At 43.9% G+C, this 52,602-nt stretch overlaps 2 protein-coding genes across 2 annotated transcripts; both read right to left on the reverse strand.

Annotated features, from left to right (window-relative positions):
- Positions 1 to 18,876: 18,876 nt before the first annotated feature.
- ASGR1 (asialoglycoprotein receptor 1) lies at positions 18,877 to 27,512 on the reverse strand. The gene is made up of 9 exons (XM_027857173.1): positions 27,329 to 27,512; positions 27,106 to 27,196; positions 21,122 to 21,238; positions 20,759 to 20,854; positions 20,605 to 20,676; positions 20,342 to 20,428; positions 20,061 to 20,215; positions 19,654 to 19,760; positions 18,877 to 19,277 (listed from the first exon to the last, which is right to left on the reverse strand). Exons 2-9 carry the CDS (start codon positions 27,170 to 27,172, stop codon positions 19,121 to 19,123), a joined length of 858 nt encoding a protein of 285 aa, XP_027712974.1. The 5' UTR covers positions 27,173 to 27,196; positions 27,329 to 27,512; the 3' UTR covers positions 18,877 to 19,120.
- Positions 27,513 to 29,110: 1,598 nt separating this feature from the next.
- DLG4 (discs large MAGUK scaffold protein 4) lies at positions 29,111 to 52,267 on the reverse strand. The gene is given in 22 exon segments (XM_027857101.1): positions 29,111 to 29,876; positions 29,986 to 30,077; positions 31,052 to 31,162; positions 32,362 to 32,533; positions 32,965 to 33,066; positions 33,247 to 33,294; positions 33,408 to 33,435; positions 33,565 to 33,601; positions 34,042 to 34,218; positions 35,482 to 35,596; positions 35,773 to 35,875; positions 36,168 to 36,324; positions 36,519 to 36,657; positions 37,060 to 37,204; positions 37,327 to 37,463; positions 37,593 to 37,762; positions 37,963 to 37,994; positions 37,996 to 38,088; positions 38,401 to 38,451; positions 38,646 to 38,699; positions 42,538 to 42,702; positions 52,139 to 52,267. Coding segments are annotated over 22 exon segments (2,265 nt in total). The 5' UTR covers positions 52,169 to 52,267; the 3' UTR covers positions 29,111 to 29,769.
- Between the last annotated feature and the right edge of the window lie 335 nt (positions 52,268 to 52,602).

Raw genomic sequence — 52,602 nt, forward strand, 5'->3', positions numbered from 1 at the left:
GAGCTGCTATAAATATTTTTGTACATGTGGGTCCTTTTCCCATTTTTATGATCTCTGTGGGATACAGATCTAGAAGTGGTATTACTGGATCAAAGGGTATCCACGGTTTCATAGTCCTTTAGGCATAGTTCCAAATTGCTCTCCAGAATGGCTGGATCACTTCACAACTCCACCAACAATTTTCCCACATCTTCTCCAACATTTATCATTTTCCTGTTTTGTCATGTTAGCCAATCTGATAGGTGTGATGTGGAACCTTAGAGTTGTTTTGATTTGCATTTCTCTAATCAATCATGATTTAGAGCATTTTTTTTCATATTTTACAGCTTTAATTTCTGTGTCTGAAAACTGCCTGTTCATATCCTTTGATCATTTATCAATTGGGGAATGACTTGTATTCTTATAAATTTGACTCAGTTCTCTATATATTTTAGAAATGAGGACTTTATCAGAGACACTGGTTGTAAAAATTATTTCCCAGCTTTCTGTTTCCCTTTTAATCTTGGTTGCATTGGGTTTGTTTGTGCAAAAACTTTTCAATTTAATGTAATCAAAATTATCCATTTTGCATTTCATAATGTTCTCAATCTCTTATTTGGTCATAAATTCTTCTGTTCTCCATAAACCTGACAGGTAAACTATTTCTTGCTCTCCTAATTTGCTTATAGTATCAGCCTTTATATATAAATTGTGTACCTATTTTGACTTTATCTTGGTGTATGGTGTAAGATATTGGTCTATGCCTAGTTTCTGCCATACTATTTTCTAGTTTTCCCAGCAGTTTTTGTTAAATAGTGAGTCTTATCCCAGAAGCTATAGTCTTTGGGCTTATTAAACAGTAGATTACCATAGTCATTGACTACAGTGTCTTGTGTATCTAACCTATTCCACTGATCCACCACTCTATCTCTTAGCCAGTACCAAGTAGGTTTAATGATCGCTGTTTTATAATGCAATTTAAGATCTAGTATGGCTAGGCCACCTTCCCTTGCATTTCTTTTCATTCTGGACCCTTTGTTCTTCCAGATGAATTTTGTTTTTATTTTTTCTAGCTCTATAAAATAATTTTTTGGTAGTTTGATTGGTATGGCACTGAATACATAAATTAATTTAAGTAGAATTGTCATTTTTATTATATTAACTGGGTCTACTCATGAGCAACTGGTATTTTTCCAATTATTTAGATCTGACTTTATTTGTGTGGAAAGTGTTTTGTAATTGTGTTCAGATAGTTCCTGGGTTTGTCTTGGCAGGTAGACTTCCAAATATTTTATAATGTCTACAGTAACTTTAAATGGAATTTCTCTTTTTCTCTCTTGCTGTTGGGCTTTGTTAGCAATATGTAGAAATGCTGATGATTAATGTGGATTTATTTTATATCCTGTAGCTTTGCTAAAATCTATTATTTCAAGTAGTTTTTTAGTTGATTCTCTAGAATTTTCTAAGTATACCATTATATCATCTGCAAAGAGTGATAGCTTTGTTTCTTCTTTGCCTATTCTAATTCCTTCAATTTCTTTTTCTTCCTTTATTGCTAAAGCTAACATTACTAGTACAATACTGAATAACAGTGGTGATAATGGACATCCTTGTTTCACCCCGATCTTATTGGAAATGCTTCTAGTTTATCCCCATTAGATATAAGGCTTGCTGATGGTTTTAGATAGATGCTACTTATCATTTTAAGGAAGACTCCATTTATTCCTATGCTCTCTAGTGTTTTTAATAGAAATGGGTGTTGTATTTTGTCAAAGGCTTTTTCTGCATCTATTGAGATAATCATATGATTTCTGTTAGTTTTGTGGTTGATATGGTCAATTATGCTGACAGTTTTTCCTAATATTGAACCAGCCCTGCATTCCTGGTATAAATCCTACCTGGTTATAGTGTATTATCCTTGTGATAAGTTGCTGTAGTTTCTTTGCTAATATTTTATTAAACCTTTTTGCATCTATATTCATTAGGGAAATTGGCTTATAATTTTCTTCTTCTGTTTTGGCTCTTCCTGGTTTAGGTATCAGTACCATATTTGTATCATAGAAAAGAATTTGGTAGGATCCCTTCATTGCTTATTTTCCCAAATAGTTTATATAGTATTGGAATTAATTGTTCTTTAAATGTTTGATAGAATTCACTTATAAATCTATCTGGCTCTGGAAATTTTTGGGGGGGAGTTCATTGATGGCTTGTTCAATTTCTTTTTCTGAAATGGGGTTATTTAAGTATTTTATTTCCTCTTCTGTTAATCTGGGCAATTTATGTTTTTGTAAATATTCATCCATTTCACTAAGACTGTCAAATTATATTGGCATACAGTTGGGCAAAATAGTTCCTAATTATTGTTTTAATGTCCTCTTCATTGGTGATGAATTAATCCTTTTCATTTTTGATGCTGGTAATTTAGTTTTCTTCTTTTTTTTAATCAAATTAACTAAAGGTTTATCTATTTTATTGGTTTTTCCCTAAGACCAGCTCTTAGTTTTATTTACTAATTCAATAGTTTTCTTAATTTCAATTTTATTGATCTCTCCTTTGGTTTTCAGAATTTCTAATTTGGTATTTAATTGGGAATTTAAAATTTGTTTTCTTCTAGCTTTTTTAGTTGTGTGCCCAATTCATTGATCTCCTCTTTCTCTATTTTACTCATGTAAGCATTAAGAGAAAAAATCTCCCCTAAGAACTGCTTTGGTTGCATCCTGTAAGTTTTGGTATGTTATCTCATTATTGTCATTCTCTTGGATGAAATTATTGATTGTTTCTATGATTTGTTGTTTGACCCACTCATTCTCTAGGATTAGATTATTTAGTTTCCAATTAATTTTAGTCTATCTTTCCATGGCCCATTTTTACACGTAATTTTCATTACATCATGATCTGAAAAGGATGCATTTAATATTGCTGCCTTTCTGTATTGGATTGTGAGATTTTTATGCCCTAGTACATGGTCAATTTTTATGTAGGTGCCATGGACCACTGAGGAAAAAGTATACTTCTTTCTATACCCATTCAATTTTCTCTAGGGTTCTACCATATCTAATTTTTCTAAGATTCTATTCACCTCCTTAATTTATTTCTTGTTTATTTTGTGGTTAGATTTATCTAGTTCAGAGAAGCAGAGGTTGAGGAAACCCACTATTATAGTTTTGCTCTCTATTTCTTCCTGTAACTCATTTAACTTCTCTGAGAATATGGATGCTATACCACTTGGTGCATATATGTTTAGTATTGATATTACTTAATTGTCTATGGTACCTTTTAGCAGGATGTAGTTTCCTTCCTTATCACTTTTAATTAGATCCATTTTTGTTTTTGCTTTGTCTGAGATCAGAATTGCTATCCCTGCTTTTTTTTTACTTCAGCTGAAACATAATATATTCCAGCCTTTTACCTTTACTCTGTGTGCATCTCTCTGCTTCAAAGGTGTTTCTTGTAAACAACATATTGTGAGATTACAGTTTTTTAATCCCTCTGTTATCCACTTTTGTTTTACAGAAGAATTCATCCCATTCATATTCACAGTTATGATTACTAAATGTGTCTTTCTTTCCATCCTACTTCCCCCCTGTTTATGTTTGTCTCTCTCCTTTCTCCCTTTTCCTCCTTATCTGTGTTTTGCTTCTGACCACACACCTTCCTTCTATAGACCCCTCCTTTGTCTTCCCCCTTTCCCTTCCTAGTTCCTATAGGATATGATAGATTTCTATATCCAAGTGAGTGTATATGATAGTGCCTCTTTGAGCTAAATTCAATGAGGATAAGGTTCAAACAATATTTGTCTCCCTCCCTTCTTTCCCTTTACTGTAATAGGTCTTTGTGCCATTTCATGTGATGTAATTTACCCTTTTCTGCCTCCTCCTTTCATCTTCCCCCAGTACAATCTTTTTTTTCACCTCTTTAATTTTTTTTATCATCACATCAAAGTCAACTTATATCTACACTCACTGTCTATGTATATCCCTTCTAAATGTCATAATAAAGATAGAATTCTCAAGAGTTACAAGTGTCATCTTCCCATGTAGGGATGTAATAACATGCTGGTTGAATAACATGCTGGTTTTTTTTTTTCTTTTCCTGTTTACCTTTTTATGCTTCTCTTGAGTCTTGTATTTGGAGACTAAATTTCTGTTCAGCTCTGGATTTTTCATCAGGAAAATTTGGAAGTCCCCTATTTCATTGAATGTCCATCTCCTCTCCTGACAGATTATGCTCAATTTTGCTGGGTAGTTGATCCTTGGTTTTAATACAAGTTCCTTTGCCTTATAGAATATCATATTCCAAGCCCTCCAATATTTTAATGTAGAAGGTCCTGCCTATGGTTCCATGATATTTAAATAGTTTCTTTCTGACTGCTTGCAGTATTTTCTCCTTGACCTGATAATTCTGGAATTTGGCTACAATATTCCTTGGCATTTTCACTTTGAGATCTTTTTTGGGAGGTGATTGGTAGATTCTTTTGATGACTATTTTACTCCCTGGTTCTAAGACCTCAGGGCAGTTTTCCTTGATAATTTCTTGAAAGATGCTGTCCAGGATCTTTTTTTTTTTTTATTATGGGTTTCAGGTAGACCAATAATTCTTAAATTATCTCATTTGGATTTATTTTCCAGGTCAGTTGTTTTTTCAGTAAGATATTTTATATTTTCTTCTATTTTTTTTTCATTCTTTTGGTTTTGTTTGACTGATTCTTGATGTCTCGTAGCGTCATTAGAACCAATAGGAGAAACCACAAAAAAGAGGAAACAAAACAAAACAGAAGAGAAAAAAAGAGCAAATAGTATGCTTCGATCTGCATTCAGCCTCCATAGTTGTTTCTCTGGATGTGGATAGCAATTTCCATCATGAGTCTTTTGGGGTTGTCTTAGATCCTTGCATTGCTGCGAAGTGCCCAGTCTATCAAAGTCAGTCATCCCACAATGTGGCTGTTACTGTGTACAATGTTCTCCTGGTTCTGCTCATTTCATTCTGCATCAGTTCATGTAAGTCTTTCTAGGTTTTTTTTTTTAAGTCTGCCTGCTCATCATTTCTTGATATAGCATATAGTATTCCATCACATTCACATACCACAACTTGTTCAGCCATTCCCCAAATAATGCTCTTAGAAGCTGTGCAGGCCTTGCTTGGTCCTGAGTGTGGTGGCTAAGACTGGGCCCCACCTTCTGCAAGGAGTTTTGTTGGCTTTGCCTCTTGCCAAGACCCAGCCTGCCTAAATGCTAGGTTAGGCTAAGGCTGCCAGTTCTGTAAGAGTACAGTCCATCTCAAGCACAGTGAATTTCTATATCTTGGCAAGAGAGATTGGGAAATTCCCCTACAGTTTTTCACCACATATTTGGGTGAAAAAGCATTTTCATTTTATTCCTATTTTAAATCAAAATTGTTGTTATTCAGTCATTTCAGTTGTGCCCAACTCTTCATGGCCCCATTTGGGGTTTTCTTGGCAAAGATACTGGAGTGGTTTGCCATTTCCTTCTCCAGCTCATTTTACAAGTGAGGAAACTGAGGCAAATTGGTAAATGACTTGCTCAGGGTCACACAGCTAGTAAGTCTCTGAGGCTAGATTTGAACTCAGGTCTTCCTGACTTCTGGCCTGGTGCTTCATCCACTGTACCACCTAGTAGTGCTAATTAAATTCCATTTATTCATAAGACTATCTTTTGTGCAAAGGACAGAATACTGAGCCTAGAGTCAGCATGGATATGCAAAAATGATACAGGGACATTTAGCTTCTCTGGATGAGGCCCCCTTTGTTTCTATATAGAAATATATCTAGTCAGCAAGGCAGAACTGCTGCCATGTGGGCTTCAGAAATCCAAGTCCAAGGGGTTTAGGCTCCACCTGGCTGGAACTTTTTATACCTTTAGAAGACTAGAAAGTTGTATCAGGAAAGATAGTTCCAATCAGGTCCCAAAGTGGGGTGGGGTAGTTTGAGGAAGGAAGTTTCATCAAAGAAGTTGGAGTCAATCACATTGGCTAATCAGGTCCTGGGAATAGCTTTGTCTTCTTTTAGGTAAATCCCCACCCCCACCCTCACTATGTTGTAAGTGGGAGGAAAGGAACTGAGTCAGGGAAATGTTGGTCCCATCACAAATGGAGATCTCAATGTGCCCCTTTCAGACCTAGACAAATCTAAGATTAAAAAAAAAAGGTAAGGATCTGAATAGAATTTTATAAAAATTAGAAATAGCAGATCTCTGGGAATTCCTGAAATGAAACAGAAAGCATCTTAATTCTCAGCCATGTTTGTTGCATTTACAAAATTGACTTTATATAGGGACATAAAGATCTCACCAAAAAGCAAACAAAAAAATAAAAACCTCAGAAAAGTAGAAATACTGAAAACACCATTTCCTGATTATAAGAAATAAAAAACCTCTGAAGAAAAAATTAAAAATTAATTGGAGACTAAATAACTTAATTCTAAAGAACTGGTGGGTGAAAGAACAAATAATAGAAGCAATAGAAATTTTCATTAAAAAATTAAAATAAGATATCAAACCAAAACTTATGAGATATCTGTAAATATTTTCATCAATAAAAGAGAAGTAAAAAAAAAGAGAGAAGTAACAAAAATGATAAATTGGACATGTAACATTAAAAAAAAAGCCACTAGGACAACAAATTAAGCCCCTTCAATTAAACAACAAAGTAGAAATTCTTAATCAAAGAAGAGGTTAATAAAATTGAGAGAGAAAATTATCAAATTCCTAAACAAAACTAGGAACCTTTTTGGGGAAAAAAAACTTAAAAAAAGATGCCATTAATCTAACATTTTAAAAGGGTGAGGAAAATCATTGTATTTGTATCAAAAATGAAAAAGGAAAATTCACAATTTAAGAGGAAAAATAAAGGAAATTATCAGAATTATCAGCTAAATCATATGCTAACAAAAATCATCATTTAAAGGAAGTTAATAAGTTTTTACAAAAATATGAAACACCTTAGATTAACAAAAGAAGAAATAGATTATTTAAATAGCTTCATATCAAATAAAATAAATTGAATAAGCCATAAATAAACTTCCAAAGGAGAAAAAAAATTCTCCAGGATCAGACAGACTTACAAATGAATTCTATCAAATATTCCAAGAAAAATTAGTTCCAATATTACTTAGACTATTTGAAAAAATAGGAAAAGAATGGGCTTTTCCAATTTTTTTCTTTCATACAAATATGGTCTTCCTGCCTAAACCAAACAGAAACAAAACAGAAAAAGAAAACTATACACCAATTTCCCCAATGAACACTGAAGCAAAAATTTTTAAATAAAATGTTAGCAAATAGGATATAACAACATATTAGAAAAATTATACACTATGACTTGATTAGATTTTTGCCAGGAACACAGGGTTAGTTTAATATAAAGAAAGATGTAAACATAATAAACATTAATAATATTAATAATAAAAACCACATGATTATATCAATAGGTATTGAAAAGGCTACTGATAAAATCCAACACCAATCTATTTTAAAAAACAAACACTAGAACTCATAGAAATAAGTGGATTTTTCCTTAACATAGTAAATAATATCTATCTAAAACAGAGAGCAAACATTATATTTAACAGCTAAAAGCAGCAGGCCTTTTACATAAGATAAAGAGTAAAGCAAGGATGCTCATTATCACCACTACTATTTAACATAGTGCTAGAAATGATAGCCTTAGCAATAAGACAAGAAAGAAAAATTGAGGCAAAGAAGAAAAGCAGAATTATTGCTCTTTGCAGATGATACATTAAGGTCAATTAAAAATTAATTGAAATGATAAAATAACAAATTCAGCAGTTTCAGGATATAAAATAAAACTACAAAAATTATCAGCATCCCTATATATTCCAACAAAACCCAGCAAGAAGAGGTAGAAAGAAAAATTCAATTCAAAGTAACTTCAGACTGTATAAAATCTTTGGAAATTTCTCTACCAAGACACACCCAAGAACTTTATGAATCCTACTCTTTATTTAAAATTTATTTTAAAATACTTTTTATGGAACTAATGACAGATCTAAATGATTGGAAATATATTCATTGCATCTGAGTAAGTTGTGTCAATATGACTAAAATTATAATATTACTCAAATCAATTTACTTATTCAATGTCATACCAACCAAACTACAAAATACTTAATTTGTATAGCTAGAAAAATAATAATAAAATTCATATGGTGGTACAGAAAGTCAAGAATCTCAAGAGAGCTGAAGGAAAAAAGTAGGAAAAAATAGGTCCTAGAAGTACCAGATCTCAAGCTATTCTGAACCAAAATTATTTGATTCTGTTAAAAAAAAGTTGAGGGGAATGGCTGAACAAGTTGTGGTAAATTATTTTAATGGAATATTATTGTACTATAAGAAATGATAAAGGAAATGGTTTCAGAAAAACTTGGGAAGATATATAAGAACTGATGCAAAGTTAAGTAAGCAAAACCAAGCAAATACTGTAACATTGAATAACAATAATAGCAATATTGTAGTAATAATCAACGGTGAAAGATTTAGCTATTCTGATCAATACAGTGATTCACAACAATTCCAAAGGACCCATTATGAAAAACGCTATCCACTTCCAGAAAGAACTGATGAACTCTGAGTGCAGAGTGAAGCTTTTTTTATTCCATTTTATTTTTCTTGCCTTTTTTCCCCCAACATAGCTAATATGGAAACAAGTTTTACATGATTTCACATGAATAATGGATATCATATTGCTTGCTTTCTCTGAAGCAATGGGGAGAGGCGGTGCTGGTGGGAGGAGGAGAATTTAGGACTCAAAATTTAAAAAAAAATGTTAAAAAAATTTTAATGAAAAAATTCAAAGAAGAAATTAAAAAAAAAGAAAAGGCTTGCTATACAACATACAAAAGGAAAACAAACATAGTATCATAGTATTCAAAACACCTAAAGACTCCAATTAGTGGCTACTGATGAAAGTTGCTGGGAAAACTGGGCAACAATTTATCAAAAATTAGGTTCAGACCAAATCTCACAATTACATCAAGATAAATACCCAATGGACATATGACTTAGATACAAATGATTATATCACAAGCAAATTAGAGAAGTAAGAAAAAAATTACCTTTTGGTTTTATGGATAGGGAAGAGTTCATGACCAAATAAGTGACAGAGAGATTAACAAAAGTGGACGGTTTTTCTTGCATAAATGTAATGAATATGCTCTGGTTCCTTCTCTCAGAGCTGGGCCTGCTACATCTCCTCTCAGGGATCCAGGAAGTAACATTTAGGGGTGGAATATGTCTTCTCTAATGTCATAGGTGTAAGCTGCATCTCCAACTGTGTTCTCCCCATTGTCAAAGACATGTGCCTAGCACCCCAGTTCCATGTAATCACTTAACATCAGTTAGCTTTAAAAAGGCATAGCATAGGGGGGCAGCTAGGTGGCGCAGTGGATAGAGCGCTGGCCTTGGAGTCAGAAGGATCCAAGTTCAAATCTGGCCTCAGACACATAACACTCACTAGCTGTGTGACTCTGGACAAGTCACTTAACCCCAATTGCCTCAACAAACAAACAAAAATAAATAAAAAAATAAAAAGGCACAGTATAGGGAGGCAGCTTGGTGGTGCTACCAGTCCTGGAGTCAGGAGGACCTGAGTTCAAATCTGGCCTCAGACACATAACATGCAGCAGCTGTGTGGCTCTGGGCAAGTCACTTGACCCCAATTGTCTCACAAAAAAAAAAAGGCATAGTATATTCATTTCAAAAATATAGCCCCCAAAAATATAGCAAATACAAAGTAAAAACACTTATGCCAACATTCCCAAGGAATACTCTGCCCTATACCACTCTGGTATACTTATTCTTCTGGGAGAGTATGCTCAAAACTTAACTCATTTCCTGCATAGTATTCTACCAAGTTCATGTTCGGAGACAGCATTACTGCCAGATGAATCCTTGTTTCAGCTTTCATTAGAATGGGTTCAGAAGGCTACCTTTTTTTTTTCTTTTTTCTTTTTTCTTTTTTTTTTTGCTCTTTGCTCTCTGGGGCATCAGTGCTGGGCTGGTTGCAAAACTACTCATGGACTTTGGACCTCTGGGATGCAAAGGCCCCCGCTTCAGACCTTTTGAACTCACAAAGTTGTGGAGTCTCCCATTCCTCTACCTGGTACAGAAAAAGAACAAATACAAAGAGGAAGGACCAATGCATCTTTATCAGGGACCACATGACATCAGAGAGGAGAAGGCCCCAAGGAAGCTCTCCTTACAGCATGCTTTTTCCTTGGATGTTTTGGTTGAAAGAATCACCAAAATCCCCAAATCCCCCTCAACAGTGACCGAGGCAAAAGAGGAGGTAACTGATGAGCTTTTTGAAGATGCTGATAGTTGATAGGTAACCAATCAAAAAGTCTCTTCCATGGTACACAGTCTTTCTAAGGTACTTCCCTTTATACAACTTCACAATTCTCCAAGAAGTAAACTCCCTAGCATCCTCTACATAAAGAATTTACATCAGCTGAGTCATCTGATGGAGTCTGCATAAAATTGAAATTACATAATTTAACTGAGGGCAATGGAGAGGAATCTTTGCAGCTAATTATTCTGATAAAGATCTCATATCCAGTATATACAAGGAGCTGATTCAAATTTATAAGAACAAGTACCATTCTCCAATAGATATGAACAGGTATTTTAAAAGGAAGAAATTCAAACTATCAGTAGACATGTGGAAAAAATGTTCCAAATCACTAAGAATTAAAGAACTGCAAATTAAAGCAGCTCTAAGGTTCCACCTCACAGTCATTAGATTGTCAAATTTGACAAAAAGAAAAGAGCAAGAAATATCAGAGTTGCTTCAGGAAAATAGTCACATTAACATACTATTGATGAAGAGGTAAATTGGCCCACATGTTCTGGAAAGCAATTTGAAACGATGCCCCCAAAGTAATTAAGCCATGACATACCCTGTGATCCAGTGATACTGCTTCCCAGCCACAGAGATAAATGAAAATATCTATATGTATGAAAATATGTATAGCAGCCCTTTTGTGGTAGAAAAGAACTGGAAATTAAGGGGTATCCAACTATTGAGAAATGGCTAAATAAATTATGATCTATGAATGCAAATGTAAAGACTTCAGAACTCTGATCAATGCAATGAGAAACCAAGATTCCAGAGGACCAAAGATGAATAATACTCCCTACCTCCTGCCAGAGAGGAGATGGATTTAAAATGCAAAAGGAGATACGTTTTTGGACATGGCTAACGTGGTGATTAGTTTTGCTTGACTATAAAGACCTGCTATGAGGGTTTTCTTTTCTTTTTTGTTCAGTGGGAGTTCAGTGTTTTAGTTCAGTGGGAGGGGAAGGGAAAGGAAGTGAGAGAGAAAATGAATGCTTGTTAATTGGAAAAAACAATGAAATTAACATTTAAAAATAATGTGAGTTCCTTGAAGATAGGAACTATTTTTGCCTTTTTCACATATCCAGTGCTTAACACAGTGCCTGGCACATAGTAAGCACTTAAGAAATACTTTTTAATTAAGCGATTGATTGATTAGTTTATTGATTCATGTATTCCTAACTGCTGAATGGACACCTGACAGTATTGGTTAAGCATTTCCAAAAACACCACCAGAAGCATGGAAGCCAGATCTTTGCTATTTTTTTCCCCTACTTTCACAAGGCTATTCCAATACAATACTTTCAAACTATCATCACTCATAAGCCAGTCCCAATTCACTTGGTGACCATCTAACCCAGGGATCAGCAGGTTGGGCAGAAAGCCAAATCTGGCTCCTTCTATCTTTTTTTCCACTTTATAAATGGCAGGTTGATTTGACCCTCAGCTTTGTCATAGTTTGCCAGCCCCTGATCTAACAGCTAATGTGGAAGGCATACTCAGCAAGGATACAGCATTGATTCAGTCGAATACATTTCCCTACTCCTCTGCTGACCCTGCTGATGGGTTGGTCAAACCGCAGGGAGGAACTACTCTTGTCTTCTCATGCACTGGCTTTTGTACTTAGGTTGACCAGGAAGTAACATTAACCGCCTAAACCTTACTCCCTTTTAATTCTAAAGGACAGCTTTAATACCCTGAATCAGTTATTTCAGACATTTCAAGTGAAGAGAGCAGTGTACTGTAACCCAACGATCAATTCAAATTAGGGGAGAGGACAAAAACCATAGAAAAAGTATTGATTTTTCTGCCTAGAGCTTCAGTCATAGGGACTCCCATTGTACAAACACAACCCATATGTAGTCATATTGTCAGCCTACCTGGGCCTTTCACAAGTATAGATTCACAAGTATACAATTCTAAAGAGGACTCCAACTAGTCCATGTTCCTGACAAGCTGAAGGGTAGATAGGTTAGCAGGACCCAAGTAAGTGAATAAGCTGACAATGTTACAGGGAAAAGTAGGGAAATCAGGGCAGCTAGGTGGCGCAGTGGATAAAGCACCGGCCGTTAAGTCAGGAGGACCTGAGTTCAAATGCGGCCTCAGACCAAACACTTGACACTTACTAGCTGTGTGACCCTGGGCAAGTCACTTAACCCCAATTGTCTTTAAAAAAAAAAACCCGAAAATTGGGGAAATCATTGCATGTGGAGCCTGAAGACAATGGTTATCTTTACTTATGTAATATGTGCTTTGAATGTTGTCGGATATTGCTGGATGTATCATATATCAGCACAAGTTTTGAATATGTTTTATTAAGCTCATGTTTAATTGCTTTTGTGTTAGTATTGTGCATATATTGTAGCTACATTAGTCTATTTCCTATGCATAGACTTGATGCTTGTGTTTGAACATTTACAGCTGAGTTTTTTTTTTTTACATATTTTGTTATTCTGAAGGCTATTTGTGCTTTTCCTTTGTGTTGCTGTTATACATAGTTGTATTCTTTGGATATTGATGAATTGCTGTGACATGTGCACATAATATATCCTATGTGTAATTTAAACCTGTAGTCATTGAAACATCTTGTCAAATGATGCTTTATACTGTGCTATATATGTAACATGTCTCTTTGCTGTGATATCTCTTTGCTATGAATGGCACCCTGAGATCATTACCTGGGTTGCTGGGTTAATCATCTTTGTACTGTTAAGTAATGATGCTTATTTTGATGCTGTGCTGTATAATTCCACATGTTAGGGTCGCTGTAGTTGGTTCTGCAAGGGACTGCAAAATTTCTAACCCCAGAGAGGGAAGAAAAGTGACAAGCAAAACACTGTGGGAGGCAAGAGGCAAGCAATGCACTTGAGGTCAGATGGGGTTGCCACAGCAGTACCTGTGACTGGGAGAGGGGAAGATTGAAAACCAATCACTCTGGCTGTGAACTTGATGGAGGGAGAGGGTCAAGAGCAAGAGGACAGAAGGTAGTTGCTTCCTGTCTTCGTAGAACTGTGATGGTTAAAATCCTATACTCCCATTTCCTGCCCCAAACTGGCAATCGCTGAACATGTTTCCCATTTCTTGTTTCTTTAAAATTGTATCAGGTCTCTCTATTAGCCAAATATTCTCAAAAAGAAACTGGCTTCTGTAAATGGCGGGACTGAGGATGGGATGGTGGTTTCTGAGGGAGGGAAAGACAGAGACAGAGAAGGAGGGACAGAGATCCATCAGAGAGGGAGAGAGAGGCAGAGGTACAGACAGAGAAGGAGGGAGGGAGGGAAGCAGAGAGAGACAGAGACAGAGAGGGAGGGACAAGATAGAGAGGGAGGGACAAGATGGAGAGGGAAGGAGAGGGAGGCAGAGATAGAGAAGGAGAGAGAGAGAGACAGACAGACAGACAGAGACAGAGAGAGACAGAGAGAGCTTCTTTTTCCAAATCACAGGAGTGTCCAGCTGAGGGCTTGTCAAGAACCAAGGCAATTTTATTGTTAATTTGTATGATGCCCTCCCAAAAAAAGCAGGGAGAAGAAAAAGCCATGGGAATCTGGACCTCATGGATTAGCAGCCTGGGCAAAAAGAATGAAAGTCTCCATCGGAGAAAGGAGACCAGGTAAACAAGAGGAAGCTTCCCAGGCCTCAAGCAACTACTTTTCCCATTGTTCTCCCTCGGGCAGGTTAAAGAGTCTTATTCAGGAGACCAGAGGAGAAGCCGGCAGTGGCTTGTTGAGATGAGAGAGGATTCAGCCCCCATACTCAGACCTGGCTGTGGCCAGTAATTGTCTGGAGCTCAACCCAGAGGCAAGACTGTACTACCTAGACCTAAACTTAGGTGGGGAGGCTGGAAAGCCCAGGAGGGCAGTGACCAGACTAAGGGAAACAAAGAGACTGAGGGAAGAGGGCAGGACACTCCAGTCATGGGAAACAGTCCATGCAAAGGCACAGAGATAGGAGATAGAGGGTTGTGTGCGATTAAGGGCAAGTTGGTAGCATGGGATGCAAATTATTTATTGAGCATCTATTATGTGCCAGGCACTGTGCTAAGTGCTTTACAAATATTATCTCATTTGAGTTGTCCAGTACATCTGGAGCATAGAGTGCATGGAGGGAAGTAAACTGTAAGAAACTGAAACGGTAGAAAAGGGCCAGATTATGAAGAGCTCAAATGTCAGCCAGAAGACACTCTATTTGACCTTAGAAGTAATAGGGAGCCTTGGAGCTAATTACGTGGGAGGCAAGGGAGTGAGGCAGGAAGACCTGTGGTTTGTAGAAATCACTTTGGCCATTGAGTGGAGGAGGGATTGGGGTGAAAAGAGAGATGTGGCAAGGAAATCAATGAGAAGCCTCTTGCAATAGTGCAGATGAGAGGCGATGAAGGCCTGAACCATGTGGAGGAGGATGTGTGACTTAAGAAAAGGGGATATGCACAAAAGACATTGTAAAGGCACAGACAAGATCTGACAACTCATTAGACATGTTGGGTGTTCGTGAAGTGTTGAGGATGCTGATGTTGCAGGCCTGGGTAAGTGGGGCAACTGGGTACCCTAAAAAGGAAATTCGAAGGCAGGAAGGGGGGAGGGGGAGGCAGCAGAAAACAAATTCAAGTTGCATTTGAGATGCCTGTGGGACATCTGGTTTGAGATATCTAAAAGGCAGTTGGTATGCCCAAAGGGCAAGCAAACGGTGCATACTCTTTGATCCAGCAATACCAGTATTAGGTCTATATCCCAGAGAGATCATAAAAAAGGAAAAAGGACCTACTTGTGCGAAAATATTTATAGCAGTCCTTTTCGTGGTGGCAAAATTAACCCTACCAATTGGGGAATGGCTGAACAACTTGTGGTATATGAATGTAATGAAGTACTATTATGCAATAAGAAATGATGAGCAGGCAGACTTCAGAAAAACCTGTAAAGACTTAAATGAACTGATGCTGAGTGAAATGAGCAGAACCAGGAAAACATTGTACATAGCATTAGCAACACTGTATGATGATCAACTATGAGGGACTTAGCTCTCCTCAGCAACACAATGATCCAAGACAAGTACAAAGGACTTATGATGGAAACCGCTATCTACAACTCTGATAGACTCTGAATGCAGATCAAAGTATACTTTTTTAACTTAATTTTTTTGTGTTTTTTTTTCCCTCTCACAACTGTGAACTAATATGGAAATATATTTTACATAATTGCACATACATAACCTATATCAAATTCCTACCATTTTAGGAAGAAGGGAGAGGCGAGAGAGAGGGAGAAAAATTTGGAACTCAAAATCTTGTAAAAATGAATGCTAAAAATTGTCTTGACCTGTAATTGGGAAAAAAGAACATATTATTAAAAAATAAAATAAAAGGCACTTGGTGCTGTGGGATTGTAGCTCAGGAGGAAAGCTAAGACTGGACAAATAGATCCTAGAATCCTCTGGAAGAAGGAGTGAGTGAGCACAGTGGATCGAGTACTGGGCAAGTCAGGAAGACTTGAGTTCCAATCCAGACTCAGATACAGTAACTGTGTATCTCTGGGAGTCACTTAACCTTTGTCTGCCTCAGTTTCTGCAACTGTAAAATGGGGATAATAATAGTACCTACCTATCAGGGTTGTTGTGAGGATCAAGTAAGATAATATTTATAAAGTGCTTGGGATTAACTAAAGAGACTCAGTCCTACCTTGTGGGGGATTTTGAATAAAATCATAAGCAAGCTCAGAACTCAGGCAATCTGGCCAACCTAGAGGAGCAAGCAATTCCCAACCAAGCCTGTGAGAGGGAAGAGCTTAGGGCTGGGGATAGGGGTGGGGTGGGGTGGGGTGGGGAGGAGACTGAGTCTCTTTAGCCAATCCCAATATATTTCTATTATACCTAGATAGTATAGTGGATAGAACTTTGGATCTGGAATCAGGAAGACCTAAATTCTAATCCAGCCTGAGACACTTACTGTGTGTGGCCCTGGGCAGGTCATTTAAACTCTGTTTGCCTCAGTTTCCTCATATGTAAAATAGGGATAACAATAGAATCTACCCCCCAGGACCATTAAGATACAATAATATTTGTAATTCGCTTTTGTAAACCTTAATATGTTACATAGGTAATAGCTCTTATCATAATGTCACATACATCACATGTGTCATATATCATCAAATGGCTAGAAGCATTTCTACTCCTAAACCTCATTAACTGGGTTGTTCACACTTACATCACTACAAAGGATTGATAGATTCATAACAGAGGTGTTCTCATCCATTTTGTCAGCAGTTAGTGATTGATCAATTGATTGATTTGATTGAGCTTCCTCTCTGCCCCTCAACATATACACCCTTACAATAGGATCAAGTAAGGATTTTTTTTTTCTATTTTTTTTCCTTTTTGTAATTTTTTAGGCAATTGAGGTTAAGTGACTTGCCCAGGATCACATAGCTAGTAAGTGTCAAGTGTTTGGTCTGAGGCTGGATTTGAACTCAGGTCCTCCTGACTCCAGGGCTGGTGCTCTTATCCACTGTGCCACCTAGCTGTCCCAGGATTTTTTTAGAGATTGGGAATACATGAATATGTTTATAGACAGTAGGGAAGAAGTCAAAGAGAAAATAAAAATAACAGAGAAAGTGGGACAATCTGATAGAAAAGATTGGAGGGAGGGGCAGCGAGGTGGCACAGTGGCTGGAGCACCATCCCTGAAGTCAGGAGGACCTGAGTTCAAATCTGACCTCAGACACATAACTCTTACTAGCTGTGTGACCCTGGGCAAGTCACTTGACCCCAACGCCTAGCCCCCCCCCCAAAAAAAAGATTGGAGGGATTGGGATCAATCAATTAATCAATAAAGAGGCATTGGCTTTAGCAAGGAGGAGGGCACCAGAGTAAAAGACAAAATAGTGTGGGGAAGATTCCTGAATGATTTCAGAAGATGGGAAGAAGTGAAGGGGGAGCAAATAAGACTCAATGTTTCCAGAGAAGTTCTGCAGCTGAGAGGGTTGCAGGAGGGTTTGTCATAGAAGGCTTGAGGAGATATGAAAAAGTTTGAAACGGTTCTTGTGGAAAATAGCACAATAACTTGGGTAAGGATTGCCTTGCTGCAGTGAAGACCCAGTTGAGATTCAAGAACATAAATTTGTAGTAGACTCAGTCAGTTTTGATTTTGTGATTTCCTGCAAATCAGTTCAGCAATATGTGAATAGGAATAAAGGAGAAAGATGGTGGGAATAATCCCACTTATCAATATGGGATTGGTTGGTTATAGGACAAGGATAGGAGGGATTTGAGAGGAGAGAGTAGTTCAGAGTTGAATAGGTTCACTTGGGATTGAGTCAGAGAAGGGAAAGTATGAAAGCAGTGCAGGGGTAAATGCCTGGGAAAGAAATGAGGATGGAGGTCCAGATGGGGATGAAGTACAGGACTTGTGAGGCATAGGGAAAGATGGAATGAAAAAAAGATTTTGATCAAATAAAGGAATTTTAGAGTTTATAAACATGTTAAGTGGAACATTTGTGGGTAGTGGAAACTTCAAGCATATGACCATCTCTAGATATAGCTGAGGTGGTGAGGAAGGAGTTGATGAGAATTGAGTAAACTGAAGAACTGGGAAGTTAGGGTATTTGAGTATCAAATATATAGGTATCAATATATAGGGTATCACCAGATATGTTGAAGGGCAGCTGGGTGGTGTCAGGAAGACTCCTCTTCCTGAGTTCAAATCTGGCCTCAGACACTTACTAGCTATGTGACCCTAGGCAAGTCATTTAACCCTGTTTGTCTCACTTTCCTCATCTGTAAAACAAACTGGAGAATGACATGGCAAACCACTCCAGTACCTTTGCCAAGAAAACCCCAAGAAAATGGGGTTGAAAGAGTTGGACACAACTGAATAAAATGACTGAACAACATAGACGTTGAAGTCCCCTAGCATGAAGGCATGAGATTGGAAAGGCTATGAGCCAGGCACTGAACTCATGTAGAAAGAAGGAAAATGTTTTGGGGGTCAATAAATAATAGCCAAAAGATCGGGTGATAAATTTGGACAATCTCCTCCTCAAAGGAGGAGAAGTTGAGTGAACAGGTAGAGGGAGAATCTGGAAGTGGCAATTTGGGGCAAGGAAAATTCTGACTCCATCATTGCAACTAGTGAGTTAGGGGGTATGAAAAAACGTGTAGCTAGTAAAAGAGGTATATGCTTATGGTTTTTGAATGAGGCTGTAACAAGACAGCATATATAATGGAAAAGCTATGTATTTGGAATCACATGATTTGGGTTTGAATTTCAGTCACTAACTTGCCATGCAACCTGAGAAAATTCATTACCCTCTCTGAGCCTGTTTCCAGATCTAAAAGACAAGGGGGCTGATCTATAACAGTCTAAAAACTCAAACATTTTATGATCCTACATCTAATTTGCCTTTATAGGGTTTCAAGCCATTGTCTGAGAAACCTACAATTGATTGCTTCCTCTTGTCTCCCATATTTATCCTACCATTGGGACTCTCCACCCTCTATTCCCTGTCTTCTCCATCCCCCCTTCCCCCAATCACACACAGAAAAGAAGTTTGGAGAGTTCACTTTAATTCCTGTTTGACCTCCATCACATGAACTCTATAATCTTTCAAGGAGGCTCTAGTGAGCCAGAAAGATTCTGAGGAAACCTGACACTGCTGGATTACTTAAAGCACAATCACTTCTAAGGGTGATTCTAGAAGATTTCAGGAATTCTGGATTATTTCCCTTGGTTTCTGGGCTGCTCCAAGGAGATTACTGGATGGAAATGGTTTATGTTCCTGCAGGGCCCCTAGGTAGGCTTTTGGAATACCATCTCACAGACCCAGCGATAGGGGCGCTGGCAGACGTCATCATTCCAGCTTCCATCAGAGTGCAAGTGCACACAATCCTCACCTCCTCCCAGCCCATGCCCATACCAGTTGTCTGGCTGGGCTGGCATCCAATTCCTAAAGGAGATAAAAAACAACCCCAGGTCGCCCAGGATTTCAAGTCCCATCAGTTCCTGAGAGGTCCCCAGCCAAGGGTAACCCAATTCTGAAGGAGATAAGGGTATATAGAGGATAGGAAAACTATGTTATAGAGGATAGGAAAAGACTATTTGAGAAGGGAATTGCTAAGAAAGAGGGAGCAGAGGGAATTGTTCCCTGAGGGAGGTGGAGACTGCGAGCCTAATGGTTAGACCCTTGAGTTTGATAAAGTAATCTATAGGGTCGGGATGGAGCTGAGTCTAAAAGAGGACTTAGACAACATAGAACCAAATGGGACATCAGAGTTATCTAGTTCAACCCTTTCATTTCAGAGGAGGAATGAAGGGATACTCACTTGATGGTAGAGTCATAGCTTGTCCCGTCCACCCATTTCCAGGTGCCTTCTGCATCAGTGAGGCCTATCCAGGCAAACACAGGTGAAGTGTGATGGCTAACAAAGTTCTGGGTTGGAGGTAATGGAGGTGGGGTTAGAAAGTTAAGGCAATAAACATTTGTCCAGGTCCATCCCCTCCCTGGAGCCTAGATGTTTTCTTCACCTAAATAACATTGTATTTACTTATCTATGTTGTATCCACAACACCCCCTCCCCCAGAATATAAGCCCCTTGAGATCAAGGGCTGTTTCATTCTTTGTATTCCCCTCACATAGCACTATGCCTGGCACATAGCAGGTACTCAATAAATGTCTGGAGAATGGAATAATTGCATCGAATCTGGGAATGTGGGACACCCTAGCCCTCACCTGTTCATTCCAAGAGTTTATAACAACCAGGTGTGAATTCTCCATCTGACAGTATTTCTCAGCCTCAGTCCAGGATTTCCCAGTGTGAGAAAACCAGTAGCAGCTCTCCTCAAATTCCAACCAGCCAAGAGGGCAACACATTTTGTCGTTGGTACCTGAGCAAAAGAGAAAAGCAGAGGAAGGGGACAAGGGGCCCAGCCAAGGCAGGGAATATGGGGAAGGTGAGAATTATCTAGAGTAGGTGCAAGGTTAAAGGACATTAAAGTCCTCCCTCTCCTTACCATTGCTTCGGAGTATTATCACCTGACAATTCAGGGTTCGAAAATCTGCTGAAATGCGTTGCTCATGGAAGAGGAAATTAGAGAGATCTAGGATGTGCAAGAGAGGCAGATAGGAAGTGAGTGAATATGTAGTCCTACTTTCTGTCTCTGGGATAAGCAGAATTGATGATTTCCACCCCCAATAAGACCCCAATATTTGAAGTGAGAGGCTCTCCTCCTCCCCTTGTTCTGCTGTCCTGCCCAGCCCATCACCTTTCTCTAACCTTCTTCCCTGTCCTTTTGATGTTTCTGTAGCTTAGCCTCCAGAGATTTCACCTTCTCGTTCATACTGCTTCCTGTTGGAGATACAAGTTCAGGGTCTTAGAACAAGAGACCCACACCCTGCCCTGGGGACTGTAACCAACAACCCATCCTTACCCTGGCTATTTAATACTTGGATCTCTGACACCATCTTCTCTGAGAAGTTGGCGAAAGTTTCTTTAAGTGTCTGTAGATCTCCCCGAAGCTGTGAATCTGTTAAGGAGGCAATGCTTAGGAATGAATACGTGAAACAGATGTCGTCCAGTGTCCCCCTTCTCTACTGTAGGCCCTTTGCAGACATTCCTCTACCTCCTTCCCTTTTGTGCTGTCCCATCCATCCCATCCCCGCCACCTACTTTAGTTGCTATACTCTTGTTCTCCTGGGCTATTCCAAGCTTCCCTCTAGATCTTACTTCCTTCAAGTCTCTCTACCTATTCCCGGCTACTTTCCAGCTTCCAGGTTCTTTTCCCATCACTCACTTTTAGATCCCAACACAGAGATGATCACTATCAGTAGGAAGCTGATTCCCAGGGAGACCAGGAGGAGGCGGCTAAGAGGGCAGAGACGCTGGAGGATGTGCTGCGGTGAAGGGGTCCCTAAAATGGGAGAGGATAGGTTAGTGAGGAAGTCAGTTCAAGGATCACTGGAGAAGGGGGAGAATGGGAGGTCCTGTGGGACAAAAAAGAACCTGGATTGGGAACCAAAATGAAGGAATGAGCCAGAGGAGTTAGGTAATCCTGTGTGTAAACTCAGAATCATCTCTTTGTAATTCTTTCTCCTTCAGCTTCATAAGGTTATGAACCTACTGAACTGAACTAAACTGGGAATTGATATGCTCTCATGGCCTAAAATTCTACAGGGGAAATCAGCCCAGGAGGAAAGGAATATGCTGCTTAAAACACCCTTCTTTTCACTATCCCACCCTACTAGTTTCACACCCTCTAAGGTACATTCACTACCCAGCATAGCCTTTGAAAAAAGAAGCAAGTCCACTCCTTTTCTCTTGCCCTGCTTTCTAGAAAAAATACATGGACTCTTTTTTTTGGGGGGGGGGGTGTCTTTTAAAGGGTTTTAATAGTAAACACTACAGGGATAAAAATAACTAAGGAAGAAATCCTAAAGTTGATAAAGGCTCCTCTTTTCATGCAAATGTCTTAGAATTAGACCTTGTTCTTTCTTAGTTTCCTCTCTCTTTCTTAGCTTATCTCATTTCTTTCAAATTATATACCCTACCTCAAGCCTATCTGAGATGGAGATTAGATCAGTAGTACATTTCTTGCAGAGGCATATTTGGTCTGGCTATTAGTGTGTCTCAGAATGTCCTAGAATATGGACACCCAACTCTTAGCTATGGGTCCATGCCAGGCAATTTCTTTTGTATGCTTGCTTGCTCCTTCCATATGAATCCTTCTCCTGGGATTCTGATATACAATAAATTTAGCATCTTCTCCCTTGTCATGGAATTTCAGAAGTCCTGTCCTCGCTCCCTATTTCAGAAAGATTTTCATCTCCAAAGATTTCCTTCCTTAGTCTTCAGTCTTCCCAGCTTCCCAAACTCTAGCAGTCACCTACGGCACCCTCTTGGATTTAGTTATCAGTATTCTTGGTTCCTGGAATCTTCTTCTCTCTTTCCCTCTCTCTTCTTCTCCCTGTTCCTCTCATTCTGTTCTCCCTCTCCCTCTCTGCCTTTCAACCTTGACCCATCTTCCCTGAGTTAGTTGATTGCCTGAAGCAAATCCTTTAGCCAGATGGCAGTTAACTGGCTCTGCCCTTGATGATGAAACTGTATCTTCCCAATAACATCTTAAACTGTTTGCTGAAGTAGAAATGAAAGGAAATCTTTGGAGGAAGTTTCTACTCCAACTCAAAATTTGTGATAGCAAAGGAAAGTCAAGTCAAACGTTAGTCTATCTGATATGTATCTAAGATTTGGGGAGAGCAAATTTCAGAGTTCAGAGAAATGACATGTAGGAATTGAACTGAATTGAGTATAGGTATGATTTCATGGCCTAAAATTCTACAGGGGAATTTAGCTACAGAAGAATAAAAGCTCTCAAGAATGAAAAGTTGTCTAAAGAGACCAATGGGGATGCACAAGGGAATCAACAAAAGCACATACAGAAAACAGAAAGGGCAGTAGAATCCTGTATAAGTAGTCAGGAGCATCAAAGCTCAGAATGACCTATGGTTAGCAAAAGAAAAAGAGATAGAAAACAGAAAAGGAGAAAGCTTTTTTTTAAAGCTATGTTGGGAAAAAGAAATAGAAACTAGATGAGGGAATGGAAAAGGAATAAGGAAGGAACAGAACCACGACTTATGGTGGTTAGGATGATAATTAATGCTAAGAAGCAGGATTTGAATCAGACTCCAAGTTCAGTTACACCATTCTACTTTTCTAAGAATAAAAAAAGGATTGCTGTTCCAGGTGGAAGGAGCAAAGAGACGAAAGAGGAAAGGTAGAGCTTCTTATCTCTTACTTTGCTACTCTTTTCTCTTCCTGGAGGAATTGTCTTTGGCCTGGAAAGGACAGAATGAAAATGGTTACCTATTAAAGAGCTCCAAACCACCATAAATGGAAAAATAGTAAGAAAGCACCTAGCTGGCCTTGATTGAATTCAAGTTGCCTGTCATAGATAAACTACATCCCAGGGTCCTATAAGAATTAGAAGTTGTGATTACTGAGCTACTGTCAGTGATCTTTAAAACAGTATGAGAATAGAAGAGGCACCATGGGACTGGAGGATGAGTGTTGTCTTGATTTTCAAAAGGAGGAAGAGAGAAATGTACAAAACTTTTGGTCAATGAGCTTAAATGGCAAAAGTCTAGGCTGTATTAGTGAAAGGATGGATTTAGTGAAAAGGAAGCAATGATCACAAAGAGCCTGTGTGACTTCTTCAAGAACAAGTCAAGACTTACCACATTCCCTTTGCTGACAGTGTCACTAGACTGCTAGAACATAAGAACACTGTAGATATAATTAACCTTGATTTCAATGGAGCATTTGACAAAGTTTCTCCTTCTATTCTTATGATCAAAATGGGAGATACGGGCTAAACCACAGCATAGTTTAGCAGGGGTGGGGAATCTGTAACCTGGAGACCACACGTGGCTGCTAGGTCCTCAAGTGAAGCCCTTTCCCTCTTTGGGGGAACTTCAGTCTGTGAAGTTTGAATTCAAAGGGCTGCACTTGAGGACCTAGAGTGATACTTATGGCCTCAAGGCCACAGGTTTCCCACCTCTGTTGGACTCATAACTGGTTGAACTGCTGGACCCAAAGAGGAATTAGTAATGGTTCACTGTCAATGTGGAAGAACGTCAGGCAGTAGTAAATATGGGAGTGCCCCCATGAATTTGTGTTTGCCTGGTGTTATTGGTCATTGGTTATTTATGAGTTGGATAAATATATGATGGCATACTTTCACATGATGAAAAGTTCTGCCATCTGTGTAACCTTTCTGGGATTTAGTTTCCTCATCTGTAAAATGTGGGGTTGGACTAGATGACCTCTAATGTACCTTCAAGTGCTAATGTTAAAGAAGGATAATTAACATATTGGATGAGAGAATTAGGATACAAAAAAAGAATTCAACAGGTTAGAACATTGGGCCAAATTTAGTAAGATGAAATAGAGAGGAATTTTACAGGGATGGTCAGGGTAGGCCTGTGCAGGGCCATCTCATAAAGTATACCCATCCCCATGCACCCTCTATGAGATGAGCCCTCATAAAAAGGCACCCATATAAAGTTTTATACTTGGATTCAGAAAATCAGCTTCACAACTACAAGATGAGAAAGACATGGATAGGCAACAATTCAATTTGGGAATTTTAGCAGACTGATAGCTTGATATGGGACAGCAGTGTGATCTTAGGTTGCCTGAAGAAAGGATGGTACCTCTCTGTATTCTACTCTTTGTCAGATCACATCTAGAGTACTGAGTGCCACATTTTAAGAAGACTATGGATGCACTGGAGAGCATCCAGAGCAAAGTAACCAGAATGGTAAAGGGCCTCAAGTTCATGCCACATGTGGACCAGCTGAAAGAGATAGAAGAAATTTGGGGGGGGGATATGAAAGCAGTGTTTAAACAGTTGAAGGACTATCATGTGGAAAATTAATAGCATTTATAGAGCCCTTTAAGTTTTGCAAAGTACTTTATGTAGTATCTCATTTGATCCTCACAACAATCCTAGGAGATAGGTGCTATTATTATCCCTATTTTACAGATGAGGAAACTGAGTCGCAGAGAGTGACTTGCCCACAATCACAAAGCTACAAAGTGTCCAAAGCCAGACTGAAACTCAGGCTGTTTTGACACCAGGTCCTATGCTCTAATCCACTGTGATGACTGGCTGTCCTTCCTTGTTCTTAGACTTGTTCTTCTTGGCCCCAGGGGGCAGGGTTAGGAGATAGGTAGAAGCTGCAGAGAGGAGGGCTTAGACTTGAAGCCAGGAAAAACTTCTAACTAGTAAGAGCTATACAGAAGTAGAATGGGCTACCTTAGGACACAGGCAGCTACCCCTCACTAGAGGTTTTCAAGTAGTCTAGATGTCATTTGTGTAGAATAAGAGAGAATCTTGTTGGGGTATTGAGCAAATGGGGCTTTGTCCCAGGTGCTATAATCTGGTGGCACACCGGGACTTTTAAAACATGGAGACACTTGAATGGCAAGAATGATTAATTAAAATAGGAAGCTACCAGATCATTCACACCTCTGACCAAAGTGCTGGCAGGTCCCTTCCTGGCCCTGCCTCACACTGCTCCCTGTTGCCTACCACAGATACCTTACTCGCAACTGTTTTGCAGTGCCCCAAATATGTCCACTGTTGTGCTCCCCCAGTTGAATTGAGGCTCTTCCATGCCACTTGCCCCTGGAGCAAAAAGTTCTGCAAAAGCTCTGGGTTGGAACATGCGGCCTCTGGGGCCTCATCCCAGACTCAGGTGGTGTGATTCTGATCTCTGGAGGCCAATGTGGTTCAGAGACATCAGGCCTAGGTTTCTTTTTTCTTGTTTTTGAGGCAGTACGGGTTAAGTGACTTGTCCTGGGTCACATAACTAGTAAATGTCTGAGGTTGAACTTGAACTCAGATCCTCCTGACCCCAGGGCCAGTGCTCTATACATTGTGCCACCTAACTACCGCTAGGCTTAGATTTCATGATGCCTTCCCCTGGTCATGCTGTTACCAGCATGCAGCCTGATTGTTTTTCTCATTCTGACACTGGACTGATAGAGTTCTCTGGCTTCTAACTCAGGTCAGAGCTCAAATGAAAGATGCCCTGAGCCAATGAACACTGGACACCTGGCCCTGGTCCTAGTCCAGTTGTCTGTTCCAATCACTTCCTTGCTCTCAGATTGCTGTGTCATGGCTGCCTTTCCTCCCCAAGACAGTAGTTTACTAGTATCTGGACTCACACTTAGGAAAATTTCTTAAACATATTTTTTAATCAAAAAAGAAAGAGGTCTGGTACTGTAAACCTTCAAACTTTGGGAAACTGGGAGACAGAGACTGACAAAGTGATGATAGATTTAGAACTAGAATAGATCTCAGAGTAGGCTAACACTTTCATCTGACAGAAAAGGAAAGTGAGGTCTAGAGAGATGAAGTGACTTGCCAAGTCATATTGGTTCTAAGTGGTAGGGCCAGGATTTGAATTATTTCTCTCACTTGCAAGTACCGTAGGAATGTCAGGGCTGGAAGAGACTTCAGAGGTCATCTTGGCCAACTCCCTCATTTTACAGTTGAGGAAACTGAAGCCTATGAGGCTCAATGGTTTGCCTAAGATCAAACATAAGAGGCAAAGTTCACATTTGAACCCAATTCTCTGAATCCAAATCTGGTCTTCTTTCCACACTATGCTGCCTCCGTGTCTTCTCTCCCCATCAGCCTAGGAGTTACTAAGAATGAGAACCTTCTCTCTCCCATCACAAGAATTCAGAGCTTGAAGGGACCTCTACTACAACTATCTAATTTAAAAGATGAGAAAACTGAGAGCCAAAGAGAGTAAGTGAATTGGTCTAGTCAGAAACAGGGCTGAGACAAGATCACAGTTTCCCTGACCCATGACTCTCACCCCTGAACCAAGGGAGATGAAGGATCCAGTGAAAGGCATGAGAAAGGGACAAGATATCTGGTTCCTTTCCAAGAGGTGACCCAGCCACATCTTCTTCTTCTGTTGATAGAACTTTGCTACCAGTACAGATAAGTGGTATGGTGTTTGGGCTGGACATGGATTTCTCCTAAGCAAAAAACTTTACATGGGAGCATATATGACCTTAATAGATAAAAAAATAAAAGTAGATGCTTAATTGAAAGTGAGAGACACAAGAACAGAGGCACAGAATGAGGCAAAGACACATAAAGACAAAAATAGATGAACAGAAGAGTGAGCAAGGGACATTCTGGGGTGACCCTATTTTTGGGTCTCCTTGTTCCCCTCCTTCCTCCCACAACCCTGTTGTTACCTTTACTGAATTGATGGCCATTGTCTTCACTCTCCAGGTGCTGAAGATCTTGATAATCCTTTGCCATGTTTGTCCCCCAATCTGGACTCCGCTGGGGTGGGGCAGAGGGAGGACTCAGCCTTCTCCACTGCCCAAATCCATTACCCAGGCCTGATTCTGCCCAGCCCACCTCCACCTGAACCCTGGGATAATTTTCCCACATTTCCCCAGTATTGTAACCTACCAGGATTTTGGGTCTTGGGCACCTGTGTCCCTTGGGGGCAAGCCCCCTGTACTAGGGAGTGGAGTAGGGGGTGAATAGAAGCAGAGGTCTATGTGAAGAGAGTAGAGGTGGGGGAAGGGTATCCCTTAGGGGCAGAGTCCTAAAGAATGCCCAGTGTTCCACTGTCCCTCTCTCAGCATCCCTGGCTTACATGGACTTTGGATGATAAACAGAAACAGGAATCAAACTGGATCAGAGGTAAAAGGGGTGGGACACAGCTCTACTCAACCTATCTCTAAACACATATCTATGCGGGGGGGGGGGGTGGTCCCTATCTCTTCTCCCTAGAAGTGGGGACAAAGTTTTGTACCTGAAGTCTAAGATTACAATTCTTTCCAGACTATTAGTGTGATTGGAGGTAGGGGATAGGGAGATGGCTGGCTCAAGATAAAGGCATTCTATGGGCCTTGGGGAAAAGGCCATTTCTCCTTTTCATTACCTGATTTTGAATTTCCCAGAACTGGTTTCTCTAAATATTCCCAATTAGTTCATATGAGCTGCCTGCCTCAGCGTTACCTTGAGAACTCAAGATATTAAGCTTCCCCATCTCTCACCTGCCTCTTCACACCCCAGAAGGCTTAATGTCAACCCTAGGTCACCAAAAACCCCAGTCAATGAAAGAGATAATTAGAAAGCATCCCTCTCTTTACCAGTTTTTTTTAGACTTGAGAGTAAGCCCTATTTGTAGCCTGGTTGAGGTGCCAGATGAAATAGGGTCTGGGGTACATTGAAGAACAAAATAAAAAGGGCCTAAAAATGGCATTTTATATTTCTTTCTCTCACTATGACACAAAGAAACGGGAGAATTGGAGGTGGAGATTAAAAGAGTAGGCCTAAAGTTATATGGAGGACTCTGATGGAAGTGGGCTTCCCAGAAGAGATTTGCATGTGGGCCTCCATGTAAGTATTAGGCTGACATGAGAGTTCTCAAAACCAGACGTTCACCGTAAGACCCAGATATCAGGATCCCTGGGAAAAAGAAGGTACCATGGGAGGAGATGTTGAATTCTACCTTTTGCAAGATGACCTGCCTTTAGTATCCCAAGTGGGGAGAAAAGCCTTGGTTCCTACAGGATTTGAGGACAGGAAGGACAAGTGATTGGAATGAGGTGATAGATCTTTTAGCTGGCCTTACGTGTGCCATTTGGCTAGAGATACCTCCTCCATGTGAAGGTTAACCTCAGTAACCCTAGTCAAATGATCAGCCCTGATTTTAGCAATTTTAGCCACCCCAAGATGTGCTGCTGGGGACATCTTGCAGGGATCTTATCACCAATCTCACAGCATGCTTGGGGCTTGAGTAGTTTGGAGAAAAAGCCAGACAGACTGGCTCCTGCCCTCCAGAAGCTCACATTCTTCTGGTTGGACACTCCAACCTCATATTAGTTTAGGGTCCCATCTCCAAAAGTTTTTGTCCACTTCTGGTCATTTTAACACCAACCCATCTTTCTCATATGCACCCTTCATCAGGTTCATATCCTATTTCTATCAGTGTCCCAACCCCCTTCCAATGATAAAAGTCTTAATTAAATCTGGGTATTTCCAGACCCACCCTATTTACCTCCCTTTCCCCCCTCTACTCCCAAATAATCAGGCCACAAGCATTTTCAAGTATCTGTCTCTTCCTTTCGCTCTCTCAAAAAAAAAATAAATTGCAGAAGGCGGCAGCATATCTAATCTCCCCCAGTTCCCCAAGGCCCACCCCCCCTTTCCCTCTCCCCACCCCCTCCCATATTCCCTACTCCCCAGACCCTGTCCCTCCCCCTTCCCCAAAAAATCCCAGAAAAAAAGCCACAGTTAGACCTTCCACTCATGCAAACCAGCAAGAAAAAGGGGGAAATTCATGGGGAAGGTGGGGGGGGTCTGTGTGACTGCCCCCAACACCCTTCCCAAAAAAATAAACCACCTTTGAGAAGAAAAAAATGGAGAACAGAAAAAAGAAACTTGAGAGAAATCAAGGGGATGTGGGAAGTTGGGATGTCGGTGAGCTCAAGCCTCTCCCTCAGCTGAGAAGGCCGAGCCCAGTGACCCCTCAGGCCCCAAGCCTGGGTTGCTCCAGCAAGTGCGAGTCCCCTTGCATTCTGGAATGTGAAGGGGTGAAGAAGCAGGAAGGGATGGCTGAGGTGTCCCAGGTCCTGGAGGTGTTGGGGGGGTGAGGGGAGAGGAATATTTAGGAGAGAGGTTCCTGGATCAAGAATCCAAGTGTCCAGCTCCCCTAGCTTCTCTGTGCTCCTGGGACCCAGGCATCCAGCTCAGGGGGGCGGGGCACATGCAGAGAAGTCCCCCCCATCTGGGTTGGGTCACAAAGGAAATAAATAAGAGGAGAAGGGCTTGGACAGGTGAGTCCAGGCTGAGGGGCCTTGGAGGGCAGGTGAGTCCAGGCTGCAGTGGTAGACAAGGGATCAGAGTCTCTCTCGGGCTGGGACCCAAATATATGGCCCTGATAGCTCCTCAATGATACGTTTTACTTTGTGGTATATCTCCTCAAAGGTTTCACCCTCCACAATGGCTGTAAGGGTGAAAAGAAAGGAAAAAGATAAGGACTGTTATTGGTTTCTCAGTGTCTCCAGCTCTCCCCCAGAAATTCCCAATCTCTTTCTTCCCATTCCCCCACATACCTGAGAAACACTCTGTGAATTCCTGCTCCAGCTTGGTGGCTCTGTCAAAGGCTTTGCGGGCCTGATCTTCTGTTATCCGTTTGTTAATTTCTCTAGGGAGAGAAGATGGGCAAGACAAATGAGACAGTATGGTCCCAGCCCTCTCTTATTCCATTCCCTCTCAATGCCACGAGCATAAATCAGTGGGTAAGAAGCTAAGGTGCTTTTGGAATGTGTTTGGGGGAGAGAGGGATAGCTGTGAACAAAAGCTTACAATCTCAGCAGCCCTTGGAGCCCGGGCCCCTACATCTAAGGAACACCCTCCAAAAAACCCAACCAAACAAAAATCTCTGGTGCCAGTCCCCACTGTGGGAGTTATAATCCCAGAAGCACTTGGGTCCAGGCTCCCCTAACCTGAAACTGCTGCCAGAAGTTGTCATCTCAACTCCCTCAATTTAAAAAAAAAAACAAAAACTTATTCTGGACCTGTGATTTCATCAGTATGGGGAACTCCCAGTGTGGAAATTCCCTTGGCTGGGGCAGATCAACAATTTAACTGTAACTTGTAGCCTCAGTGACTTGTTTCAGGTTACACACAGTCTGTGTGCCCAGGTCTTCATGACTCCAAGGTCCACTACCACCTATTGTGCCAGACACTTCTCTGACGCCCTGTACAGGTTAACAAAACTGTACAGGAGGTGACAAGGGGGTTACAGACAGGACTATAACTATAACTCCCAGCAGCATTTGGAACCCTGTTCTGCCCATCCTTGGGGCTATCCTTCAGGCTGCTAGAACTGAGGTCCAGGAGGGCTAAAAAAGGAATTTCATGGAATTGAGTGAGATGGGGGAAGGGTCCACAGTCCTATCCCCTCAGTGACAACACTGATCCTCAGAAAAAGCTCCCTGGAAACTTGACATTGACTTGAATCATCTTGCCACTACTTGGTGTGCCTTTGTGTCTGCGTGATGGGATATTGTGGTAGGAACCAGGAAGTACAAGGAGTTGGTGATGAGGCACGTGGGGAGGCCCTGATTCACACACCCCTCCCCCATCTTGTCCCCTGGAGGCTTGGACAGTACTCACAGGATGTTCTCCAGGGATCGAGGTCTGATGAAGATGGCAATAGGGTGCAGGTGGGCCGCCTGCAGCCGCCGCACGGCATTGGCCGAGACGTCAAGGATACAGTGCTTTCCCGGGGGGGCAGCAGGGGAGGGGGAAGGACAGGAGGGTGCATAGGTGGGGACAGAGAGAGTAGGGAAGGAAAAGACAGATGGAAGCACCCAAGTACAGAGGGGGAGAGAGCATGGAAGGAGAAGAAAGACAAGTGGATAAAGAGAAAGTTTGGAGGAGTAAAGACAAAGGGAAGAAAGAACAGAAAAAGTATATAGAGAAATACAGCAGTTAGAGGACAGATAATGATAGATTAAATTACAGAGAATAAAGAGAGGAGGAGAAAAGGAAAGAGTACAAACAGATGAAGCAAGGAAGAAGAGAAGGAAACAAAGACAGAGGGAACAGGAGAAGAATGGAGAAAGCAGACAGAATGACAAAGAGAAAGAGGGAAGGACAGATGGACAGGGCCAGGGAGCAAGAGGGTGGGAGGAAGATGAGGGAACAGAAATGAGAGGAAGGAGATAGAACAGATGAATGGACAGAACAGGTACGCAGGCAAAGTGAAGGGGAAGGGGACAAAGAAGAGGGAGAATAGACAGAGGACAGACAGATGGAGAAACAAGGAGAGACAGACGGCAAAGGAGGGAGGCAGATGGGGAAAGGAGGAGCAGAGAAGGGAGAGAGGAGGAAGGGGAACAGGAGGGCAGATGGGGGAGGGAAGAACCATGGACAGGTAGCCACACAATGCCAAAAGGAGAGAGAGAAGGCAAAGGTAACAGAGAGAGGAAGTAAAAGAATGGATATGGGTTATGCAAACACACAGAAAAAAAGAGGCAGAGACCCCAAAAGTGTAGAGAAGGAAAGGCAAAGGAAAAAACAGAGAGAAATTGAGAGGGAGAAAGGCCAGCCGGTCAGAGAGAAGGAGGGCAGATGTAGGAGAGAGTTAGGTTGGAAAGCCAGGAATGGGAGGAAACAAAGCAGAGACCAGCCAGACGGAGAAAAGAAATAGGGCACAAAGAAAGGAGGAGGGGTAAGGGGGAGATATAGAAAGAAAAGCAGGCAAAAACATACCAAAGGAGTTGGGGGACAGCAGGAGATGAGGGAGCACAGCAGGTGGGGGTGGGATGAGACAGAGGAGCAGGATACGGAGTCAAGACCCAGCAGGGGAAAGAGACAGAAAGAGAAAAGTTAGAGCGAGAGAGCTAGAGGAAGGCGAGGGGCTGGGGGAAGCATGGGGTGGAAAAGGGACACTTGTGGAGCCCAGGCCCCAGGGCGGTACCTGTTCAGCCACCTCTCGTACAGACTGGACGCTGGTCCCATAGAGGTGGCTGTTGTACTGGCCGGCCTCAATGAACTTGTGAGCCTGGATGTCCTTCTCCATTTTCTCTCTCGATGACACAAAGTGGTAATCCCGACCATCCACCTCGTACTCCCGCTTTGGCCGCGTTGTATCTGCCAGGAAGGCCCCCACCCCAACCTGAAATCTAGTCACCATCCCTCCCACTGCATGTCCTGCCTTCGTGGAACTGAAGAACCCAAACCCTCTGTGGCCTGAGCGTGCAAGCCAGCTCTGCTGAGATGGGGTGACAGTAGGGAGGGTAGGGGCTTGAGAGATAACTATAACTCAGCACTTCTTGGGGCAACCAACTCGCTGGCTTGAGAATGCTGCTACTATTCAAGGGTTTGGGGGAATGTGGTCTCCAGCTATCCCTCACCTTCCTGGTCCCTAGCTACCAGGTGATTATGAACTATATATAACCTTTGGGGCAACCTGTTCCTTGGGCAAAGGATTATGTGGCATACTAGCTCATTTGGAAAGGAAATCTTTGAAGGCTATACCATACTGCCTCCCCTCTTCCAACATCCCCAAACCAGTCACTCACGGGGAACACAGGATCCAAATTTGTCAGGGAACTCGGAGAGGAGGTCGTCATTGGCCCTGTCCTTGGTTGGGCCAAGAATGATAATAGGGCGAGCATAGTGCACTGAGGAAGGAGACAGTGGAGTCAGAGTTAAAAGAGATCTTCCCCTTAGGGGAAGGGGACAGAATCAGGACAATGGGTGAAAAGAAGAGCTGTTGGGATGGGAGGCTGAAGATAGGCCAGAGGAAGAACATCCAAAGGGACTGTGTATGGGACAGAATACAGGCAGGGATGGAGTTTCACCTTCCATCTGTGTCACTGTCTCATAGCTCAGCACTGTGTCTTCACGACCTAAAAAAGGGAAATAAGTCTGTGATATAACCTTCCCAACTCTTCATCATCCCCATCCCACCTCCACTGCAACCCCTGACTTCATGTAAGCCCATCCTTTAAAACATACACACCTTGAGATCCTGAGCTAGAACCCCAGTCCTAAGAAAGAAATGGGAGAGAGGTCACTGGGTTCCTTCCCCTTAGCTCCTCCACTCCCCAAAGGTTTTACTTCCTTAAACTTTCCACTTCTCACAGGCTCAGCATCCCCTGTCCTTTCTCTGAGCTCACCTTGGCCTTTAACCTTGACCATTCCCGGCGCTCGACCCTGTGGGGCATAATGGCAGTTAAAGGAATATGTAAGTACTTTAATACCTCCCTTCAAATAAGTCCCCAGACCTCTGACCTCCAGAATTAGGGAACTGTCCCCTTTTCTCTAGGCTTCCAAAAGTCCTAGGAAGACTGAATAGATTGAAAATGGGCCCTTCTGGCTCCTACCCTCTTGACCTTCAGGCCCCTATGTACTGCAACATCCAGCAATCCCTGAGGCCTATATAGGCTTTTCTGAATGATAAGCTGCCTGCCTTTAAGACTCATGGATGTTATGGTCCCACAGAGGAGCCTGGATGAATTCAACTTTCAAGAGTTCAAAGGTTATAACCTCCTTTACTAATGAACCACACATTCTATACTCCCTACAGGCTGAGCTGCATTCTTACTGAGCTGCATTCTTAGATGTGCTGAGGTCAGCTGAGTACCTCCACTCACCTCCGTTTACTAGGGATGAAGCCAATGTCATCGGTCTCACCATCTGGCTGGACACGTCGTGCCTGCCACCATTCTTCATCACCAGCATCGATCACATGCAATACATCCCCAAAACGGAAACTAAGGGCCTGGCTCAGAAAGCCACAGTCCTTGGTTTTGTCATAGTCAAACAGGGCCCTGTTTGGGTTTGGAGAAGTTTGGAAGAGAGGTCATGGTCTCACCACATACCTACCAACCCTACACCCTGAAAAATAAGCACAGAGTCTAGCATGATACAGGTAAATCAGCAGATTACGGGAAGAAGGGCAACAACAACAGCAACAATTATAACCGGTAATACTTATATTAGTGTTTTAAGGTTTGCAAAACTCTTTACATATATTATCTCATTTGATTCTCAGGGCAGCCCCATGAAACCCTTTATTATTATCATCCCCATTTTACAGATGAGGAAACTGAGACTGAGTAGAGTTGCCTGATGAGTAAATAGCTAAGGCAGGATTTGAACTCAGCTCTTCCTAAATAAAAGTCTGGCATCCTATCCACCATGCCACCTAGCTTCTACTCAACCTGCAAATGTTTGGATAGACAGGTAGATGACCATAAGGAGAGACGGTTGGGGGTGGTTATTGGAAGCAATGGTGTCAGGGTGGGAGAACAAGGGCAATGTGAGAGAGTGGTAAGATGAGGAAGACCCACTTCCTCAGGAAGTGACCAGGATGTGGGGAGCAGGAAGAGTGGTCAGGGGAATAAGAGGGATTTAAATTTGTGAGTGAAGGCACAGGCAAATCAATTACAGAAGAAGAAAAGAAGGATGAGTAACTAGAAAGAGAAAATGGAACCTGGGCTATGATCTGGTATCAGAGCACAGGTGATTGGGACAGGAAGGCAGATGGAAAGGCAATGTGGAGGAATGGAAAGAAGGTACAGCTGCATGACCTTGGGCAAGTCATGTCATCTTTTGGGGTCTTGGTTTCTTCATCTACAAAATGGAGATAATAACTTCTCTACTACCTAGCTCACAGGATTGTTATGAGAACTCAACGAAATGACCCGTTTTAAAGTGCTTTGAAAACTGCAAAGCACTGTACAGATATGGAGAAGACACAGGCAGCCTTGCATGGTGGAAAAAGAAGCCAGATCATCTCAGCTATTCCAGCTCTGATGCTTCCCTGATGAGGGGCCAGCTAGCCAGTCATTCTGTGCCTCTGGTCAGAAGGTTTCCTTTCCCTGGAATGCCACCCTTGAAAGCCCAGCCCTTAAGGAAAATGAAAGCCAATGAAGTGCTTACTGTTGCATGGAGATGGAGGTATGAGGAATTGTGAAAACAGAGGGATAAGAAGATAGCTAGGGCATGGGAAACAATGATACGAAGTTATGGTGGATGAAAAGGAGTGGAGAGAGGGGAATGTAGATGAAAGAAAGGGACTGAACTCTAACCTGATATAAAAGCCTCGTTTGGGGTTACTCCGAAGAGAGGCAGTCCCAGAACCCAAGCTGCTGTTCATTAGTTGTTCCCGCAAGTCATGGATTTTGGCCTCAAATCGACTGTATTCTGAGAAAAAAAGGAGAATCCTCTCCATCACAAGCTGAGGCCCCTATAGCCCCATCCAAAGATAGTCACCCACATATACACCTCCCAATCCACCCCAACTCTTGTTTTCTGTTCCTTTCACTGGCAGCTATGACCTGAGTCACCTCCTTAGCTCTGCCTCACTCCCGCACAATTACCTTCTGGTTTGTACTGAGCGATAATAGTGACAGTCTGGCCAGCATTCTTCAGTGCGATGGCAGCTTGTTCATGGGTAGCATTTCGAAGATCCACACCATTGACCTGAGGAGAGAGAGGGGTTTGACGGAGGTCACCCGGTTCTAACTAGGTCATATTGCTGGAAAGACTCCTATGGACCTCAGAGTTTGGCCTGAGGGATAGGGCTGGACTTCGAGTCTCCATTACCAGGGGACCCTGGTGTCAAATTGAGATGGAAGGCAGGGTCTTATATATCTGCTACAGAGTCTGCAAGGATGATTAGGTTACAGGATTCATGGGATCCCAAAGCACTTCCTCCTTAACAGCACAGCTGGGGGTCAGGAGCTTCATGGGATGGGGGAGCTGATGTTCTCACCGAGAGAATTTGGTCCCCCTTGCGTAGCTCTCCACTGAGGTCAGCTGGACCCCCGGCAAGAATGAAGGAGATGAAGATGCCTTCACCATCTTCACCTCCCACGATGTTGAACCCTAAGCCTGTGGAGCCCCGATGGATCACAATCCGGCGTGGCTCCCTGTGGGGATGGAGGGTACAGGGGTCACCACTACACAACCTAGTCATCTCCTAGGATCTCTCAATCTTTAGTGCCCATCTGAATTCCCTGATCCTCTAGGAATTCAGGATTCTGGCCCCAAGACCCTTCCTCTTTTCTCCCCACCTCCCAACTTCAGTTTCACTCAGGGTTCCAGGTATCTGGTCTTTCCCCACCTAGGAATATCCTCCTCTCCCAGCAGCTCTTTGGCCACCGGGGAGTATCGACGGGGGGAGGTGGGTGTCATGGCTGGTGGATAATCAGTACCCAGGTAGCTACTGTGGCTGATCTCATTGTCCAAGTGCTGGGAGTAGGCTGGGGAGAGACATAGAAGTGAGGACTGGCAGGTGTTTCAGGGAAAGGAAGCCCTCCCCCCACCCTACCTCACTGCCCTGGGAAGCCTCCTGGTATTCAGACTATAGATTTTGAGGGGGAGTTTTACAAGCTGTGTTATCAAGGGCCTTGGAGAGGGAGAGCTCCTCATAAAGGGTGATGTCAAGGGAATTGAAAAGGGTGCATTCACAGGCAGTCATGTTGGGCTGCTTCCCAGGAAATGACGTCAGGGTCTGGAAGATTCGTACAAGTAAAAGCAGGTATCTTAGGGATTCTCACAGGGACAGAGAGCAGAGAGTTGGGGAGCAGTTCACAGACTGTGATGTTGGGATATAGAGGAAACTCTCATAAGGGGTGATGTCAGGGGTTGGGGGGGGCTCTCACAAGTGGTAATGTCAGGTGGGGCATAGCTATCACTCAGATAGGTGTTGCTAGGCTTGGCCACTTTCAAGTAGACAACATCATATGTGTTCTTCAGGGCAGCCACTGCATCTTCATGCATCACATCCTCCAGCCCTACACTGTTCACCTAGAAATGGGAGAACAAAGGGAGGAACAGGATCAGAGGGTACCAGGCAGTAAGCTGGGGAGCCAGGGAGGCCTGTCTGATCAAAGTCAGCGTTGTGGGTTCTACAGGAAAGGGGAACTCACAGCGAGGATCTTGTCCCCAATCTGTAGACGTCCATCTTTGTGAGCAGCCCCGCCCTCAATGATCTTTGTTACATAGATGCTATTATCTCCTGGGATGTGCTGGTTCCCCACGCCACCTGCAATGCTGAAGCCGAGCCCTGGAGAGGAAGGGGAAGAGAGCCAGGAGCTGCAACTGAAAGAGCAGGCAAAGGAGGGAGAGCCACAGCATATGAGAGAACCTGGGGGCCTGGATCCTTGAAAAGAGGCAGAGCTAAGTCAATGGTTACCTTTAGGTCCCTTGATGAGCTTGATCTCCATGAGCTTCTCGGCAGGAGGCTTCCGACGCATGACGTAGAGACGAACAATTGAACCTGCTTCCTTCAGGGCTTCCACAGCAGCCGAGTGTGTCACCTCCCTTACATCCACCTCATTGACAAACAGGATGCTGTCATTGACCCTAAGGGGACAGCAAAGCAGGGATCTTCACCTTTGATTTCCCCCCTCCCACCAGTTCCCCTAATTCTCCTTAGGGACTCAAGCATTAGGATTTGTGATTCTCCCTCCCATTCCTCCCAGCTATATTGTTCCTCTCAGGGCTTAGTTCCCCAGCCCCCAGCCCCCTCTCCCTCAGGGACCCAGGTATCCAGGCCCCCACACCTGAGTCGGCCATCCTGTGCTGCAGCCCCCCCCAGGAATGATCTTGGTGATGAAAATGGATGGGTCATCGCCAACGTGTGGGTTGTCGGTGCCACCTGCGATGCTGAAGCCCAGGCCTGAGTTACCCTGGGTGAAGGGGAGTGGGGGAGAAAGAATCAGCAGCTCCTACCTCTGCCTTGTTTCCACTGGTAGAGTCCTCTCCATAAAATCAACAGGAATAAAGACATAGGGGCAAAAGGAGGAAGGGTGGCTGGAGCAAAGGGGTTGGGGAAGAGAGAAGGAATAAGAGCTAGGAGGTGAGGGGCTGTTAGCAGATAAGGGAAATGGAAGTTAGAGAATTAGAGGGCTGAAATAGTGAAATCAGAGAAAGAAGCAAAGATAGGGCCTGAAAAGCATGAAGAAGATGGGAGCTAGAGAGAATAGGGGGCACTTACTCACCCGTTCCAGTGTGATCTCCTCATACTCCATCTCCCCTTCTGTTCCGTTCACCTGCAGCTCCAACACAGGCCAGAAACACAAACACAGTGAGATGGATATTCCTATCTTAGCAACCTGCGACCCTACTTCTTCTTTCCCTCTCCACTTGTACCTCATCATTTGGTTTTCTCTACTCCCTAGTTCTCCTCTCTACCTATCTACCTAACCCTCCCTAGGTCCCCGTCCCCCAAATCTGACCAACTCACATATCCAGGGGCTTCAAGAGTATCTGTATTCACAATCACGGGGGGAGAGTTGGCCTGTGGTAAGGAGACAAGAAAATACTATAAGCCTTGACCCCAGAGAAAGCTTGTGCTGGGGTAGAGGGGAGGGTCCCCACTAGCCCAGCTCCTCTTCCAGTTTCCACAGCCTCAGATCTGCTCATTGGCCCAGGGATTTTTCCCTCCATTGGCGTCTAAGCTCTCATTTCCCCACTTCCCTCAGGGAACCCCCAAGAACTGTCCATCTGGATGACAGTTCTTGAATGTCTAAAAATTCTGAAAAGAGATAGGGAGATTAGAGGGTCTCAAGGGAGTCTTGGTTCTCTCACTCCAACACGTAAGGTAGTTTATGCACCTGTGTGTGTGCACCTATATATGTGCACGTTGTTTGTGTATGGCTGCTGGCTGGTGAAGGGAGACTGTGTATCTATGAGAAGTAGCTTTTAAAGGAGAGAAAAAGGGAGGGGGAAAGCCTTACAAGAAGAACAAACGATGAAGGGAAAGGTTGAACAAGCATGGGGTGACAGGAGAGAGTTTCTCACTGCATATAATATGACTTACACATGCTACACACATACATATACAACCAGGGCCTCAGGGACAAGGCATTACCTACATTGTCCCCTTCCCTACTATCTTTCAGGAATCTCCCAAGGATTTCCAGGCGTCTTCCCCTGAATTCTCAATTCTTCCAAATCTCTTTCCCTTAGTCACACCACCTCCCTTCAGGGCCCCAGGGTCACTCCTTCCCTCTACTGCTTAGCAGTACTATATCACTAATTGCTATCAAAGCAATAAGCAGGAGAGGGGGACAAACAACCAGTCTCAAAGAATGTTCCTTTGAGAGCCCTCTTCCTTCCACAGCTCTACCTCTCATTACCAGGATCTAAAATAATACATCTTGAATCTTCTTCAGTCCCTTCTTCACTCTTGCCCTCCTCCCCATCTCTCCCCCTCCTCCTCCCCAGCTCCTATGGAAAAGGGAGGATGGTAAAAGACATTCTAGTCCCTGCTCAGACGATTTCTCCTCACTCCATCAAGGAAAGAGTTAACACGTGAGGAAGGTGGGGCCAAATTTCTTCCTAATGTCACTCTTCACCAAGGTAAGGCCTGGGGCTGTCAAGGGGATAGTGGGGCCTGTACCCACAACTGAGAGGAAGGAGGTAAGAAGACTGAGAGTGCTCCCTCTGTTGTCCTCAGACTGTTCTTTGACCAAACCCTAATGCACATCTCCTGGATCTCCCCAAGCTGGCTCTTACCCCCTTTATTGTCAAGTCTTTATGACCTCTATCTGATTCCCATCTACAGGGTTCCCCCCATCACTACTTCCTATGGTCCACCATTCATCCCCATTCCCCATCTCCATCCATTATCCCCATGTTCTCATCATTCATTTACATCCCCATCCTCCATCCTCTATATCCTCCATCTCCCATTCATTTCCCAACTCATAGCTCTATCCCACATTTCATACCCCTCTCATCCCACATCTTATACCCTCTACTCCTAACCTCTTATCTCATAATCCTTACTCTCTATTCCTCATTTCTTATTCCATTTTCCTATCATCTGCCCCAAATCTCTTTCTAATCCCCAATACAAACACATCCATCTTCCTACCTTTTTCTAAACTCTCCCTCTCATCCGCCTCTAGTTCTCCAGGCCACTGGCTCCTTTATTTTAAATCCCTATTTTTCCCTCTGCCCCATCTTTTGCTCTCCTAACCCTTGAATCTCCTATATACTTGTGTCCTAATATGATTGTTCCTTATCCATCCCCATGTCCTGTTTTCCCAAACCTTTACTGTACCTCTTTTCCTATCACCTAACCTGCACTCCCAACCCCTACTTCCCTTTAACTCTTTAATCTTTTACATACTCCTTCCAATATAATTCCTTCTCAGTTACCTAACTGGCTCCATTCAGCCAAGCACCCTCATTTTATTTTCCATTTTATTTTCTATATTAACTTCTGGCCAGACCCACAGAGTACCTCCTTTCATAACTATTAAGTGAAAGAAGAGGGGTAACATGTAGCATCTCATCTCCCAGCTAAATCCTTTCCATTTCCTTCTACCAGCTCCCATTCCTAATCCTAGCTATTCTCAACAGAAGCAAATTTTTCAATTACCTCAACCTCATTCTTCTCATAGCATCCCAATTTTCTTTTCTGAGTCTTTGTCTTCCATACAAATCTTGTCTCTGACATCCCAATACCAAAGACCCAAAACTCTATACCTCTAACAACTCCCTGTCTTCCTGACCCTTGCCACTTTCTGCCCCTCACCACTCTAGATAGCAACGTGGTATACTGGGTAGAATGCTGGTCTTACAGTCGGGCAGATCTAAGTTCAAATCCTGACTAAGATTTGAATTTACTAGCTGTGTGACCTTGGGCAAGTCACTTAACCTCAGTTTCCTTATCTGTAAAGTGGGGGGGGGTGTTTGAACTTGATGGCCTCTAGGGCTCCTTCCATGTCTATGTTCCTATGATGATCTCTTACCTCTATCTCCCTGGGATTAGTCTCATCCAATTATCCTTTCTCCAGGTTCCCCTATTTCAGCTTCAGCTCCCTCCTTGAATGGTGTTTAGCAGTAGATAGATAGAGCACTAGCCCTGGAGTCAGGAGGACCTGAGTTCAAATCTGGCCTCAGACACTGAACATTTAACTAGCTGTGTGACCCTGGGCAAGTCACTTAACCCTGACTGCCTGGGGGGGGGTGGTGGTGGAAGAAATCCCCTTTCCATAAACTTAGCATACCACCATCCTCCTCCCAGTCCCCAGTACCTTCTTTCTTCTAACAACCAACCCACTGGAATGCATTAACATGAACTTTCAATCACCCACTACTCCTAGTCTGTATCATCCGAGATGACATAGGCAGATAGAGCAAGGGAGAGGTGACGGAGAAACTGGGGGTATGTGGTATGAGATAAGAGTTCCTGTGAAACAGACACACAGTACCCTTTCACCAGGTTAGGGGGTAGAGCCCAGTAATTATGAGAGATTCCTTCCTCCTTGAGACAAACATATCAATAGATAGAAAAGGTAGAAGGCAGTAGCGCTGTTTGGATCCTACTACTCCCACCTCCAGTACTCCCAGCCTGACTAATGCAAGGTATGGGGGTCCAGGGGAGTTGGAGCCTGGAGACACAATCTGAGAATCTGGGAAATGTAGATCACCAAAGGGTGAGAAACTTTGTGGGAGGGAGAGGGAAAGATAGCAGCAGGTACCTAGGAGGGGTGTGAGTAAGGGAGAGCATGAATGGAGGAAAAACAAGGCAGGAAGTTTGGGTAGAAGAGGAAGAAAGAGACAGAGACAAAAAAGGGTAACAAAACTGAGACAATGACAGAAAGAGACAAAAACAGGCTAAAAAGTGAGTGAGAGAGAGAGAGACACTAAGACAGGATATGGAAGAGAGACAGGGATAGAGATACATTAAGACAAGGAACACAGTTTAAAAAAAAAGCATAGGGAAGGAAGAGGGAAGAAAGAAAGGAAGAAAGGAAGAAAAGGCTCTGCCAAACTGAAATGGAGTTGATGAAGCATTAATGGAGGCATTAATAAATGATAAAGAGCCTGTGCTGCCTCTATGTGTGTTGGTGGGGGTTGTAGCAGGGGAAGAACTAATGTAAAGAGACACCTCTTCTACCTCACTTGTGAGGGTTCTCCCCTTTTGGAGGACCAGGAACCCTAACTTCCATTTCCCTTCCTTCTTTAGGTCCAGAATTTGCTGCTCTCCCCATGACCCAGGAAGCCGCCTCTCCCATCCCCTGACCCCCACCCTGGTTTTCTTCCCCCGTACCGGCCCTTGGGGGGTGGCAGCGGCTCCAAAGCTCCAAGGGACGGGGGAGGGGGTCACCTGGGTCTCCTACCTTGAGCGGGGAGAGGTGGGCGTGGCCCACGACCCCACTGACGGCCTCGAGATGGGACAAGTTCCTCTCCGACACGTGCACCAGCTCGGGGGCGTTTACCTGGTTGGGAAGGTGGGCCGGGCTGTGTTCCAGAGGGGGCGTGTCTTCATCTTGATAGCGGTATTTCTGGGAATGAAGGCGAGGGAAGGAGAAGGTATCAGGGCAGCTCCAGGTACCAGGGTTCCCCTAGTCTTTCCTCGTCCCACCCCCTCCTGCTTGCCTCCCTTCCCCCAGATCCAATTCTTCCTAGACAGCCCAGCCATCTGCAATCTTTCACACCCCAGACCCTCCTCTCAGCATCCTCCCTCAAACATTTAGTCACCTTTCCCTCTGTTCCCAACCCACACAATTCTCCCTGTCCCTCGAAATTTCCAGCTCCATTGTCCACTTCTCCGAACTATTTTTCCACCTCCCCAGGTACTTCTTTCCAAACTGTTTGTTCTCCCACAGCACATACTTTGTCCCTTCCCCCCATTTTGTCACCCTTCCCTTCATTTGACAGTTTCCAATCCTCTCTGTGCCAAGTCACCCCTTTATCGGTCCTCAGTGTCCCACCTTCAGTTTCCCATCTTCTCAGTTCCCAATTGTCCTATCTTTAATACCGCCATCCCTTAAATCCTGTTTCCTGTTCTCTCAGTTCTTAGTTTTCCAGTCCTTCAATCCCTCATCCCCAGTTCCCATTCCCTCTATTCTTATTCCTCTATTTCCTCAGTCCTTACAGTTTTCTCATTTCTTCAGTTTTCAGGCTCCTCATCTCAATATTCAATTTACTACCCCCTCAGTCTCCAGTTTCCCATTCTTTCAGTCTTTTATCACTTTACTATGTGCCTAGTACACAATAGGCACTTAAATGTTTACTGAATTGAATTCTGTTTTTCATCTCCTCAGTAACTCTTTAATTCTCCAACTACTGCTTAGGGCTGGTCCCTACTCCCTCAATCCTTATAGTCTCCTTGTCTCCAGCTCTCAGATTTTCCTCGTTCCAAGTCTCCCACTCCCTAAGTCCTGTTTTCAGTCTTCAGTCCCTCAATCTTTCAGGCATTCAACCCCCTTATTCTTTTTTTTTAGGCAAATGGGGTTAAGTGACTTGCCCAGGGTCATTCAGCTAGTGTCAAGTGTTTGGTCTGAGGCCAGATTTGAACTCAGGTCCTCCTGACTTCAGTGCTGGTGCTCTATCCAGTGAACCACCTAGCTGCCCCCTCAACCCTCTTATTCTAAACTCATTTCACCAGCCTCTCAGTCCTCAATCCCCATCTTCTCAGTTCTCAGTCCCCCCCTTTCCAACTCAGTCTTCAATCTTGCCCCTATGCTGAGTTCTCAGCTCCTATCCCCTAATTATACTTTCTGTCATTCATGCTGAAGTCCCATCTTGCAGGCACTTAATGTTTATTGATTATCACCTAATCCCATCCTCCTTCTTTGCCCCTAATACTCCAGTTTCTCCAGCCCTTGTTCACTGACACAAATCTCTCCTCTCTGCCTCCATCTCCTCCAGCTCAAAAAGCTTCTACATTATCACATTCTACATTATTCTATATTATTATTCTACATTAACACTAACACTTCCTTGCCCACTTTGCTAGGAGAGGGAGTTAGCCATTCATATCTTCAAGACACGCAGGATCCCAGGCAGGAAGTATCTAATAGTACTCCCAACCAGCATAACTTCTACTCTCCAGTTGCAAAGGTCGTGGATTCAGACCCAGGCATTAAAACTCTGCCCCCCCCCCCACATACTCACTGTTCCTCTCCACCCCCACCCCCAACCTCAGTTGTGGGATCAACTAATCCTGATATTCCTGGGTGAGGGTTAAGAGAAAGATGGCAATAGAGAACGGGGAACATAGACCCTTGTCTACTGAATGGGATGGGGATAGGACAATTGGACTGAGCTTAGGCCACTGATGGGGCTAGGAGAGTTAAAGTTGGGAAAAGGGTTGAACAGGGCCTTTGAGAGGAATCAGCTTCCCCTCATCAACTCCTGATTCTTTCTCCATTGTCTCTAGTTTAAAGAGGGATACCAAATTAACTGGAAGTAGTGACAGGGGAAGGGAAGGAGTATCTTCTAGGTAAAGGGAGAAGGAAAAATGGAGATAAGTATGTATGTGTAGGGAGAATATATTTGTTCTCTTTCTTCTGTCCCAGCTCTGCCCTCCTCCACTGTTCTTCCTTTCTATTCTATTCTTCCTGTCCCTCACTGTAGTTCCCAGTGTCTGATTCTACTCAAAAAGGTAGTGCAAGGTTCTATCTGGTCCTCCCTAATTCTGAGGCATCCTACCTCTGGGCATCCAATAATATGTGAATTGGGCAGATCTGGTAATGAATGATTTCACTGGACTAGACTAATTCCCCTTCCTAAGAAGCAGCCTCCCCAAACTCTTTAGGTGTTCTTTGATTCCAAAGCAAACCCTGGGGCTTAGGTTCTTCAGTAAATCAGAGGGTAAGTGTGTTTGGAGGACCAGGCAACCTCCTCCTGGGAAAAGGTTTCAGGAAACAATATAGAAAAGCTGAATCTCAATAAAGTTTAGGATATGTTAAAAGAGAAGTATCTCATGATTTTTTAGGGTATAACTAGAGAATAAGGAAGCTAAAGTCTCCTTACTCAGGCAGTTTCAATATACTGAGATATGCTTTTGAGAATTTTAGGGAGTGCTACGGTTGAGCACCAAATCTGGGGATATGCCATGAAGGTAATGCAAAGAACAAGAGAGGGGAGCCACCCTTATGATAAATTAGACATAGGCAGCATTCCAATAATTTTGGGAAATCTTGCAGAAAAGCTCTGATCATAAAAGCTCAGGACAGTCTGAACCACAGACTGAGACTTAGGAGGGGTATTCAACTCCAAGAAAATACCCAAGCTCAAGTTCCACATACCAAAAATCTTGAGGTAAGTAAATGGAAAAATGTGGGTAACAAATCTCTCAAATCATCTTAAGAATATTCTTTCCAAGACTGAATTATTAATCTTAACTATCCCTAAAAGGGCTGGGTTTAATAATACTCCTCTCTCATGAATATATTTGGGGTACAGTTAGATACCATGAGAGAACAGAAAAAGGGAGGAAGCTTCATAGGACATTAAGATTTAATTCATCTCTCTTCATCATTAGGTGCTCCAAAAACAAAAGGATCTTAGTCTTAAATCTTATAATTTGGGTATGAGAACTATACCCCAAAGATGCCTTCTAAAACTGTGAGGACCAAGTGATGGGGGGAAGGGGTTAGAAACTTTTATCTCTGCAGTCCTCACCTCAACCCCAGGAATAGAACAGCCTGAGGGAAAGAAGCATCTAGGACTGGGGAATACACTACCCTTCAAGATGTCAACACTGGAGATAAATGGAGAATCGAGGTTGGTGACAACATTCAGTACCTTGAGAATTTGAGGATATAGGAGGCTAAGAAATGGGGGGGGCCAGGAAGAAAAAAAGGTCTGTTCATCTGAGGTGAAGAGAAGAGGAAGAGGAAGTCCATTCCTGAAGCCTCAGTGAAGTGCAGTGAATATGGGACTAGGATGGAAGCTTTTGTGCCCCCAATATCAGGAAACAGTTTAAAAAATGGACATTGCTCTCATTCCTCTGAAACTCGCCCTTACCAAGAAGGTGGAGAGAGCTGGCTTGAATCCCCAAATTATTGGAGGATAGAGGCAACAAAAGTGGGAGAAAAAACCCTGTTGCTCTTTTCTCTTTGAGACCCTTCACCCCTGAGTCCCTGCATATGAATCTAGGGCTACGGTTTGCACCCAAAAAATATAGATGCCAAGGAAGTAAAACAGGATGGGGGAGGGCAACTGCTCCAATCCCACTGGGGTTCACCATCTCTGAGGCCGAGGGCAGATGAAAGATGCTGGGGCAGATGTTCACACCCCCCTCCCCCATATTAGGCTCTAGATAAAACTGAAGAGAAAGTGAGAAGGGGGCTCTGTTGCTCACATCCCTTGGGACCCTCCTCCCCAGCCCCCAAGGCATGAAAGGGAAGCAAATGAGGGTAGAATCCCCAAGGAATCTCCACCCTCGGGACCCTATGCCCAGTAGAGGGGAAGGGATGCTCTTGAAGCTTGTACCCCGAGATTCGGAGGGGGTCGTGAAAATGGGAGGGGGGCCGGGAGCCCATACCCCGCCGCACGTACCACGCAGAGACACATGGAGGCGAATCTGTTCCGAGCCGACATGGAGGAGGGGAGGGGGATAGTGGGGGAAGGGAGAATGGAATATTAGGGGGTCCCAGGGTAGGGGGAGGGGCGGGGGCTGCGGCGCCGGCAACTGGAGGCTGCGGCCGGAGAGGAGGGGGGAGAGCAGCGCCTGCGCAGTGCGGGAGAGCGTCATGGGGGGGGAGGGAGAGGAGTGAGAAGAGACCCCCCCCGGAGCCAAGCGCTCCCCGCCCGCCCGCCGGCTGCGGGTTTCCTAGGCTGCTTCTTCCGCGGGGCGCCCCCATTCAACTCCGCCCCAAGTCCATACATCCTCAAAACTTGCCCCCGCAGTCCCTCTCCGGCCCGCTGCTTCTCCCCCCCATCCCCGAGCAGTCTCCAGAAACCTCCCTCCCGCGCACAGCTGGTCCATGGGTCCTGAACCAATCTCTCCGCGGCTTCGCATCACGGCTGAACCCCTAGTCCCACCACCAACTAGCTCCCCCCAGCCCAAAATAAGTTTTTCTGCCCAGGGAAACCTCAAATTGAGAGTGACCTCCAAACTGCCGAGAGGTGGCGTCAGTGGATGGCCAGTCCTGGCACATAGAGCTGTGTGACCCTGGGTAAGTCAAATCTCCTAGTGCCCTGGGCTACTGCCTCAAATTTACAATTGCGGAGCAGGTGCCGGGTCTGCAGGAGGGGTAGGGATGTCTCGTTCAGAAGTTCCCTACATCAATACAATGTGCCTCTTTCAGAAATTCCCTATATCAATGAAATCACAAGTCCAGTAGCAAGTCCTAATCCTTCCACGCTTAGCTTCCCTCAAAAAACTCCAGGTTTCTCAAGCCATCCATGCCCATCGAAACCCCATCAAATTTCCCTCAGCTTTCTTAGAACCTGAGTCTTCCCTCCCCAATATACCACAAAATTAGAATCACCTGTAGTATAATACCCATATAAATTACATTTTAATTTAATCAAGAACCTTTGTAAATCCCAAATTAAAGTCCCCCAGGTATTTGGGGTTCTCTATCTGAATTCTCTGAAATGTCTCATTTCCAACTTTCTAATACAAAATCACCTACTTTAACTCTGGGAACAAAGCAACCTATCATTAACTGCCCTAAAGAGACTTAACTCTTCTCTAATATAGGGGTACTTCCTCCTTTACAACTGGAATTCAGTTGCCCTATGACTCCATGACTCCCTCAAAACTGACCTTATACAATTCCCCTCCATATGTAGGGTAGTGTGGGAAAAGGTGATGTTATATTTGCCTCTGATTAGTTTCGACACTTTCCCATGATCTAGTTCCCTAAAAGGAAACATCCTTAAAGCCTCTCTACCTCCTCAAAAGTTAAGTAACAAAAACTACTGATCACATGCTCTCAAATCCCACAGAGGGACCACCACCTTCAGTGAATGCCTAAAATGAATTGTTGTCATTTCTCCAAACCTTTTTAAATTCCCAAAACTGTGATCAAATTCCAAGGGAGTTATTCAAAACAATTCCCATTGAACTCCCAGATTTTCCAGGTCCCCCAAATTCAGTTACCTTAAATTTGCTTTCTGGTTTAAAAAAATTGCTTTCTGGTACCTCTAGAATGTTTCAGAGCAGAGGCATTTGTCAAAATATAGTGCCGCCATATCAATTTTTTACTCACCACCATCTATATAGTTATCCACAGACCCCAAAATGACACCCAGGGCTCACACTATTCCTTAAGTTTCATATATTGATCCGTATGACTTTTTAAATCTAATAGATGCCCTTAAACTTCACTGATGCCCCAAAATCCAACTCAGGCAAAATGTGACACAGGAAAGGACACCCTAAAAGCACAGGGTCCTCTCCTGGATTTCTGGGGTGCTGCTCTATTTTGGACCTCCGCAAATAACCTTTCCTCACCCACCTTAAAAAATAAGCCACTAAATTCAAGGGAATATTCTGGCTTCCAGCTAATCTGCCCAAGACATACTATGCCCAGCCATACTCCCTATCTCTCACCCTTCCCCCTTGTTCAGCTTCCCTCGTGGACCAAAGTATCAACCCTGGTCCCAATTTCCTTCCTTCTCTGAAAGAGAAAAGCTTTTGAATAAGAGAAGGTATGAATCCCTGAAGTGGGTGGCTGCTGGGTGGAATCGGGATCTTTGGGTCCAAGATCTGGTGATGAAAGGGGCAGTGGGGAGAACAAACTTCTTAGTTCTCCAGCAGGGGGCGACATTCTTTTTAGCCTCCCACCCCACCCCCATTTCCTTTTTTCCCTCCATTTTCCGTTTCCTGTTGCCTAGCAACACAGCAATCAAGGACTTTGCCATTGCCTTGACAACCGTCTCCCAGGGACACGAGATAGGTGGGAGGGGTGTCTGATTCGATCTGAACAGACCTCCATCTTAGGTAGCCCAGGCGTGAGGACTCCCACTGCCAGATTCCCTCTCCCAAAGACCCTACTCCCCTCAGCGGCTCTGAAGCCCACCGCCTCCAAGCTTCTCTAATTCGGGCCCAGCCACGCCTTCTTCTGTGCCAACCCCGCCCCTTAGGCCGGTAACTCGGCCTCAATGCCCCGCCCACCATCCTCCATGAGGCCACGCCTCCCTCTCCATTCGCTCCCACGGCCTCAACCCCATTGTCCCCGGTTCCAGCCCGCCCCGCCCATCTCGGCCAATAAGCATGGGCTGGTGGCCGGTCCGACTCCGCCCCCGGCGTCCCCGTGTTGCCCAATTAGGACCGCCTGGAGGGTTTAACTACTTCGCGTCCGGGTCTCAGGCCAAAGTCAACCGCCCCCTCCCCCACGGCCCCGCCCCCGTGCTCGCACCCCCACCCTCCGTGGGCCCCGCCCGCCAGCCTGCCAAGCCGCTCTAGTCGTCGCCGGTTACCATGGCAACGGCGCCAGCGCAGGGAAATAGGAGGTGGAAGGGGGGAGGCAAGTGGGTTGGGGGCGGGGGCGGGAGAGACAGACAGACAGACTAGGAGATAGAAACCAGAGATAGAAACCGATGTCAGGGTAAATAGATTACGGGAAAGGGCCAGAGGTAAAGGCCTCAACAGGGCGAAGAACAAGTGCACACAATACCCGCCGAGGAGTGCTGGGACATAGCGTCCTCTGCTGGCCTCTCCCGTTCTACCCCTGAGCCGGCGGACTGAGGAGGACTACGACTCCCAACAGGTCCCAGGGCAACAGTTCTAGTGTACTTAGGGGCCTTCTACCCCAGGGACTCATGGGAGTTGGAGTCCCACCTTCACCAGCGCTTAAAAGTTTTCAAGGCAAAGAAATCTACAGTTTTCCCCCCGAGCCACCAATGTGTCAAGTCTTCGTTTCTCCTCCCTGTAGAGACCCTATGGCGCCGGGATCCTTAGCTTTTGGCTCAGTTTTAGATCAGAATAAAAAGAGGCTGTTTCTCTGGACTTAGTGAACATCTTACAAGCCCAGATTTCTTCCTCTTTATTCTCAACATGCCTATTTTCACATGCCCCTAGAAAGGTTTGTACCTAATACCTCAATATAGATCTTTCCTTTTGCATATATCTATACAAAACATCACTAGGAGAGGCATGGGGGGAGGGGAAGTGGAGGGGAAAAAAGAGAAGGAAGCATGTCCTCAAGTGTCCCTTATTTGCTCAGGCCTTTCCTTCCTGTCTCCCCAATGTGTTGGCCTTGGGGAAGGGCAGGGGGAGGAAAGGGGGAAGATTGAGAGATACAGAATGGAAAATACTGACAGGAAACATGAGAACAAGATGAGGGGAGGTGGGGAGTGGGACATGAAGGACATAAAACGTGGCTCAGAGACAGAAAAACAGTGGCAGAAAGACAGAAAAAAAAAAAGTGGCAGAAACAGGGAGACAATGAATTAGGGATAAAAGCCCCAGGGAAAGGCCCAAAAAACGTGTGTGGAAAAAGGCAAAGGTGTGAGGTGGCATAGCAGATGCTAAGACTAAAAGGCATCCAGGCTTAGTTTCCATGAATCTTGTGTCTAAGTCCTTCCCATAGCCTCTGTCTTCCTAAGGCCCAACTCTATACCAACGTGTGCACATGAACATCCATGTGCATGGTGGGATATGTGAGTAGCCTTCCCCCTAGATGCTGTAGCTCCCACTAAATATAACCCCTTCCCCATCCTGTGACTCACCCAGACCCTGCTTCCCCCAGCCACCACTTCCTGTCCCTCCTATTCTTCCCCACCCTCCCAGCCTGCCACCTGCCTAACCCTCTACAGAGGCATCTAACCCCCAAATCTCAGATTCTCCCATAAGGGAGCCAGGTGTCCTTCCCCACCGCCACCACCACCCAGGCCCTTCTGCCTTTCACAGACTAGCCCCTCCACATTCAGCTTTCTCCCTGACTCCCCCCATTTCCCCTACCCCCCCCAGTCCCCTTCTATTCTACTACTCCCCCTCATTCTGCCTACCTTCAATTTGCCTCCATCCCAAGCCCCATCCAACTGCTTAAGGCCTAGATTCTTTCCTTGGTCTGGGGGTCACCCTCCAAATCCAGGGTGTCCTTCACATCCCTCCCCCTTAAGAGCCTGGTTGAGCAGGGCTGGAGTTTGTCTTTCCATCTGCTTTTCTCTCCTTCCCTCTCTCCTGCTGGGGACAGGAGTGAGAGCTAGAGCAAAGTGAATGGGCAAAGGCAAAGGGGGAAGAATGAGAACACCTGCTTGGGGGTCTCCCAAATTCACCACCCACATGACACCCAAATCAGCCAATTCCTGTAAGCCTATCTCAGATTCTTAGATTTTCTCTTGCCCTAGAGCAGGGGATCCCTAATGATATAGCACCCCAAATCTTAACCTAATCTCGATTGGTCCTTTAAAATGGTTTCCTGTCTCAGGCCTTGACCCACTGAACCTTTACTACTCCCAGTCACCCTCATACTGGGTGAGCCCCCAAAATAAGTATGATCCCTAAACTGTAGTTATATTCCTCCAATGGGGTTTAAGCAATTCCCCCAAACCCAAGAGTATCTCTCAAGGCCTCTAATTCTCCCCCCAAATTGACCTATAGTTCCCAAAAACCAACCCTGCCCTCTTCCCCAGTGAAGACCCCTCCACCCCTAAAGCATAAGAACTTCTCTCCCAGTATGAGCCAGGCTTCCCCCAAGACAAGCATCCCTTACATCCCCCACAAATTCCAAACTGCTAGGCTCCCCCCCAAAGCCATATAAACCCCCCCACATTTGTGCTCCATATAGACACTTTGGGGAATCACTCCAGGGTGCCCCATGGCTGCCTCTAGTCTTCCCTGCATTATCTATATCCCTGTGTTTCCCCAATCCGGAGAGACAAATCCTAAGCACCCCACTTCTACTGAGCTTTCCCTAATGGACTCTAGGCTCCAAATAAGGCCTACCTGGTACCTCTGTACAAACTCTGTTCCTTCTAGATATCAGCCTTTTGACACCCCTTTCTCCACTCCCCCCCCAATATCCTGCTTACCTTGGTTGTCACGATACAGAGACAGTCCATGTTTGGGGGGCTGGACGCTGTGGCGTGTGGGGGGCTCTGACTTCATTAGGGTCTCATTCCCCCCCTCAGCCAGCTCCCCCCCCCCCCCCCCTCCGTCCCCCACTTTTTTGGGGGGGGGGGGGGGGGGGAGGGGTGAGGAGGGGAGGGAGGGGGAGGGAGAAGAGGAAGAGAGGGGAAGCGTGGGAGGGAGGGGAAGAGGGGCCCCAAAAGGTGGTCCCCCGAATAGAAGACAGAGAGCTTGGGGGGGTGCCCACCCCAATCTCAGGAAGGGTGGGGGCGCAAGGGGCTTGAAGCCCCAGGGGCCGGAGGCTGAGACATGAGCTGGGATAGGAGGGGGAAGGGGAGAAGGGGTGGGAGAAGCTGGGATGGGGGGGGTCTTGAGAGAGGGGCTGGGGAGGGTCTCTCCTGGCAGCTGGGAAAGGGGGAATGGGGAG

Source organism: Vombatus ursinus, unplaced genomic scaffold (genome assembly GCF_900497805.2).
Source record: "Vombatus ursinus unplaced genomic scaffold, bare-nosed wombat genome assembly UNPS02011916.1, whole genome shotgun sequence".
Classification (NCBI taxonomy): Eukaryota; Metazoa; Chordata; class Mammalia; order Diprotodontia; family Vombatidae; genus Vombatus; species Vombatus ursinus.

Coding starts and splice junctions, on each gene's coding strand:
- ASGR1 (XM_027857173.1), bottom strand. CDS start 27,172: ATGGCAAAGGATTATCAAGATCTTCAGCACCTGGAGAGTGAAGACAAT. Junction 20,429..20,604: donor TCAAAAGGACAGGGAAGAAG/GTTAGAGAAAGG, acceptor TGCACATCCTAG/ATCTCTCTAATTTCCTCTTC. Junction 19,278..19,653: donor AGCTATGACTCTACCATCAA/GTGAGTATCCCT, acceptor TATCTCCTTTAG/GAATTGGATGCCAGCCCAGC.